A 72089-nucleotide genomic window follows, 5' to 3' on the forward strand; every position below is an offset into this window, starting at 1 on the left:
TTTCTCGCCTGAAAACACATTATGGGTTTTCATTTTGTGAATAACTTGAAAATCTTAGCTCAAACAACTGCAAAACCTATTTCCCCAACGTAAATACTGAATTCTATAAGGCAAAGCCTGAAATATGTGTGTCCAGTCTCCTATCCAAAAGTTACAGCTGTCTTTATGGACTTGGTGAAAATCGCCTTATTTAGGCGAGACAGTGGATTTCTCGCCTGAGAAACACGTTATGGGTTTTCATTTTGTGAAAAGTTTGAAAATCTTAAGCTCAAACAGCTGCAAAACCTATTTCCCCAACATGGAAATGCTGGGTTCTATAAGGCCAAGCCTGAAGTATGTAATAAAGGTCTCCTATCAAAAGTTACAGCTGTCTTTTATGGACTTGGTGAAAATCGCATGTATTTAAATGAGAGCAGTCACGTTTCTCGCCTGAAACACATTATGGGTTTTGCATTTTGTGAATAACTTGAAAATCTTAGCTCAAGCCAGCTACCAACCTATTTCCCAACATGCAAATGCTGAATTCTATAAGGGGAAGCCTGAAATATGTGTGTGTCCGAGTCTCTATCAAAAAGTTACAGCTGTGCTTATGGACTTGGTGGCAATGCGCCTTATTTCGACCCGAGACAGTGCGTTCTCTACATACAAGCTTACATTATGGGTTTTCATTTTTGTGAATAACTTAATCTTAGCTCAAACAACTGCAAAACTATTTCCCCAACGTAAAATGCTGAATTCTATAGGGGAAGCCTGGTATGTGTCCAGTCTCCTATCAAAGTTACAGCCTAATATTTATGGACTTGGTGTCATGCCTTCGCGGCGGTGAGACAGTCGTTCTGCTGAAACACATTATGGTTTCATTTGTGAATAACAGAAAATCTTAGCTCAAACAATGCAAACCTATTTCCCCAGCAAATGCAGATTCTATAAGGGAAGCCTGAAATATGTGTGTCCGAGTCTCCTATCCGAGATTACAGCTGTCTTTATGGACTTGGTGAAAATCGCCTTATTTAGTGAGACAGTGCGTTTCTAGCCTGAAAACGTATGGGTTTTCATTTTGTAGAAGAACTTGAAAATCTTAGCTCAAAACAGCTGCAAAACCTATTTCCCCAACGTGGGCATGCTGAATTCTATAAGGGCCAAGCCTGAAATATGTGTGTCGAGTCTCCTATCAAAAGTTACAGCTGTCTTTATGGACTTGGTGAAGAAAATCGCCTTGACTTCGGCGGCGAGACAGTGCGTTCTCGCCACAGAAACACATTATGGGTTTTCATTTTGTGAAGAACTTGAAAATCTGCGCTCAAGCAACTGCAAAACCCTATTTCCCCAACATGGAAATGCTGAATTCTATAAAAACCAAACCGCGAAATATGTGTGTCGAGTCTCTCCTATCAAAAGTTACAGCTGCCTTTATGGACTTGGTGTCCTTATTATTTAATGAGACGATCGTTTTCGCCTGAAACACAGTATGGGTTTCATTTGAGTGAACGAAAATCTTAGCTCAAACGGCCGCAAAAACTATTTCCCCAACGCCAAATGCTGAATTAAAAGGCCAAGCACAATGTATTAAGAATGCCTATCAAAGTTACAACTGTCTTTATGGACTTGGTAATCGCCTTATTTAATGCGTTCTAGCCTGAGGAAAACACATTATGGGTTTTCATTTTGTGAATAACGAAAATCTTAGCTCAAGCAGCTTGCGAAACCTATTTTAACGCGTGCTACAATTCTACAAGAGCAGAAGCCTGAAAATAATATTGTGTCAGAATCTCCTATCAAGAGAAGTTACAGCTGTCTTTATGGACTTGGTGGCAAATACGCCTTATTTAAAGTGAAACAGTCACGTTCTAATACAAACACATTATGGGTTTCATTTTGTGAAGAACTTGAAAATCTTAGCTCAAACAGCTGCAAAACCTATTTCCCCAACATGGAAATACTGGGTTCTATAAAACCAAGCCTACAGAAATATGTGATCCGAGTCTCTATCAAAAGTTACAACTGTCTTTATGGACTTGGTGTCAATACGCCTTATTTACGTGAGACAGTGCGTTCTAAGCGCAAGACTTCCATTATGGGTTTTTCATTTTGTGAAGAACTTGAAAATCTTAGCTCAAACATTTGCAAAACCTATTTCCCAAACGTGGAAATGCTGAATTCTATAAAAGAATAACCAACCCAGAAACTTATGTGTATAGAGTCTCCCTATCAAAGAGATTACAACGCTGTCTTTATGGACTTGGTGAAAATGATAGCCTTATTTACGGCGAGACAGTGCGTTTCTAAGCTGAAAACACATTATGGGTTTTCATTTTGTGAAGAACTTGAAAATCTGAGCTCAAACAGCTACCAAAACCTATTCCCCAGCATGGAAATGCTGAATTCTATAAGGCCAAGCCTAGTATATTATTGACCAGTCTCCCTATCAAAAGTTACAAAAACATATTTATGGACTTGGTGAAAATAAAGCCTTATTTTCGGCGAGACAGTGGTGCACCTGCCTGAAACACATTATGGGTTTTCATTTTGTGCCGAACGAAAATCTTAGCTCAAACAACTACCAAAACTATTTCCCAGCAGCTGGAAATGCTGAATTCTATGAGGCCAAACCTGAAATATGTGTGTGTCGAGTCTCCTATCCAAAGTTACAGCTGACTTTTATGGACTTGGTGAAAATGTCCTTGTTTAAACCGAAGAGAGTCAGTTCTCGCCTGAAACACATTATCGGGTTTCATTTTTGTGAATAACTTGAAATTCTTAGCTCAAACAACTGCAAAACCTGTTTCCCCAGCATGGAAGTCTTTTGAATTCTATAAGGCCAAGCCACCAAATGTGTGTGTCGAGGTCTCCTATCAAGATTTTTTGGCTAATGTTTATGGACTTGGCGAAAATCGCCCTTATTTAGGCGAGACCAGTGCGTTTCTACTGTATGAAACACATTATGGAGTTTCATTTTGTGAAGAACGAAGAATCTTTAGCTCAAACAGCTGCAAAACCTATTTCCCCAGCATGGAAATGCTTTGAATTCTATAAGGGCCAAACCTGAAATATGTGTCAGTCTCCTATCAAAAAGTTACAGCTGAATATTTTATGGAACTTGGTGAAAATCGCCTTATTTGGCCGAGAACGGTCGTTCTACGCCTGAAAACATTATGGGTTTTCATTTTGTGAAGAACTTGAAATTCTTAACTCAAACAGCTACCAAAACCTATTTCCCCAACGTGGAAATGCTGAATTCTATAAGGCCAAGCCACGAATAATATTGTGTCGAGTCTCCTATCCAAAAGTTACAGCTGTCTTTTATGGACATGGCGAAAATCGCCTTATTCGGCCGAAGACAGTGCGTTCTCGCCTGAAACACATTATGGAACTTTCATTTTGTGAATAACTTGAAAATCTTAGCTCAAACGGCTTGAAAACCTGTTTCCCCGGCAGCAAATGCTGAATTCTATAAGGAAGCCTGAAATATGTGTGTCCGGGTCTCTCTATCAAAAAGTTACAGCTGTCTTTCGCCGGACTTGGTGAAAATCGCCTTATTTAAATGAGACAGTGCGTTCGCCTACAATACAGTATGGAGTTTCATTTTGTGAAGAACTTGAAAATCTTAGCTCAAACAACTGCAAAACCTATTTCCCCAACATGGGCTAGCAATTCTATAAGGGAAACCTGAAATATGTGTGTCGGTCTCTATCCAAGTTACAGCTGTCTTTATGGACTTGCTATTATTGCTTATTCGGCGGAACAGTCGTTCTAGCCTGAAACACATTATGGGTTTCATTTATTGAATAACGAAAATCTTGAAGCAAACAACTGCAAAACCTATTTCCCAGCATGGAAATGCGAAAAATTCTGAGGAAGCCTGAAATATGTGTGTCCAGTCTCTATCAAAGTTACAACTGGGTCTTTATGGACTTGGTGGCTCATATTTGTTGATTCAGTAGTTCTACTGAAACACGTTATGGAGTTTCATTTGATGAAGAACTTGAAAATCTTAGCTCAAACAGCTGCAAAACCTATTTCCCCAACATGGAAATGCTGAATTTACTCAGCCAAGCCTGAAATATGTGTGTCGAGTCTCCTATCCAAAAGTTACAGCTATGTTTATGGACTTAGTGAAAATAAGCCTTATTTAAATTGAGACAGTGCGTTTCTCGCCTGAAGCTTACATTATGGGTTTTCATTTTGTGAAGAACTTGAAAATCTTCTGGCTCAAACAACTACCAAAACCTATTTCCCCAACTTGTAAAATGCTGAATTCTATAAAAGGCCAAACCTGAAATATGTGTGTCCGAGTCTCTAATCAAAAGTTACAACTGTCTTTGTCGGACTTGGTAGCTCGCCTTATTGTTGAGGAGACAGTGCGTTCTACTTCTAAAACACGGTATAAGGTTTTCATTTTGTGAAGAACTTGAAAATCTTAGCTCAAGCGGCTGCAAAACCTGTTTTAACAACATGGAAATGCTTTGAATTCTATGAGCCAAGCCACAAGTATGTGTGTGTCGAGTCTCCTATCCAAAAGTTACAGCTGTCTTTATGGACTTATTGAAAAATAAAACACTGTATTTGACGAGACAGTCTTGCATTCTAAGCTATGAAGCACGTTATAAGGTTTCATTTTGTGAAGAACTTGAAAATCTTAAGCTCAAACAACTGCAAAACCTATTTCCCAAGCATGCAAATGCTGAATTCTATAAAACAAAGCCTGAAAGCTAATAATGTCGAGTCTCTATCCAAAGTTACAGCTGTCTTTATGGACTTGGTGAAAATAGCCTTATTTGGCCCGAAGAGACAGTGCGTTTCTCGCCACAAACTTACATTATGGGTTTTCATTTTGTGAAGAACTTGAAAATCTTAGCTCAAACAACTACAAAAACCTATTTCCCCAGCATGGAAATGCTGAATTCTATAAAACCAAGCCTGAAATATGTATCAGTCTCTCCCTATCAAAGATTACAGCTGTCTTTATGGACTTTGAGTGAAAATGGCCTTATTTAAATGAGACAGTCGTTCGCCTGAAACACATTATGGGTTTCATTTTGTGAAGAACTTGAAAAATCTTAACTCAAACAACTGCAAAACCTGGCTACCCAACATGGAAATGCTGAATTCTATAAAGAGCCAAGCCTGAAATATGTGTGTCCGGGTCTCTATCCAAAGATTACAGCTGAATATTTGGACTTGGTGAAAATCAACCTTATTCGGCGAACAGCAGTGCGTTCTACGCCTGAAACACATTATGGGTTTTTCATTTTGTGAAGAACTTGAGATTCTTAGCTCAAACAACTGCAAAACCTATTTCCCAAACATGGAAATGCTGAATTCTATAAGGCCAAGCCACAAATATATTATTAATCCAGAGTCTCCTATCCAAAGTTACAGCTGTCGCTATGGACTTAGCGAAAATCGCCTTGGCCCGGCGAGACAGTGCGTTTCTCGCATGAGGAAACACATTATAAGGGTTTTTCATTTGCGTTGAATAACGAAAATCTAGCTCAAGCAACTGCAAAACCTATTTCCCCAGCGTAAAATGCTAAATTCTATAAGGGAAGCCACAAATATGTGTGTGTCCCGAGGTCTCCTATCAAAGGGGTACAGCTGTCTTTATGGACTTGTTGAAAAATCGCCATATTTAATGAGACAGTGCGTTCTCGCCTGAAACACATTATGGGTTTCATTTTGTGAAGAACTTGAAAATCTTAGCTCAAACAGCTGCAAAACCTATTTCCCCAGCATGGAAGTATGAATTCTATAAAGGGGAAGCCTGAAATATGTGTGTCCGAGGTCTCCTATCCAAAGATTACAGCTGTCTTTATGGACTTGTTGAAATCGCCTTATTCGATGAGACAATTACAATTCGCCTGAAACACATTATGGGTTTTCATTTTGTGAAGAACTTGAAAATCTTAGCTCAAACGGCTGCAAAACCTATTTCCCCAGCGTGGAAATGCTGAATTCTATGAGGGGAAGCCTGAAATATGTGTTGTCCGAGTCTCCTATCAAAAGTTACAGCTGTCTTTATGAGGACTTGGTGAAAAATAAACCCCACTTCTTCGTGAAGAGTGCGTTTCTGTACTGAAACACGTTAGCAGGTTTTCATTTTGTGAATAACTTGAAAATCTTAACTCAAACAACTGTAAACCTATTTCCCCAGCATGGAAATCTTCCAATTCCTCAAGAGCCAAGCCTGAAAGCCAATAATGTCGGAAGGAGTCTCCTATCAAGAGGTACAGCTGTCTTCCTTATGGACTTGGTGAAAATAAGCCTTATTTAAATTGCGTTTCTACGCCTGAAACACATATGGGTTTTCTTTGTGAATAACGCCTGCCAAACACATTATGGGTTTTCATTTATGTGAAGAACTTGAAAATCTTAGCTCAAACAAGCTGCAAAGACCTAGTTTCTCATGCAAACAACATTATAGGTTTCATTTTGTGAAATGCTGAATTCTATAAGGCTGGTTACTAAGCCTGAAAAGTATGTGTGTCCAGGTCTCCTATCAAAGGTTACAGCTGTCTTTATGGACTTGGTGAAAAATAAGCGCTTATTTAGCGGCGAGACAGTGCGTTCTCGCCTGAAACACATTATGGGTTTTCATTTGTGAATAACTTGAAATTCTTAGCTCAAACAGCTGCAAAACCTATTTCCCCAACGTGGAAATGCTGAATTCTATAAAACCAAAGCCTGAAATATATGTGTCGATGATCTCCTATCAAAAAGTTACAGCTGTCTTTATGGACTTGTGTCAATGTCGCCTTATTTCGGCCGAGACAGTGCGTTTCTCGCCTGAAACACATTATGGGTTTTCATTTGTGAATAACGAAAATCTTAGCTCAAACAGCTACCAAAACCTATTTCACAAGCATGGAAATGCTGAATTCTATAAGGGAAGCCTGAAATATGTGTGTCCGGTCTCTATCCAGAAGTTACAGCTGTCTTTATGGACTTGGTGAAAATCGCCTTATTTCGGCGGAGAACAGTGCGTTCTCGCCTGAAAACACATTATGGGTTTCATTTTTGTGAAGAACGAAAATCTTAGCTCAAACAGCTGCAAAACCTATTTCCCCAACATGCAAATGCTGAATTCTATAAGGAAGCTGAAATATGTGTGTCGAGTCTCTATCAAAGTTACAACTGTCTTTATGGACTTGGTGTCATATCGCCTTGACCCCGGCGAGACAGTGCGTTCTCGCCTGAAACACATTATGGAGTTTCATTTTGTGAATAACTTGAAAATCTTAGCTCAAACAACTACAAAACCTATTTCCCCAACATGGAAATGCTGAATTCTATAAGGGAAGCCTGAAATATGTGTGTCCGAGTCTCTATCAAAAGTTACAGCTGTCTTTATGGACTTGGTGAAAATGGCCTTATTTCGTGAGAACAGTGCGCGTTTCTCGCCTGAAACACATTATGGGTTTCATTTGTGAATAACTTGAAAATCTTAGCTCAAACAGCTACAAAACCTATTTCCCAAACATGAAATGCTGAATTCTATAAGGGGAAGCCTGAAATATGTGTCAAGTCTCTATCAAAAGTTACAGCTGTCTTTATGGACTTGGTGAAGATAAGCCTTATTTGGCCGGACAGTGCGTTCTCGCCTGAAACACACATTATGGGTTTTTCATTTTTGTGAATAACTTGAAAATCTTAGCTCAAACAGCTGCAAAACCTATTTCCCCAGCATGGAAATGCTGAATTCTATAAGGGAAGCCTGAAATATGTGTGTCCGAGTCTCCTATCAAAGTTACAGCTGTCTTTATGGACTTGGTGAAAATCGCCTTATTCGGCGGCGGCCGAGACGGATGCGTTCTACGCCTGAAACACATTATGGGTTTTTTTCATTTGTGAAGAACTTGAATCTTAGCTCAAACAGCTGCAAAACCTATTTCCACAACATGGAAATGCTGAATTCTATAAGGAAGCCCTGAAATATGTGTGTCAGTCTCTATCAAAAGTTACAGCTGTCTTTATGGACTTGGTGAAAATCGCCTTATTTAAAGCGAGACAGTCACGTTCTAAGCCTGAAACACATTATGGGTTTTCATTTGTGAATAACCTTGAAAATCTTAGCTCAAACAGCTGCAAAACCTATTTCCCCAACATGGAAATGCTTTGAATTCTATAAAGGAAGCCTGAAATATGTGTGTCAGTCTCTATCAAAGTTACAGCTGTCACAGAGAGACAGGTGAGAAAGAATAAAACTTAATTGAATTTTGATGGCATTTTACACAAAGTACTGGTACAGAATCTAGAAAATGTGGGAAAATACTAACATCATATACAGTACTTATTTCTGAAGAAATTATGATGGGATCCTGAAAAAAATTACTATGTACAATAATGGATTTCTATACATTTAGTCAGATGACCACTTTTGTTGTAAGATTCAGATAATTATGTATTCAAAGTTTTTAAATTACATAACAAAGAAAAATATTTCTTTGTGCCCCCCTTTCCCTGTTAATGCCCTACCTGGCCCCCTGGCAAAACTTTGCTAGATCCACCCCTGCACAGTTACCAGCTGTCAGCTACTTAAAAAAGGATCCTGGTGCTATTTGTCTCTCAGAAACAGTTCATAACTTCCCTTCAACTCATTCATGTCACCTAAAAGGTAAACCTGTTTCTCCATCACCTGTTCAGCTCTGATGATTCAGTAAGGACATCTATTGGTTTCATCTGCATGTTTCCCTCTCACCAGATATCCAAACCGATATCATGACCAGCAGCTTTTACAGCTGTGGCTCCAGCAAGCCTCAGCTGATACTATAAATTAATATTAAATAAATTCTAACAACAGATCAAGCTTAAAAGTGCTGCTGTTGTTTAGCGTGACATCCGCTGGTTTCCTCTTTCTGGCGCAAAGTGGGTGATAAACAAACAAGAGAGAAAAGCTGATCAGCTGATCATTGATCAGTTTCATGATTGAAATAACAACTGGGGGAGAGAATGAGAGAAGAAAAAGAAACAGCTGTGCAGCATAAAGACGCAGAATAACTCCAGCTTTGTGTCTTTTTCATTGTAGCTGAAGTCCGGGACAAATTGTGTTCCTTTTCAGCTCAATACGAAATGCGTAATATTTTCTCTGAATACGGGACGATTCCGGGACGGTTGGAAACTTTAATAATTAACCTTATGAATTAAACAAAGTTCACTATTGGTAACATCATAGCACCCACCCAGCTGTATAGAAACTGCATCATGCTAGCTAGTACGCCGTATGAGTTATTGTAACTGACTGTAAAAAGTCAGCACAACGAAAATAAAATACAACTAAACTTGGTTTATAGACTGCAGGTCATAACTTCTTACCTGAAGTTCAGTTCACCTGACACTCGGACCGGTGTTCCAGATCAACTGGCGTCGCAGATTAACTGGATTTGGTCGAACAGATGTGTAGCAGACTTGCGTTTCAGGAGCTGCTACCGACAAACCAGCAAAAAAAACGCCAAATGTGTCATCTGTGACACTTGTGAGGTTATCTCAAACACACTCCGTCAGTCTTGATGCTGTTGAACAACAAAATGTTTAAAAATGTCACGAGTTTACCTGGTGACATTCTCATGCGTGACGCGATCGCAAAAACAGCAAACAATTAACACCACGCCGATGTTGTTCACAGGACAACAAGAGTAAACGATCGGGAGACTCTTGTCGTTGTTATCGTTCCCCTCCTACGTTTTATTACTCCGATTTAATCGTTTTTGCTTCACAACTAATACCATCATGTTATGGCCTCGCTGGATCCGCTGTTACCCCGCCGCGTGATGACCCTCGTCTGGGATGCCCCCATCCAGGGGGGATCCCAGAGAAATACACCGCTCTCAAGGTGCTGCTCCGTCTCTGATGCAGAGCGGGCCGAGAAACTCCTCTCCTGGATGATGGTACCACTCTCGATGAAGCTCATGGAGTGTTTCATCTTGTTCTCTCTATAAACTCCACAAGATGCTCGGTTGAACTTTCCCTCCTCTGAGGTAAACTTTTATTAACACTAGATTTACTATCCTGCGCAAATTTGCGTAACTTCCCTAAACCCAACACCCCCTAGAATTACTGGCTTTTTTATTTTCTGGTGCAAGTCCCGAGGTGTTAAGCACCCCTGCTGAGATTTTCACAGGTCGTCAGCTTGTTTCTCCTACAGCTTTTGTTGTGCAAACCACCCATTGTCCTTGAGGCCTGGCACATTTGCATTTGCTCACTCAGAGTTGCTCAGATCCAAGGCAGGCCAAACCTCTGTGTTACAACTTTCAGAAATGCCTGGTAGAAATGCTTCAACTTACTCATGAGATTTTGACCACATTTTTTGCGGAAGTCACAACTATACTGAATGCACGACCGTTGTTGCCAGCTGCAAGAAATGCTTGGCAGGGAACAGCTGTTCCCTACCAAGGTTCGTTTCAAAGTTTGAAACACTTTGAAATAAAACAGACTTGTGTACCCATATATTGTGAATGTCTGTCTTTGTATGTAGGTTGTAAGACAGAGGTTTGGCCTGCCTTGGATCTAAGTAAACAAATGCCAATGTTGCACAAACACACACACACACACACACACACACACACACACACACACACACACACACACACACACACACACACACAGCAAATCTGCATTTATTTGTCCCACAAGTGGAAAATCTGCATTGTCATTGCAAAAAGTGGACAGAGCACAGTATAGAAAGTGCACTATACAAACAATCTGGAAACATAAATATGGACACGTGTATTCAAAAATATTGGTGTATGTATACACACACACACACACACATATCTATCTATCTACGTGTGTGTGTGTGTGTGTGTGTCACACATACATACACATATATATATATATATATATATATATATATATATATATATATATATATATATATATATATACATATATATATATATGATATAGATGTGTCTGTGTGTATAACTAGACTTTATGCATATTATATAACGTGTGGCTATATAAATATATGTACAACTCTATGTATATATGTTTATGGCCAGGCATCCAATGTAGTGACAAGGATTGACAAGATCTAATATTGCATATGAGAAATATTGCACATAGAAACTACCATGGTGTATAGTACGCTGCAGGTAAGGAAGGAAAGTAGCCTTGCAGGAAGGAAAGAATGGTCCAAGTCAGGCCAAACCTCTGTGTTACAACTTTCAGAAATGCCTGCCGTATCTATACAAAATATCCCACACATTGACTGACCTGCAAATATAAAGACACACATTCACACCTTCCTTGACTCTCAGCACAGATCTTCCATTGTTCCATCGTCACTGTGTATGTGAGGAAGTGGCATTGCTTGCCTACAGCACAGTGCTGTGCATAAAAGCAGACCGACCCAGGCCGGAGAATCATTTCTTGTTCGCATTTCTGAGAACGCACATCAGGATGGCCTCCGTATCACTGCAACGCAGGAAGAACCTCTCCACGCAACAGGCTTTGGCCTTACTTGGGAAATGGACGAAGCAGATTCTGATGGAGGAGAGGTTTCATTTGTCCAACAGGCCACTGATACCTCCTCAGAAGAATCTGAAAATGAGACGGAACAAGAACCCAACATGCCTCCACGGAAAAGGCCCCGTGGTACTGGGAAGCCCAGCCAGAACCACCGGGCAAAAGACGGCACTGTGTGGGTTGAGGAGGACATTGGAATGCCCAGTGCAGAAGCAAATCGTTCGTGCTTCACTGCGCAAGCTGGACCCACAGAGTCTGCTAAGGTTTGTCACTGCCATATTAGATATGATATTTATATAAACCCATTTAGAGTGAGGTTCATGTAAATTTACCATTTTCTATTTGTTTATCTTCCGACAGCGTAAAGTTACAAGTGTGCTCCAAAGCTTCCTTTGCCTGTTAGACGTGGAATGCTGCAGACCATCAGAGAGTGCACGGTACATCAAGCCCGCAGAACAGAGCCAGACTGGAATTTGGCAGTTCATGAACTTATGGCATCCATTTCAATCCTGTTTGTAAGAGCAATCATGTGTCCTGTTGGTGCCATTGTGGATTGCTGGTCAGAAAGTTTTCTGGTGCCACTAATCAAAGAGACAATGCCCGAGATAGATTCATTTCAATTATGCAACACCTTCGATTTGATGACAGGGACACGCGGGCAGAACGGGTGAAAACAGACAAATTTGCAGCGATCTCCGACATCTGGACACGCTTCAACGAGAACTGTGCTAAGAGTTTCACTCCAGGGGAACACATGACCATAGATGAACAGCTGTTCCCTACCAAGGTTTGTTGTCCATTCACCCAGTATATTGCAACCAAGCCAGACAAATTTGGGATCAAGTTCTGGATGGCCACAGATTTGGACACCAAATATGTCTGCAGTGCATCTCCTTACTTGGGAAAGGACCCCAGTCGTCAGAAGGAGAGAGGCTGGCAGAGAACGTGGTCATGAAACTGATGGAGCCGTTTTTGGATGATGGAAGAAATGTCACAACGGACAATTTCTTTACTTCACTGTCACTGTCGCACAGACTGCTGCAGCGCAAAACAACATTACTGGGCACGGTGAATAAAGTCCGGCGTGAACTTCCTCAACTTGCAAAAGATACTGCAAAGCGAGAGGTATTCTCCACTTCAGTGCTTAGAAGTGGCAGTGTGTCCTTGACAATTTATGCACCTAAAAAAACAAGACTGTGTGTGTTCTAAGTTCCATGCACCAAGACGTGACGATCGGTGACGGCAGAAAGAGGAAACCCAACACGATAACAGACTACAACCACATGGAGGTATGTGAATGTGTGTACAATTTTACACCAGTGCTACAATGTTTTCTGATGTGTGCTATACAGGCCTATAGAAAAAAACATATACTCATGACTCTCTCGCTCTGCTTTTACAGTGTGGTGTAGACGTGTTGGACCAAATGGCACGGATGTATTCTGTAAGATCAGCAACACGCAGGTGGCCAGTAGCGGTTTTCTACAATATGCTGGACCTGGCGGCAGTGAATGCCTACATTTTGTACAAGGCATGTACAGGGTGGACAGGCAAAAGAAGATTGTTTCTGCGTCTTCTAGCTCAGCAACTTCGTAGCCGATTCATGCAGCACAAGGAAATCTTAGCACAGAGGCAGGCTGCTGCAGCTGCTGTGCCAGGGACTGTAAAGACAACGCAGTGCCAGGTGCAAGAGAGCTGCAACAGGAATCGCAGCAGATTTACCTGTGCAACATGTAAGAAATTCACCTGTGCCAAATGCAGGGATGATGGACACTGGGTCTGCAAACGCTGTAAAGTTTGAAACACTTTGAAATAAAACAGACTTGTGTACCCATATATTGTGAATGTCTGTCTTTTGTATGTAGGTTGTAACACAGAGGTTTGGCCTGCCTTGGATCTGAGTAAACAAATGCCAATGTTACTTTTACACACACACACACACACACACACACACACACACACACACACACACACACACACACACAGCAAATCTGCATTTATTTGTCCCACAAGTGGAAAATCTGCATTGTCATTGCAAAAAAAAGTGGACAGAGCAAGGTATAGAAAGTGCACTATACAAACATTTTATATATATATATGTGTGTGTGTGTGTATATATGATATAGATGTGTCTGTGTGTATAACTAGACTTTATGCATATTATATAAGGTGTGGCTATATAAATATATGTACAACTCTGTGTATATATGTTTATGGACAGGCATGCAGGCAGGTAAGGAAGGAAAAGTAGCCTTGCAGGGAAGGAAAAACTTGAATCTCTCATGGTTAGGGGTTGGGGAGGTGTGTTTGCACAACAAAAGCAAGAGAACAATGGAGCTGACGACCTGTGAAAATCTCAGCGGGGTGCCAAGAGGTGTTAAGGTCGGGGGAATTTACGCAAATTTGCGCAGGCCAGTAAATCTAGTAGTAGGGACTTGCACCAGGGAAAAAAGGCTCAGTAATTCTAGTGTTAAACTCGTAATAAATAGTCATGAGTCTCTTCTCCTCACCTTCTGGTGTTACACTCTCTAGACTCCGGGCGGAACACATGGGTAAATGCAATTCCCATTGCTACAGAGAGCACGCGGTCCTTACTAGGAATGGATGAGGTGGATTCCTCTTCCTCCAACAGTTGTTGGCTCCTGTGTGAGCTGGCCTCACCACCTCACCAACTCCCCACTGCTGGCTGCGAAGGATTATTGCTCACTCACATAAAAACCAGATCGCCTTCTCCTGGCTACTAGGAGCTTCATCATCCAGGTAATAGTTCGACGACATCTGCCGTGCCCCCACCAATTCTCCCGGGGGCCTCCGACTCATTGATGGTGGGTGGGAACGCGGCACCGCGGAAAAGGGCTTTTGGCACTGCAGCACAGCGCTGTCTGCCACCTTGCAGTTTTAAGGCCCAGGGAAACAAGCACGACAGCTATCTGTAGCGGTCGCAGTGCTGGCAATAATGAAAGGGTGGTCTTCATAGAGGATTCATGCTCGGGCAGACGTTTTCTGGTTGACTCCAGCTGCCAGAAGAGCCGTTAAACCCTGAAGAAGAAGCAGTCTCCGGTATCGTAGCTGGGCCCAAATTCAGGGGCCGCATCCTTCGGAGGCCACATTTGTAGGCCAATTACGTTACAAGGATGCAACGAAGGCTGTCCAAATTCGAAGAGGCCTCCAAATGCGGCCCACAAATGTGTCCTTCATTTCCTCAGATTTGAAGAATGGGTCGGGTGTATCCTTCGTGGCCCAACCTATCCCAGGATTTATAGCGCATCCCAGCCAATTCCAGTTTCCAACAATGGCGGCAGCTAGTTAGTTTTAATATTAATCTTTCTGGGTCACAAAATAAACTTTTAAGATATTTTCCGGTGAGAATGTAGCTGTGTAAACTTCAAATATCTGCTCGGTTTATCAAGACACCACATATTTTCAAAAGCGCTCCGATGTTTTCGGAGACGTCTGTTACCCACCAGCTCGATAGCTAGCCCCAGGTTCAAAGCTCATTAGAGCCGGCGAGAACACCAGACTCCTGGCAAAGCGTTTTCGCTACACACATTAAACATTATATATAAGTCACTTAGATAACTTAAAAATGATAATGTTTGGCTTTTTTCAATGTTTTACTTGTTCCTGAGTAAATCTGAAATTAAAGTTATAGTTTTTACCAGTGGCGGAGCGGCGGGGGGGGGGGCTTACTGGGCTTAAGCCCGGGTTGTTTTTTCAGAAGCCCGGGATCTTCTGGAGTGTAATTTTTTCATAGTTAGATGCCTGGCTGACAACTGTATAAAACAAATACTACACATAATATTCAAAGGACATAGCGCACACTGTGGAAATTTACGACTGTGCGTAAATTCCCCCTAATTTTGGTATAATCCGATCTTAAGCACTAGGCGACTGAGCACCGCACTTAAGCATGTGAGCGAGCGAGGGGAGAGAACCTGCTACCTGTGAGTTTCCTGTAGAAGGAGTGGAGACAGAGGAAAGCTTAAGTTTGACCAGGTACTAAAGCAAATCATTCGTAATGTACAAATAATGTAAATATGACGGTGTATCACAAAAGATTGATATCAAACTGATCACTTGACCCATATTACAATACTTGCTCTTGGAGTGAATGAACAAATGGTGAAATGAAAAGCCAAACAACAATGCTGGGGTTTTTTTAGAGTCTTAGCTTACATGTGTGTTTCATATTTTCAGTTGTTACCTTCCACGGCTAAATAAAGCACTCTAAATAGGTTTCAGTTATGTACTGATGTACACAACAATGGACATAAGGAGCTTCTTTCAAAGAATAAACTCAGGTAAAATGCTATTTTATATATTATGCTTTGTATATTGTTCAGTATATTTCTATGCAAAACAAAAGGAATTTCAATACATAGCAGTATATTCACAGTTGAAACCAGATATTTACATACACTTCTTTTTTACTTACACTCTTAAACATCAATTTAGAATAAACATTTTTGTTTTAGATAAATATTGAAATATCTTTTGTATTAGTTAAATGTCAGAATAAAGAGAGAGAGGGGGAGCTGTCTATTTTAATCACTTTCATCAAATTTAGGAGTACATATACACTAAGTTTATTGTGTCTTTAATTAATAAGAAAACTCCAGACGATTCCATTCTGAGCTTAAGAAGCTTCTGATAGGTTAGTAGAGTCCATGTGAGTAAATCGGTGACACACCTGTGGATGCATATAAGGTAAAACACAGAGCCTGTTTCTTTGACATGGGAAAATCAAGAGATGTCAACCAAAACACCAGGAAAAGAATTGTGGAGCTCCATAAGTGTGGCTCAATTTTGAATACAATTTGGTGCCATTTGCAAATAAGAAATACATGTCACGGACCCGACTCTGGAAGACTTGGGGGTCCGTGAGCAGTGGGGACTGTTGTTGTTGTTGTTGTTGATATTATCGTTATTAGTATTATTATTTGGGGTCTGTGTCGTCTACTGTTCTCTGTCCACATTTGTATGTAGTGTGTGTGTGTTTGCTTCTCTCTCTCTCTGCCACGCAGACCGTGACAATACATCTCTCTTTACTCTTAAATGTAAAAAGTGTTTTTTATATCTATCAATCTAAAAAAACCATATAGTCTGATTTGATGTTTTACAACTTCCAGTGTTTTGTGTTTTTATCTGAAGAGTGTGTAAATATCTGGTTTCAACTGTATATTTGATGATGTTGGTGTTTGGCTTGATTGTCAGCACAAAGAGGGAGACAGGAACAGAGAGGAAACAAGAGCAGGTGAGACAGACAGTGGCGGATCTAGAAGGGTGGCATGGGGTGGCAAGTGCCACCCTACAATGATCCCTTGCCACCCCAAGTGCCACCCCAGTTTTGCATATGACAGTGTTGTTTATTAAAATAAGATAGCATTAACAGTTTGAGCGTAGTTACAGTCAGCAGTGAATATAAATGGTAAAACTGAATATATTGGGTAGTGTGTCCCCCCCCGGCACCATTAACAAATGGTTCAGCCCATAGCAGGACCGGCTTTTTTCTTGTTTTCAGTACACTGTAAAAACTGTGATTTGGGTTAATTAGTATCTAATAGGAAAGTAATAGTAACTATTACTCAGTAAAAACATGTATGTGTTGTTTTAATTAAATCTAAGCAAAATTAAATATTTTGAGATGTTCAGTTATTTAAATTTACACAATTTTGTTTGGGGTAAATTAAGCAATAGTTTGTTGAGCAGATTTAACAAAATGTATGAGTACCATGAAAATTAAGAAATCTAATAGATTTAACTAATGAAAGCATTTTCATTTCAATCATTCTACGCTTCCATCTGTAGTCAGTTGTGCCACATGCAGGACACACACACTTCAGCAGTGGATGATCTCCATTTTGTCCGAGGTAAGATTATCTTAATTTGTACGAATATACGACACGCTTTTAAACAATAACGTATAGCAGTTTTGAGTAAAAGTTCTAAACAGTATGATACGTCAAAATTAGATTAATAATGACCACTGTAATGACAGTATTGTATTTTCACGCAAAATGGCACGAAGTGGACCGTTAGCATAAGGTCACTTTCCAAGCCTTCACGGCTGTGTTACTTCAGAGCTTTGACTAACCACATGTTTTACCATATTAAAAAAATATATCAATGATGTATTTCGATGGGCTGTAACCTCCCTCATTTACTTTTAAAATTTTATGAAAAAGTTTTGCACTCAGTGGTGAGTGATATAGTTAAAATCATTTGTGCGGGATTTTGTCACTGTCTCCACGCAAACACTGTCTCCATGCAGTGTTTTTCAGTTGTGGTAATTAAGCTAAAGTGGCTCAGTCCAGCAACATAACTGGTTTTCATTTTCATGCTGTCGGAGCCCTGTGACTTTAGTGCAGGCACAGCTCACATAGAGGGATGATGCGAGTTTCCAGTTAAACTTGGTCGGTGTACCAGTGAGACCCATGCTAAGTCACGATGTTTATGTTTCTGTAGAACGATCTTCAAGATAAAAAGGTACATTCAGGAAATAATATAGTAATATGTGTTTAATCTGACATAAGTCTTTCATAATTTCTATGTTTAACACCCAATGGTGTTTGGATACAGAGATGATATTGTGTAGATTAAAAGGACGTCTTTTCAAATATAGGAAGATATATACAGTATATAAATACATAAATAGTGTTATTTCATGTCATGATCTATCACCAAATTGGTACAGAAAATAGGGTCTATCCCCATTTTAATCTAATAAAGAGTTTGATTGTTTTACATGTGAACCTCACCTTTAAAAATTTTAGTATTAATTCAAATTTGTCTTTAACAATTTGTGTGTGCAAAATTTTTACTTAGGAGAGTGTGATTGTTATTAATGTTGTGTTCTTTTCAGTTGTTGGAAGATCCCTCAACTTAAATTTAGCTGATCAGTATGTAGACTATGCATTTTAAATAGGTTGTGATGGATGATTGTATTGAATTAAACTACTAGTTTTGAAATTGAAGCAGAAGAAAATGACTAAGTTGACCCTACTTAATGTAAGTTAACTCTGCCCATTTACATTTTATTCTAGGTTGAACGAGATAGAGCTCCATGTAATCACTGATGACCAAATCGAGAAGTTGGTTCTTCCATCAGGGATCCCACCAACAGTAGAGGAGCTGCAAAGTGTTGTGAAGGATACCTCTGGGATTTCAAATGACTTCAGTCTTCAGTATTTTAAACCAAAATTTCAGGACTACTTCACTATTCGCAGAAGTGACCGGATAAAAGACAAAGACACTGTGAAGGTTGTTGGCATCACCCTGGTCATCCTGCCAGTTTTCGGCAGCCCCTCTGATCAACTGTCAGCTGACTATGACTCATCATCCAATCCAGTTGTATCCAATGCAGACTCTGCTGCAACCACTTCTCAGGACACCATTATTCTCAAAAGGCAGAACTTCACAGAACGTTGTGAGCCCTAGCCGAAGCTGTTCCCCATTCCACAGTCAGCATACGAAACTGAAATGTAACTGGAAAGAGCCACTGAGCAGTATAAAAAGAATGGAAATCTGCCCACCTCCAAAGTAAAGACTGACATTCTCGAGAAGTTGGCTGAAACTGTATTTTCAATTATGGCCTATTCTTCCTATTATATTATTATTATTATATTATATTATTATTCCAAGCGCTAGTGAAGAATTTCAGTGCATACAATCTAAATTAATCAGAAAAATGTTATATTATAAATTTTGTATACGTTTTATATTCCACAATAAAAACAATTACTGTTTGAATGTTCTCTTTGTGAAATTGATTCATTTTACTCAGAAAAGAAGTTAAAGTAATTTGATTTTCTCTTACTATTCAGTCATTATTTATAAAGTTTAATTGGAAAATTATTGAATCCAATTTGAGTTTTACTTAAATGGTAAATGGCCTGTATTTGTATAGCGCTTTACTAGTTCCTAAGGACCTAAAGACCCCGAAGCACTTTACACAACCAGTCATCCACCCATCCACACACAGGTGATGGCAAGCTACATTGTAGCCACAGCCACCCTGGGGCGCACTGACAGAGGCGAGGCTGCCGGACACTGGCGCCACCGGGCCCTCTGACCAAGGTTATTATCGTTAACGAAAACTAACGAAATAACGAAAACTAGAAGTGAAAAAACATTTTCGTTAACGGAAATAAAAATAAAAACAAGACCTTGCAAAAAAAGGAAAACTAACTAAAACTGTAATGAGTGTTCACAAAACTAACTAAAATTAACTGAATTTATAGCGAAAATGTGTTTAGTTTTCATTGATGTGTGTGTGTCATACAATAGTCTAGGGTGAAAATGAAGTGTAGTTTCCAGGTTTTTTTCTTGGTGTGTCTCATTATGCCAGCAGGTGGCAAGTACGTTAGTCGAGTCGTCTGTGTTGCTGCTCCGTCCCACACAGAATCACATCAGCAAAAGTCGGGAGAAATTGCCAGAGTCCAATTTCGGATTACTTTGAATATGATTGTGTTTTAGATAAAGCAAGTGTCTTGTTGTGGAAAGAGACAAATTATGCGGGGCATTTCTAAAGGGAAAAAAATCCCACAAACCTTAAAGTGCACTTGAAAAGCTCGCACAAGAAGGCTAACCTAGCTTACCTTGAGAAGGTAAGGGAACACGCCTGTTGGGTCTGTGTTTCCACTAGTTCTAGAGACTTATTCATCATGAAGAAAACAAGACAGTCAGCGATTGATCATTTCACTTGCAAGGGAGGCCTCGTCTGTGTCTAACACAAAAATGACCCCAAATCCGGCCTCCTCCCGCTGCCTTTTATTGAGAGACAGTTCACATAAAACATCACAGCAAAGCAATGCCCACATTGTTCTAAGACAAGGCACTGTATGTATGTGTGTGAACTTCTGTATGTAAGTAAGAATGTGTGTGTGTGTGTGTGTGTGTGTGTCATGGGGGTGCGTTTGTGTGACCTCCTGCTGACCAAAAGGTTCATAAAAGCAGGAAGCTTACAACACAAGAAACAGATCTTTCAGATAGGATGTATCTACAATAAAACCTCCCCCAGCACAGAGTGGTTGGAGGGGTGGTTAGGATCAAAGGAATGGCTTTGATCCTACTGCTTGAACTAAGACTGTACAAATTTAAGAAACACAATGGCAACATTCAACAATTAGACCTAACAACGCCCAACCCTCATCCCCAGAAACAGAAGCTAACCCCAGGCAAGCCAGCGTGATGCATCCCGAGACAACTCCACAAAAAATATTAATGCAGTGCTTCCAACAGCGACCCGATGGCTGCTGGTTGGTCAATTCGCAGGAACATCACAAGCGGGAGGAAGCGTTGGTGAATATGTTTATTGAGACTGGGATATCTACACAACTGTGTAAGTCAATTGCCTTCAAAAAGTTTAGCAATTCACTTGAACCAAAATTATGAACACCCGGTGCTACAAGAGTTAATAGTCTCATTGGGGCCAAAATATATCTTTTATAGTTGCCTGGTATCAATGGTTGTTCATCTGCCCTATTTTTTTTTTTTTTTTTAAGAACCCATAGGTGGGAATGTGAGTTGTCTGTCTCTGCGTGATAGCCCTGCGACAGACTAGCGACCTGTCCAGGGTGCAGGGTATGGTAGCTGGAACAGCAACATACCCAAGGATAAGCAGAAGAGAATGACTGATATGATGAAACTGGGATTTTGTTACACTTAATTATTGCAAACACGACTAAAAGTATAACTAAAACTAATCAAAACTAAACTGAAACTAAGGATTTTCAAAAAATAAAAACTAAACTAAAGTAGCAAACAAATGGTAAAAACTAATTAAAACTGATATAAAATTGAAAATCTCAAGTCAAAACTAAATAAAAATAAAAACAAATGAAAATTGCAAAACTATTAAAACCCTGCCTCTGACCACCACCAGTAGGCAACGGGTGAAGTGTCTTGCCCAAGGATACAACGACCGAGACTGTCCAAGCCAGGGCTCGAACCGGCAACCTTCCGATTACAAGGTGAACTCCCAACTCTTGAGCCACGATCGCCCCCACACCACTAAAATATCCATTACAAAGAAATGAAAACTTTTTGTTTTCATTTCTTTGTAATGGATATTTTAGTCATTTTTTACTAAACCTTTGCCAGATTGTTAGTAAATTCAAAGTAATTTTTCTCAGAGATTCATTTCAAATTAATTAATTTTTTGTTACAATTAGGGAATTTTAACCTTCAATTTGAGATTTTGTCCCTAAATCCCACACATATTTACAAGTGAATGTTATTATTATCTATTTTTGTTTTTTGTTGAAATTTAATTAATATTTTATATAAATTTTACATAAATCGCTTGAAATTAAAATCTACTTAAGTAAATTAAGTGTCACTTTGTTGCCATAGGTTTTTTAAGTAACCTCTAGTCACAGTTTTTACAGTGTAACAAGCGATGCTTATGATTGTGCCAGAGCACATTTTGAACAACACCATGGGAATTTCGGATTTTACACAGGTGGGTGGATGTTACACTCTGGAAATGGAAGGATGGTGAGTGTTATTAACCCTCTGTGGTCCACGGACATGCTGCACCTACAAATCACATGACTATTTTAAGCTGACATAGCAACAAGCTGCAGCCACGCTGAGTCTCTGTTTCAGACCACATTGAAAGTTGAAAGAAAGACTAAAGTTTTTAAATTTTAATTACAGGCCAGTAAATCCATAGTTATGATAATATATATAAGCCATGCTTTTTTCTAAATACTGTCGTCACGTTTATGTGTGTGTGTGTTTTAAGCGTTTTCTAACAAAAGCGCGAAAACAGTAAAGAAAGGAAAAAAGCCACCTCTTTCCTGTTGGTGGAAAAATGTACCATGTCGACCAATTAAAAAAAAAGTCAACTTGTGGGATTTGGTTGTTTAGGAAGAGGGAAAAGTTTTGGGAGTGACGGTAATGGCAGCAAGACAGAGCGAGCGAGTGTGTGTGTGTGTGTGTGTTTGTGTGAGAGAGAGAGAGAGAGAGAGAGAGAGAGTTTTTAGATGTGGGAGATTTGTGATGTTTAGTGTGGAGTGTACAGTTAGTGTATTGTGTTGTCTTGTGCAGTTGTTCTGTTGTATAGTCATTTTGTTTTGTGTGTCAGTGAGGCCACTAATGAATGTCACAAAGGCACATTTGCAATGTAAACACTGTCACTAAGTAGAAAACCAGCGGAGTGATACACCTCCTGCTGTCAGGCCTGCAGGTTTATCCCTGTGCTGTTCTCCTCTATCTTTTGGTGGAAAAACTTTTTTTTACTGGCACACATCATTTGTGGGGCATCTTATTGCAACACCTGATTCTCTCATTTTAGTTTTAGTAATATTTTTAAATGGTTGTTGAAAATGAAAAAAACAGCAGGTGTATTGGCTGCATTTTTAGATAAATAGCTGTATATGTTTACAAAATGTACAATTTATATTTGCATTTCAAGTTATAAAAATTTACTCAACATGTCTGTGGTTTTTTTTACAGTAAAAATACTACTAGGATTTTAAGTTCTTTGTGTGATTTCAGATCAGTAATATTAATGCAGTATGTCAGTGAAAAAAACAACTAAATTCAGTTGAGCTGAAAAGAATGATACCAAACAAGGCAACGGGGAAAAAAATAAATTTTAGACCTCAGTGGGTTAATCCAACAAATCATGAAAAATTGGGTTTAAATTTTTGTTCATGACAGTGCAGATTTCTGACATTTTGTGTAATTTAAGCTGTAACAATGTGATTGTTTTCTAACAAAAAAACAGTGTGAAACTTAAGTTAGACTTGTGTTTGTAAATGAACCGCCCCATGTTGTGTAGCTTTCTGGATTTTATACTTATTGGGCTACATATTTATTTATTATACAGGCTATACAGTACATAAAATCAAAACTCACGTTTTATGTAACGAAAGTGTGTAATTATGTGGGCTACAGACAATAATTAAGTTACAGACTATATTTATATGAAAAACGTGTATACTTACTGCATTTGAATCATTTTAACCATATGTAACCACCTGCATATGTGTTTGGGGAAAAAAAGGCTTTGATTTTGCCACCCCATTTGATTTCTTTGCCACCCTCATGCCACCCTAAGAAATTTTCTCTAGATCCGCCCCTGGAGACAGACATGTTAGTCAAATGATTGTTTGCCAAAACTCATCAGAACATGCATCTAGCACAAAGTGTTTCTTTTTAGGTTTGCTATTTTTCAAATTCTATATTTAAGTTATGCAGGTTTGTTTGCACAACAAGGCTAAATAGTTATATAAACTTTTCTGAATCTAAATAGTGTACTTTGGTAGAATTAAAAAATAGTTGTAGTCCAGGTCTATGATGATTTTTAGTGTTTTTGATTCTGGTTCTGTCTTGGTTAAGTCCTAAAGTAGTCCTGTTTTAATTCCCGATCAGTTCTGGGTCTGGTTGAATTGGGGTTTAGTCCCCATGGGTTGATACAGCCCTGATTTTGTTCTGCCTTGCTGCTTAATTAAAAAACAAATTTAAGATGTCCTGGTGATATGTATTTTTTTCCTATATGAAGCTATTCTTTTTTGAACAAAACTTATATAAGAGCAGACACTTGCTGGTGCAATAAGCTGTACGTTTTACATTCAATCGATGCATGATCTGATTAGTCAACTAATCGCAAAAATAATCTGTGACTAGTCGACTATCAAAATAATCGTTTGTGGCAGCACTAGTAATTATACACACAGTCACAGTATAAAAACAAAAACTTATTTTTTATTACCAATTTTCAACATCAATATTATGTGAAATATCATGGTTTTATTACCAAAACTGCACAAATTTATTGTTTAGATTGCAGCAAAACAGAACAAGCATCGCTACCTTGGATGTTTTATCAGTTTTCTGATAATTCAGTGGAGAAAACTTGTATATCTATTTATTGATCGATAGATACACATATAGATACACAGATATATAGATATACATACAGTATGGAATAAATTTCAAATAAATCATTTCTGAAAAAACAAGCAAAAGTGCATAATTGTTGGACTATGATACAATCTAACAGCATTCATCAATAAGAAAGCAAAGAATCTATATTAATAGCAGTAAATGCAGCCATTAGCAAATATGTGCATATTCTTAACCTGTGAGCATTAGACAGAGTCAGACATAACTTGGATAACTGTCTGTTGTATGTACTGCAACAAGAGCCCTCAGTCTCCACCAGTGAATGTAGGATTGGCCACAGTGGTGGTGGCGGTCTGGAACAGTGGATTGTCAGCCTGTAACAGAGAGAGCCGAGTAATGAGAAACAGATACTTCAGTCTTTATCTTATTTATCTTTTTTATTCATCATGACTTGAAGTTTCAAAGTAAGTTAAAGTAAGCTTAAATCATACGATGAAGCAAATTATAATACGATACACAGGTAGATCCCAATATGCTGGACATGTGCTCGTCTTCTAATGTCAGTCACTTTTAACTTTACAGATTTTCAAACCCTGTTAATCTCAGTGAGTCACAGCTACATTCATTGTACTGCTGCCAGAGCAAGCACAATACTTTTCAATGTTTAAACTAATAAAGCCTAGAGACTGGTTGGCAACCACTAGAGAAAAACGAGTACTCTGCAAATACTCGTGAACTACTGACCAAACAGTAGTGAAAATGAAAAAGTGCATTGCAACCAGAAAAAGACAATGTTTGCTTTCAGAGTAAAAGCTTTGCCTGACCACTAACCCTAACCCTCAGAAGGCAAACTTTTATTTTGATGACAAACATTGTCTGTTTACACTTCACGTCACACTAAATCAAGTTTCGCTACTGTGCTGAGCGTAAATGGCAAGTGTTGTCAGACAGCCTGCTTGTTTCATGCAGACTGTTTGCATAATTGTTTGTTTCTTGCTTGAATTTGCTTGCAGTGCTCCCATTACTCGTTATGGACAGGAGCTTACGGTCTGGGATTTTTAATCCATGTAATAGTCAATCTGGCAGGTATTAAGTGTTTTTTGTAAGGACAGTTTAGTTTTACTTGACTGAAATGTTTTATCTGAATTACATGAATCAAGAACACAAAAATAGTAACTGTGACAAGAGAGTTAGATTAACATGAAACCAACACAACAACACAGTCACTGTCCAAAGAGACCAATCTGAAATGTGTGACAGCTATTTCTGTTTGCACAAATAATTCAGAATGATGTCTCACCTCTGCCCATTTGGACTTCTTCTTTTCATTCTCAAACTTCCTGAACTCTTTCAGGTCTTTCATGTAGAGGAGTAATTTAATGAGCATCAGCAGCAGAATGCCGATGAGGGCCACAGCTGCGACGGAGCCTCCGATGATAGCTATGAAATTGGGCGGTGGTGGACACTCTGCAGAGTTACAAATTAGACAAGTCTGAACACTGAGCTGTAAATGAATGAAATGTAGAAAATGGTATCACAGACATTATATGATGAGGATCAGATTTGACTGGTGATCAAGTTTGATGATTCATAGAAATAACTGTTCCAATAAGTGCCTGGATGGGTTTCAAGATGGCCACTGAGTGGCAAGTTGTGCTTCTATCAGGGCTTTGAATCTATGTCTGCTGACTCTTCTTAGTCAGGCTAGCACAGGTAGCTCAATGAAGCAGGTTGGGCTCAGAGTTGATTTAAAGCTGCTGGATAAACAGACATTAAATTTTCTGGCCTGCAAGGTCCTAATGTCCCCCAGTCAGCACATCTCAGCCCTGTGCTGATCCTCAGTGTGTGCAGTGTGACAGCACAGTTATTACTGCAATGAATCAGTGAAACTGTTAATAAATTAAGACAACATCCTACCTCTTTGCTTCAGAATTTCAGCCTCGTAGTTATCCTCTCCGACCAACTGAACCAGCTTAAATGTCATCCAGCATCCCTCGCTGTCTTTCTGCTTACACTCCTTGGATTTAAAGGGGAACTTTTCCACTATTTTAGAAGAAATGGTCTTACAAGCCTCACTGCAGTTTTTTTTAAAGGGACCTGACTCAAAGCCGAGGCATTCAATGCAGTTCCTGAAAACACAATTACATGTATTAGTTTAAAATTCAAAGTCAAAGGATTTGTTTTTTCTTTTGCTTTACTACACAAAATCATGAACACCATGTTTAGAGGAAAAGCTCAGTGGAATTAAGAAATCCTTACACTTTGGTCTGGCACGGGTCAGTGCAGCCAGGGCATTCCAGGCAGTGAGGACGCTGGTATCCTCCTCTACATTCACACTGATTGCACTTGCAGGACCCTCTGCCGTTGCAAACACTATTGTTTATGGTACGGCAGGCCTCGTCAGAGGTCTTGCACTGACAGGCAGAGCCTTCAAAGCCAGGATTACATTCACATTTTCCACACTTGCATTTACCTTTTCCTGCAAATAGTAAGAACAAAATAAATTTTTTGCAGCAGAGGCTCTGTGCCACATGACAACCAAGAACATAAAGAACATCACCAGCAAGAGACAAAGCCTCTCCTGATGCCTGTGGGTTCACCACATAAAGCACAACCTGACAGCAAACCCACACACACGTTCCACAGTACCGTCTGATTACTTTTGAACCCAAAAACTTTGGGCAAAGTTGTAAACCTATTCAAATTACCACAGAGGCACAGCACTTTTAAGATAACAGCTATTATTTTGTTCCAAACCAAACGGGCTAAAAGTAGAACTCAGTTTATTTGTATGGATTTTAGAAGCACAGTGGAATAATCACAGTGGAATAAGAGATGGTGGGTAAAGTTAAGATGATGTTCAAAATAAAGAACTATAATGGAGTGAGTGTGAGCCTGTCCACACATTTAGAAAGGTGTGAGGCCATTGTCAAACACTTTTTCCATCATGGCAGCAGGATGGTGCTGTCCTGATTTGATTTCACCACTTGGCCTTTCTCTTTGTCTGTGTGAGTTCTCTTTGGGTACTCCAGCTTCCTCCCACAGTCCAAAGACATGCAGTGGAGTTAGGTTAATTGTGCATGTTAAATTGCCCTTAGGTGTGAATGTGAGTGTGAATGGTTGTCTGTCTCTATGTGTTAGCCCTGTGACAGATTGGCGACCTGTCCAGGGTGTAACCTGTGATAGGCTCCAGCCCCTCTGTGACCCTAACAGGAATAAGTGGAAGAGGATGGATGGCTGGATGTTTCCATCATAAAAATGTTTGCACAAGAAAACAAAGTAACTTATTTTACTTCATCTAGTTTTGACAGAATTAGACCTTCTTTTGAGAAGAATGACTGCAAACCTACCTCCACATTGTTGGTTCTGAAACTTCTCACAGTGGTCATCGTCACATTCGCAGTAGGGTCCATAGTATTGGCTTCCACTATCTGTGTTGTGGCACTCGCACCGGCCACACACACAGTCTCCTCGACCCTCACACTCAGTGCCATTATCCTTCTGACAGGATGCTCTCAGGGTGTGCTCGTCTTTGTCCCCAATTTTGCAGTTACAGAACTGACCAACGTGACCTTTGTTGCACCTAAATAAGGAAAAAATTAGAAAAATACATCAAAAATTTGCACATTAATAAATAACAGAAAATAAAATTTGCCACAAAATATTTGTTCACTTCCAAAACTTAATACTGATGAATCTGTTAACGGTCCCATAATATGAATCACACACATTATTAATCCATAGATAACTCTATTCAACACAGCACAGCACACGAAACATTTCTAAAACTACAAACACGCTCACAATTTTACATCTTTGGTCTTGCTAGTAATACTTGTGGGTTATTAACACCCTACAATACTCACCAAAAGACTCAAAAACAACACAAACTTCCACAAATCTACTACAAACTGAACCTGGGAACAATATGCTTATTTGCACACCTCAGTCATCTAGGTATTGAATACATCTAAATTATACTATATTTGCACATTTTGCATCTTGCACGTCTTCGTTCTGTCTTGTCTACAATATCCTGACTCATAACTTGAACCTGGTATTCAATACCTACTGCACTTTACTCTAATTGCACATGAGCACTTCGTATTGTCTCTGTCTTGTCTTTGTTTATTGTACATAGATATAGTTACTAATAGTACCTTTTTATCTCTTAACTTTACCCAGATTTAGTGAGTTATTATTTATTTGTAATTTCGAGTCTCATATCTCTTGGAGATATATTTTTTATATTCCTCTAAACGCACCATGGGGGGATTGGGGTGAAACAGCATTTCGGTACACTGTATACTAGTACATAGTATATAGTAATACTTGTACTGACAGTAAAGACCTTGAATCTTGAATCTTATTAGCTATGAGGGCAGTGAAGACAGGCAGATGATGAAGAGAAGAGAGTTCCTGTGTCTAACACTTCTTCCTCTTATTTCTGGTCGCACTCTTCTGTGCTGGACCAAATATGGCGGCACAAACAGCCACAAATAGCCAGGTGAGGCTAATGTCCAGTGTTGCTAAAGGCTGATGGGTGTTTGTGACCAGAGAACAATTTGTGTAAGACAGTTTGGAACATAAAGTCCAAATGGAGTAGAGCTCTGCTGTGTGTCAGTGTGTGAAAACTGTAGCAGGAGTAAGAAGCATTAACTTATAACCTTAAACAGCCTGTTGGGGACTGACTCTGTGTCAGTGTGTCAAATATTTACTTTTGGTCAACAGAGCTTAACAGCTGTAGTACTCTATTTAAGTTTTATGATGATAGATAGTGTGTTTACGGATGGCACTATAATTGCAGGTAGAGGCTGATAACTTTATCAAGCAATGACACAAACAGGGACAAAGTTTCACTATTTCCACTGGTGATCTGTCACAGATAATTCTCAAAATACTTTCTTAAAAACATAGTTTATTTCTGATACATCACTGCAAATAAATGCTCACTCCTCATCCAGCAAACCTCTGAGGTCTGAGGGAGTCTGACCTCTAAATGATGCTGGTGACTTTTTCGTCTTTCACTTGTGCAGATAAAGCTGTGTGAATTGTGACGGATGGATGTGTTGTGTAAACCTCGCAGACTTTTTATCAGAAGTTCATATTAGCGGTTCAAAGAATGGACACAGTTTGACATCTTCAATTTAAAAATTCATAGAGAGAAAAATGAAACTCTATTTAACAATTACTCATTTGAATATTGTGAACTGAAAGGAACATTGACCCCTACACCTCTTCTTGGCTATCTTTAGAAAATGTGGCTTGTGATGGGAGAAGGCAGCCAATCACACGTCTTTTCAGACCAGGACAGAGAAGTACAAAGAGCAACAAAGTCAATCTTGTGTGAAGACAAAGGACTGCCTTGACCTGTATTTATGATATCTGACATGAGTTGACTGATCACAGATGCTGGTGACAGAGAAGAAGCAAAGCTCTAATCCCAGGCTGTGTTTGAATAATCCACTTGAAGGCTGCCAATCTCTACTTCAGATAGATGCAGTGATTTACTGAACTAAAGAAAGGAGCATTACTTACAGTGTAAAGCAGCTCTGGTTGTCGGCATTAATAGAAAAATAAATGTGACCATTCTTATATGTTTAAACAAATGACTGATGCTGGTACTTTTCTGTCAAACAGAGCAGGCTGCAAGCAGCTTGGACGACATTTAAGTGGATTCAATAACATTTTCAGTCGATACCAAAACACTGAGAATCAGAGCTTACCTACAAATACCACAGCTGATGCTTCCACTGTTATTGCAGTGTGGATGGGGGTCAACAATGGGTCCAGCAGTGTCACACTGGCACTTACATGTGGTATTTATGGTCACTGTCAGCGTGTCTTTAATGCCCCGTGGACTGATGGTAAAGAACTCGTTCTCCATACACGAGTCTGCGGTCACCGTAATTTCAAAAATAACCTGGAATGGGAATTCAGGTTTTGTGAGTCACAAATGCATATAGTATAACAATAATACTCTAAACTGGTGAAAACAAGAGATTCACTTTATATAACAGTATACAGTGGTCCCTCGCTATAACGCGGTTCACCTTTTGTGGCCTCGCTTTTTTTTTTTGTTTAATTTTGCATGCAGTGTTTTTTGTGTTTTTTTTTTTTTTTTAAACAGCGCATTGTGTTCTGCATCCTGATTGGCTCTAGAATATTGACAATCGATCTTGTGCCATATCTCCTGTACAGTACAGAATGCGTTCAGCTTGTCAAATATACATAAATCTTCAATCGCTAGCCCTGTGACTCTAAAGTCCTGTACTGTATGTTTGTAAGTTTTCTCCCCAACAAACACAACAATATCAACGAAACGTCGTCACCTGCGGGAGCCTTTGGTTTCATTCTATAATACTGGACTTATTTCTCTACAAGGTTTGAACTGAGAATATTTAAACAAGAGAGACAAGTGTGGAAATGTTCATGCCTGTCTCAGAAAAGTATACAAAGTTTGTAGTGAGGGGTTTTACAGGCTTAAAACATCTATGATATTTGTAAAAAAAAAATATGCTACTTCGCCGATTTCACTTATCGTGGGTTATTTTTAGAATGCAACTTCACCAATAAACAAGGGACCGCTGTACTGGACATATTGCTCTGCTGTTCAAAACTCACAACAACAATTTTCTTAAATAAGAAACATGTCACCTGCATTTTCAATTACCTGGACCTGGAAGTCGGGTGTCTACTACAGCAGCTCACTAAAATTTATCTAATTTAATATTTTTTATATAATATATCAATGATACCCAAAGAGCTGTGTATACATTTTGAAACATTATTGGCTCTCAGCATTTGGCTGTTCTGCCCACGTGGTCTAAAGCTTGCAGGTACATGCACTAGTTTGGTTTTCAACTTGATTTAAACTGTCTTGTTAAGAGTCAGCCCACCCATATCATGGTACTCAGTATTAGAATGATACTGGTCTATCTGGACCACTTAAATAAAGAGTGACTACCTAAGTTACTCTTCATGAGTGTTATGGTGTAGATGGATACCACCTCAGCATAATGGTTTTTATTACACCAGGCAATTGAAATTAACAATTGGGTCTGAATTTAATTGTTTATCAAGAATAAATCACAAAAATGACTTTTGTGTAGTGACCAAAACAATACTGCACAAAGTGGCTGAGACAAAGTTCTTCCACAGCATGGCTGGGTTTGTCCTTAGAGTTTAGGCTGAGGAGTCAGCTTGGTTGGCAATCACTGCTCTTTTTATTTTAAAAAATAATTTTGAAAGTCAAAATGAGTGACATTTCATGGTTGTCATTTCAACCATGTGCAGTGGTACAGTACACAGTACTGTACTGTGTGCCTCCAAGACCATGTTGCTATATATAGCAGACAATCAACAGGATGACATAAAGTGCAAGTGTGCAAAAATTGCAAGAAAAAAAAACAACAACAACAAAAAACAGTGCAACACCAGACAGAACAGAATGATACTGATCCAACAGTGCAATAGAAAAGTGCAACAATGACAGTAGGTTGTGCAAAAAGTGAGCATTTTGCAATAAAGGGCATCTGACAAGGATGTCTTCAGCCCACCTCACATTTAAAGTACTCTCCTAACTAGGTGAAAACTCTGGGATCCTGGACTTGGTGAAAAGGTTAAAAATTCCATATCATATCCTTTCAGATCTCCTCAGCAATTTTGGAGGGTCAAAGTATCATTACTGCTAAAGGAGGCCGAGGAGTAACTAAACATCTGACACAATGAGCAGAAAAGTGCAGGACGGACAGGTGAAGAGGCCATGCTGCTAGCGAGTCTGCTACGAGCTAAGCTAGCAAAGCAGTAAAGACACAGTGAGTGAAAACTTTGGCTATAAATTAGCGAGCGAGTACACAGAGAGTGTGCTTTGGATGAAGCACGAGAAGATTTTACTATGAAATAAAAAGTTATAAAAAATTTTTTTACTAAATTGTTATGCAGAGCCACTCAAACACACCACTGTAGCTGTGTCCCAAAACGTCGGCTGCATCCTCCAGAGGCCGCATTTGAAGGCCGATTACCTCACAGCCAGGCGACGAAGGCTGTCCCAATTCGTCGACTCCTTCAAATGCGGCCGACAAATGCGTCCTTCATTTCCCGAATTTGAAGGATGGGTCGGGTGTGTCCTTCGTGGCCCACCATATCCCAGAATTCATAGCGGCCCAGCCAAATTTCAGCTGCCAACAATGGCGGCCGCTACTAAGTTTTAAAATTAGTCTTATTAATCTTTCTGGGTCACAAAATAAACTTTTAACATATTTTCAGGCGAGAAAGTAGCTGTGTAAACTTCAAATATCTGCTTGGTTTATCAAGACATCGCATATTTGCAAAAAGTGTGCCGGCGTTTTTCGAAGACGTCTGTTACCCACCGTTTGATAGCAAGCGGGGGTTCAATGGTCACTCCAGCCGGCGAGCAGCGGACTCCCGGCTTCATCGTTTTCAGACCCCGCTCTTTCACTACTCAGGTTAAACATGATATATAAGTCACTCGGATAACTTGAAAATGTAATTGTTTGCCTTTTTTCGGTGTTTTATTTGTTCCGAGTAAATCGGGTTGGCTGAGATCAAAGTTATTAGATTATTAGATTAAATAAAACTTTATTAATCCATCGGGAGGGTTCCTCCGGGATTTTCACACAGCTGAATAAACGTCAAACAGAAAACTGATTAAACAGAAGTGTGAGACGGTCGAGAATTTACGCCAGTGTCCTGTTATATTTTAGATAGCAAGGAGCAGACGGCCGAGTTTATTAAACTCCACCGACACAGCGGTGACGCAAATCTGAAGGCTAGACCGTCCCATTTCACGGCCTCGCACTTCCGGCCTTCTCGGTCTCCGAAGGACCCGGCCCACGTAGACCGCGAAGGCCGGGTTCTCCGAAGGATGCAGCCGACGTTTTGGGACACAGCTTATGTGTTAGAATAGGAACAGGAAGTGATACTCTACCGCAGAGTGGGCAGTGTTACCAAGTGACAGCGCCACCCAAAGGATCGAGAATCAAAGATTCTGAGCTACAAAATAGGTGCCACCAAGACTTGGACCATCCATCCAGATCAATCATCCAATGTTCACTGACATGTTGGTGACATGTGACTATGAAAAGTTCAAAGAACACTGACCTCGTCTCCCACGTGCACTTGGTCACAAACCCCCTGTTTCTCGCTTTTTTCTCCATGGCTGCATATCGGCCTGTAGACGACTCTCACGTTTTCAGGGAGACTGTCATGAGTTATGGTCACTTTAGAGGATAATGCCTGTCATGAATTTGAAAAGATGGTAAATGGTCTGGTACGGTAAAGATAATGAGAGAGAGAAAAAAACACCTCCAAATCATTAGAAATATTCCACTAATCACAAAATGTGCCACTTACATAGTAGGCTTTTTCAATCAACTCAACAACATTCTTGGAATCTGATGACAGAACTCCTACTTCTGATTTTGGAATCATCTTAGAGAGTTCCTTGGAAAGACATGAAATGTAAAATCAGTCACAGTCAGACTATTTTTGCCCCACAAGAAGATAGAAAGTGAAAGGTACATCTTATTTACCTTGTACACAGACTCAACATTTTGTGTCACTGCAAATATCGTCTGAATCCTGTTTTTTTCCAGCTGCGTAGCTAGCTGTCCAACAGAGGGGTAGTCCTGGAGATGTTTGGAGAGTGGAGAAGAGATGGAAAAGAAAAGAAAGTGCTATGTATGTGTGTGTGTGAGGCTTTAGCGTATATATAGATTTAAGTATGGATTTTATATCATTGATCTCTGTGCAGTCGGATTTTTTTTTGTCCTTATTCAAAAAAAATTAAAAAGAAAGAAAAACATTGAATGCTTATAAATCTGATCCATGTTCTTCTTAGAAGCTGAACAAAACTCAGATGATTCCATACATACCATCTCAGTGCTCTTGACATAAAGATTGTTTTCCATGTGACACTGTTCATCATTGGGTTCCAGTATACCGGCCAGCTTTCCGTCCCCAGCCATATGGAATCCAGCATCAGTGGTAAGCACAATCAGCCGAGTGCTGTTGCTGTTCCAACCAATTTTGTCCTGAACAACATATCAGGGAACATTAAGACCCAGTCAAATCCTGTCAAAATCAACTTTGGCTAAAAAAAGCTGTATTTACTTTTTCTACCCTGAGAAAAATACATCTAGATCTGATTTGTCTAAAAGATTTAGTTATGAACATAACTGCTGTGTGAGCCATGTTTGGCTGGATGGAGCTTCACTGTTTCATCCTGTTTCCAGTCTGTTAGCTTTGTCTTTTCAGAACATGTGACAAGTCATAGATGAGTAGAGCCCTACAAGTTTGGCCATATGAGCTGTGAGCATTGACTGTGATGAAGTTTGTGTGTCTGCTGCACTGTGGTGCTTGTCTCTGTGGTGAGCAGGTTAGACTCAGATCATGCAGAGAATTATATGTAATGTATACATATGTACTAGGGGTGCAACGATACACAAAATTCACGGTTTGGTTCGATACTTTGGTGTCACGGTTCCAGGCACGTGCAGAGGGGGGGGCGGAAGGGGCTTGAGCACCCGCCCCTTTCTGATGGGTGCCCAAAGTGCCCTTTGTTGAGGCAATTTTTTAAATTTTTAATTTTTTTTTTTAAATGTGTGTGTGTGTGTGTGAGTCCTGTCTGTGCCCCTCAACAATAATATTTAACTATTAATCACATTTTTGCTAAATAAAAGGATCTGGCTTGCATCAGTCACATGATCACCATTAACCAATGATCGCCCTTGACGGCAGAACGCGCTGGTTACGAGCCGAACGAGCTCACAAAGTGCACGCGTATTTTTGCGGTCCGGAGCTGTAGGGAGAAACACAAATTAACTCAGAGACACAGACTGATGCGACAAAACCAGTAAGTAGGTGTACAGCGCACACTGTAGTCTAAAGCACACAGGAGTATTAGCTTATTACGTTACGTTGGTAAGCTGTCTTGTGGCAACTGACGAACTGAAACAAATGAGCGTGCTGTGTGTGCAACAGCGCGACAAACTTTACCTGTCCTTTTATTAACTTCACAAGTAGTGCTGGTCATAGCTGCTGGCTCACTGGGTAAGGCTGTCATGGGTCTGTAGCTCTGTCCACCGTTTTAGGGAACATATTTAGTTTTAAAGTAAGTTACAGGGCTTTTCCTGCCTTTCTGGAGGGCTTATATTTCACTTAAAACGATCTAATATGCATGTCCACATAATAATGGATTATTATAATTATAATATTTTAAAAAACACGCTGTATTTTAAAGAACATACATTAAGAAACAGATTATATTAGATTTATATTTTAAATAAGACAAAATGCTGATTTTACAGCAGCAAAATTATTGTATCTCTACAGTTTAAAAATGTAATAAGCGTTCTCCCTGCACAGAGTGGATAGTGAAACAAATGGAATCATCATAAATACATTATTATAAATTTGTTACTTTTTTTCCCTCATTGCTTTATTATTGTAGCTCTAGTAATAAATAATAAGGGAAGGATTCTGGATCAGCACCATGATGGAAACTTGTGCCCACAGTATATACAGTATTCTGAAGAAGGTCTAAAATGTCACTGTGTGTGCATGCATGTGTGTGTTTTATGTATATGGATTTTGAATTATTACTCATAATATAACATTGTCCAGACATGGCTGGTAAGGACATGAGGAGGAAACAGTAGGAGCTGTGTGAGGCTACTAAAGGCAGTGGATCCCTCAGCAGCTGGATTACAAAGAGCACAGGTAACATTAACACATGTACCAGTTGTTGGAGAGGTATTCCAGTATAAAAATAAGCACAACTGAAATGTTTTGCTTCTATAACATTTTTCTGTCATCATTTTATTATAGATTAAGTGTAAGAGTTGTTAAGTGTGGATAATTAAATAATAGTAACAATAATAATAATAATAGTAATAATGGATTGGATTTCATATAGCGCTTTTTAAGGCACCCAAAGCGCTTTACAATGCCACTATTCATTCACTCTCACATTCACACACTGGTGTGTATTGCAATAGTGTATTGCAATAGCAAGTTATGCCTTGTTCTCAGATGGACAGCAAGTGGAGAGTGATAGATGAAATGAGGGATGGAAGGAGGAAGCGAGGCAAAGAGTGATTCACAGGCAGGGTCTAGTTTATTTCTCAGTTTTTGTTGCCTTATGGTTCCAAGTGCTGTCACCAATCTTTGCATTTTGTTATTATCTCATGACACTTGTTTAATCAGCTACCATCTCTCCTATGGACTTTAATGTCTACAGTCTCAGATCAACACAGCCCTGCCCTCCAGCACTATCAGCAGCAGGAGCAGCAGCAACCCCTCAACAGCAACATTGTACCCATCAGGTAAAACATAGGCTACGTTTGCTTTGCCTCACAACAGTGATATAGTATGATGCGATCCCATATTAGATTCTTGATGAATGTGTGTTGTTGTTATTCAGCCTGGTTCAATGTACCCTTTTTTAGCTTTGAGCACCCGCCCCTATAAACGTCTCTGCACGGCCCTGCACGGTTCGATATTTTTTCGATACAAAAAATGTTCATGCCTTTTTAATTTGTCATTTATTAAAATTAAAAATATATATTTTAACTCAAAAGTACAGTTTTTAAATTTAATGTGGCTGAAACAACAAAATAATAATAATAAAAAAAAATCTATCAGATCGAGAAATCACTCATCTTTGGAAAAGAGAGTTTATTACAGATAAATGGCTCTTTCCAAAATAAAAGCTATACTATACGCTTCTTCTGGGCTATATTCTCAGCAGCATATTAAACATATCAGCTCCCAATAATGAGAATCATGTGCTAACGGCTGTCTAAATGACTCGGGTAAAGTTTGTAGCATGCGTGCTTGTTGTTGTTTTTGTCTGCTTCCACTTGTCTTTGCACTAGGATGATGTCGGTGTAAATGTGGAGTCATATTCGTTGTGTTCCCACTAATGCTGTCAGCGTTAATCTCGTTAAAATGACATTAACGCCATAACGTGGCAAATCCCCGTTAACGAGTTACCGCGGATCGCCCCGTGCGTGGGGCTGGACGGCGTCAACACGTTAACAAGCTAACTGCACTAACGTACTAGTTCCCACCAATTGAGCATTGGTGGCACATCCGACATACTGTTTTACTTTTGTCCATGACGCGCTTACCATCAGGGTCATGCTTCACATGAAAACCAAGATAGCTCCAAACGCCAGATCTGAATGAGGGTGGGGGAGGTTCAGTTTCGGGTAGCGTTGAGGCAACGAGCTTAGCTTCTGTCTCGCTAGCTTGCGCTGCGCTCAGTGGATCTGCACTCGACAGTGCAGCCTAGGCGGAGTAGTTGAACGCAGATCCACTGAGCGCTCAACACAGACAGCATCGTCAGAAGAAAAGTTGATAAAATAAATTAAAATTTTGTATTGTTCGATACATATGCGCATCGAACCGAAAGCACTGTATCAAACGGTTCAATACCGATACGAGTATTGTTGCACCCCTAATATGTACAACTGACCAAGAAAGCTTGTAATTACCACTTTATGGAAAAGCGACCATCATTTACATTTAGAACAGAGGCCGACCTGTTCAGATGCCACTGGATCAATGGTAAGGGATGTGTGACCTAAAGGACAGCACTGTATGGTCTTCAGCAGAGGTCTTACCTCACATACAGCAGCCTGCATCATGGCATCCAGACTCCCCTCTGGAGAGTCCAGATTCCCAGAGATAAACTGCTTTTTCACTTCAGCTTCGAAGTCATTCTTATTTGGTGTCAAGCTAAGAACGTGTCTGTAGCCAAAGGCAGCTTGACACTGCTGGTCGTTCTCATCACACGGCTTCAGCAGTTTTTCCTTGTTGGTGTTCGTGTAAGGAAGGACTGTTTTATCAACAAAGGCACCAAACCCTGGAATTACAGAAATAGTAAAGTTTATAAAACATACTAAAAAGCAACATTATAGGACAGAAATATATTTTGTGTTAACTCTTTGCTGACAATGGACTTCAAATTCATTTCTGATTTAGTTTCCATTCATATGAAAAGTGACTGGGAGAGCACAAACCTCTGTAGGACAACCTCCTCCCTAATGAATGAACACCACTGTGTCGTTAATTAAAACCTCTCTGTAGCCATATTTAGCTACTGAAAAGCAGGAGGTACATGTTCAAATCACCCAACATCCACTTCGTCTTTAAACACCAGCAGAAGAGCCCTACACTCCACAGCTGATGCACTAATACACTATTACAGCAGTTTTAAAGACACTGACTAATTTGGATTTAAATGTTCATTCGTTGCTCTTTGGCTGGAGTTCCTCTCCACAGCTAGTGAAATCTGTGTATACCAAGTTAGGAGATTATGATGTAATCTTTTTACCTATTCTAGCATGGTTTGTGATTTTTCTCAGTGCAGCAAAAAGATCTGTTCCTAGTACTTTGACATTTGCCAGGTCATCCTTCATAGAGTAGGACAGATCCATCAGGTAGTAGAGATCCACTGGATGGCCCTCAGCTGCCTTAAAAGAAACATTGAATGAAACTGGAAGTCCTGCAAACACAGTTTAAAAAAAAGGAAATGAATAAAGGCAAAACCAAAGCTCCTCCCACACACATACAGTAGAACAATATATAACTACAGTACATAGCATACATAGGCACCAGTAATATATACATACACATAATTCAGATTGTTGTGATAGAGTGAGTTCATGCAATTTTTATAAGCACTTTCTGCTTGGAGTGAATCTGTGAGAAACCAAGCCTGACATTCCCTTAATATTGTACGCAACATTAACCGATTCCACTGACCAGGTCGCAGGTCAAGGTCAATCTTCTGAGGCCTCATTTGGACAACTTGCCCATTTTCAGATGCAGACAGAGGATCATTCTTGGCAATGTTTAGTTTGTTTGGAGGGGAGATGATTTCATTCTCTTTGCAGCCTTTACTGATCAAGTTAGCTCTGGTGTTACAGCGCACTGCATCCTGTTCTCCTGCTTTGGTGAAATTCTGCATGAAGGGAAGGAGAAAAAAAAGAAAATTCTTCTTCATAATAAATCTTGATACATATCACTTATCTGTGTCTGTGTGCCAACGTTTAAAAAGAAGTTTGTCAATAATCCTCAAGTCAAAAGGAAAAATATTTTCCAGCGGCTTACACTCACTATAGTAGTGGGTGTAATGTACAGTATGAGCTCCATCAGAACAATATCACAGTCACATTACAATCACCACTTATTATAAGTTAGAAAAGCACAGAAGTTTGCCTGATCTGTATTATCACATAATAACCATTTAATGATAAAAAGACATAATGTTCATAGTTGACCTCTGAGTTTAGTTCCACACAGCTTATAGCATGTAACTGAAAAAGCATTGTTACCATTTCTAAGATCTGTCATATATATTTATCACTGGTTTCAATGGTCTGTATCACAATGAATCATGGAACTGTGCTCATCTCCCCTTTCATAAAGCCAGATCCAGTGTATCATAAAGGAAGCCCTGAAGCACCATTCCTTTGTAATATTAGAACTGGACAAAGTCTTGTTATGGGTACAGCCAGTTAGTAAAATGTGATCTTTGATGCAGCCTTTGTGAAGTACAATAACTGCAAGATTTTTTTTTAAATGGGATATGCCATTTTTCCAAAAGTTTTCATGAGGTTTACATTACCACTGCTGGGAAGGGTTAAGGAAAACCTCTAGCACATGGAAAACCTGGGCGCTATCAGCCATGTGGGTGGGGGGCATGGTGGTTGTGTCTAACAAAGACAACAAAAAGCTAGGTTTGTGTGAGGATCTATCTGATTTGAAAGAGTATGTGCGCTGTAAACCGTGCATACCAGCAGAACAAAAGTGTTGTGTGAACTTGATGCCAACATGGGGTTCTGGTAGATTCCACCACTTAAGTACCCAAATTCCATTACACACTTTACACTGTCTTACTATATCTTTAACTATCATCTTGGATTGCCTCAAAACCAGAACCTGTCAGGCATATGAAGCCTGAAGAGGGGCTGGAAAACTGTGGTCTGTTACATTGCTGATCTGCTGGTGTAGCGGCAGGACCAGGAAGAGCATGACACTGGACTTAAAATTAGTGGAATTAGTGATTACACAGTGTAGTCTGAATTTGATGCACTCCATCTCTGGTGCAGAAATATCCAATAACTAACAGTCACCCAAGTAACAAAACGTGCCATCACAGCAAGAGTAACAGGAAGCTGACCTAATCGACTGGCAGTGGCTCAGCCTTACACCAAGTTCTGGATTTGAACCTACGATCACCTGAGAAGCAAAATCAAACTTGGCTGTAGGAAGTGTGAAGCAGCATGTGGTGTTGGACAGAATGGAAACCACATCAACTAATTAGATAACTCGAGGGTCTGTTGTGTGGATTGAAACTGAACTCAGCTGCAACTGAGGTGAAACACATCTGTGTGTATTTCTACACATGTATTTAATGGTATAACAGGTAATTACTGACATGCTACCACAGGCTCAGCAGTGGATTAGACGACAGCTTTTCATTGTAGATAAAACGCTGACGTTAGCACTGAAACAGAGACAGTATTTAGATTTTACATAAACGTTCTTTCTCACCAGTGCTTGGCACCATGCACAGTATGGCCCAGATTTTATACAGTCATCACAGGAGTTGATCAGTGACTTTGAGCAAACTTCCTCTTGTTGGCACAGCCCTGGAAAGAAACCCCCAAAAGTTTATCATGTATATCACGTTTACAGAGTCATTGACAACCTCACAATCATAAAACACTCAAACGTACATTTTACACATGCAGTCATTTTATTAAACATTACATTAAGGGTAAAAGTAAAGGTTTATAAATTTGGGACTAAATAATGTAATGTAGTATTTATGCTTTACCATGTCTGCCCATCAGCAGGAGAATAAGTAATGGCATACACCGATCCATGTTCTGCTGGAAAAAGACAGTCAGCTGATTTAAAATTGCAGAATTTTCATAAAGGACAAAGACACAGGACAACTACAAAACTAAAAAGATCCTATAAAATACTTTCTCATTAATTTGCTCACGTACCAAATATCTCTTATTATTTCCAAAAAGGTGCTCTTATACTTTGTAAACTCTGTAATATATTGTATTATTTAATTGGTTCTTGGACCAACTGTAACCCACATAATTTCTTTAGGGATTATTAAAGTATTCTGATTCTGATAAATAAACCTTAATTGCTGATGAACTTTTCCTTTGTCCTACAAGCATCTGAACAGAAGAGCTCTGACTGCTACAAGCAGCACAGACAACAGCACCACCTTCAGGTCTGTAGCTGCAGTACATCTTGGCAAGCTGCTGCAAGGATTTGCTCATGTGTACAGTTTGACAACATTGATTTAAAATGGCTTATCGAGACAGAGAAACAATACAAAACACATACACAAATATTTGGCCAACCATTGATGTAACTGCTGTAACAAGAAGAAACATTTGATAAGTGTCCTTACAGCAGCATTAACTCACAGACTACATTAAAGACCATGCTGACATGTGTAACACACCCAACTTTCAGAGCTAACAAATATAATACCCAGTGCAAAGGTTTCCTGTACTCAACCACAAACCACCCAGTTTTGCAAAATGTGTCAGTATTCCACGCCATAAAAGGTAAAGGGAAGAGTGAAGTGTTAGTTCATCAGTGCATTTCCGCTTTCTGAAAAAGTGCTCATGAGAAAGAAGGAAGCATTTCTCTCGTATGTGTCAGTGTGTCTATAAATGACTGACTCCACCAGCCTAAAAATACCTTATCAAATGAGACAAATGAGACCGAGGTGGCGTGTAAGATGTTATTTTTTCTAAACCCTTATAGAGCATCATTTTATTCTGACACAACAGTTTAAGATTCAGTTAATTCCAGTGATAGATGCGGCATCATCCGGCCCTAGCTCTACTGTGTGGTAATTAAACACTTGACTGAAAGTGTATGCACCATGCGCATGCACAGATAGCAGGAAAAACTCATATTACATTAGATTATACAATAAGCAGAAGAAACTTGATCATGAGCATACATTAAAATGCACTTCCGTGAACAGAACTTTATTGCTCACCCTGTGTTAACCGCTATTTATCTTTATTCGAGAAGATTCTTCTCTAACTCTGCAGGTGACTGATGAGACAGAATTTAAGGCACTGATACTGATATTAACTACTATTAATCTGTAATTTAACATGGATTAAGAATGTGTTTTAACTTTCTTTCTTCCTGTGTTGTCACTGTTGTTGTGTTTAACGAGCTGGAGAAAAGTTCCAACCTGTTAACAACAAACGTATACATGATTCTCTTTAGTAATAATGTTAAATGTAATCAATTCAATATAGTCACTTCTTGGTTCAGGAGATATGGTGATCACAACATTCCTATGTTACAGTCAAAGATGCCACAGTGGAATTAGTTGTTACTTGTTGCAGCAAATGTAGCTTAATGTAATGTGTCTTCATTTAAATGACACTCAGATATGTGGAGGCTACGACTTAACTGCTGCTCTTCCTGTGTGCATGTATCTATCATCAGGCACAAGAAATAATCAGACAGCTCCTTTGTGAAGCTGACATATGATGCAGAAAACAGGAGGGGGTGATGATACACCTTTGTATTAACTCCACTTAATACAACACTGACACAGAAACCTGGTAAAAAAATTTTGCAACCCTTTCTCAGAAAAATGTCAGGCAGTCAACTTCCCCCCCGAAAAAACAGAAGCTTCTCTTCCGCACGCTGCTTATTATAACTTTAAGTGTCACAAAGCAGCGGTGTGGCTGCATTACATTAGTCTGGTTCTCTAAGGTGTTGTCTCAGTTTTTCACAGATGATATAAACTGTAAAGTTCATTTTGTTCTTCTACAATAAACTTGCTTTTTTAATGTAAGAAGAGACGATAGAAAAAATGTGACATGACTCATTAGAGGTAAAAATCTATTTTCGAACAGAAACAATTTCTTGAAAAAGGGCAACTTACCAGAAGCAGGAAGATTCAGCTCTGATAGGTGGCTGACAGTTACACTGAACACTATGTGGATGGCGAAACTCCGCCCTCTTGACAGGAAATGTGAAGCAACCAGTGTTAAAGAGAACACGATGGGCAGGGCGAAATATCACAATTTGATGTTAAATATAGATGCTGCTACAGCAGATGTGACACACATATGAGTACACAAAGAGTACTAATATTGTGTGGGTGTATACATATAAAACAGAAAAACAGAAAATACATCTAGAATGTATGAAAAAATGATTCAAATGAAAGGAGTATATTAACTGTACACAAAAGTACTCCAGGCACTGTTTTCCCTGGAAATCTGAAAAAGTATAACAGCAGCTGATAGTTGTTGGGTTGTGTTACTTGTTAAAGCAAGTCTTGTTGTTGTTTTACCTTTAGTTAGACATTTCATGGTAGAATGCCTGCTAACTCAGCATTTCAGGGCTGTTCGGTTGTTGATTTTAACCACATCTAAATAGAAAGAACATCACCATCCATTATGTCACCTGTCCCAACAGGAAAACACAGTACTGGACCTGCTGTTAATGCATTCACTGCCACTACACCTGATGTCTAAAATAAAAACAGCGTCTCATTACATACGTTCATAGAGGTAACTCCTCTGAGGAAGAGCCTGCTCTTTTCAACTTAATATATAATTGCACCAAATCAAACAACAATCACTTGAAGGTAAATTATATTTTAAGGTAGAGACTCTACAAGAATACACAGAAAACCCCAACAATTAAACATTTCCTATGAGCCAGCACTTGGTGACAGTGAGAAGGAAAAAACTCCCTTTTAACAGGAAGAAACCTCCGTCAGAGCCTCGCTCAGGGAGGGGCGGGGCCATCTGCCATGACCAGTAGTGATGTGTCATGAGCAGAAGCATCGGCTCTGTAGTGAATCAGAAGAGCCAACTCCCATCCAGTGAGAGCCGGGTCCCCACTTTTAATGAGATTTGTTGTGTTGCCACAGTATTTAACTGTCTCCCACATACATCACACACAGCAATTTCTATGCTGAAATTGTGGTCTAATATTTTGTGCCTTGGGTTTCTCATTGGCTCACACTCTTGTGGAGCCGCAGCACGGACATAAATGAGAGACGGAAGGCAATTTTAGTTCCTATTAACAGGGAATTGCCGACTATCCCGCTAATTGCAGAGTTTACTTTTGTCTGTATGTCATATTTACGATTAAAAATCAAAAAATTAGAAATTAAAAAAGTGTAATCAAATTAGATATTGATTTTTTTCATATGGGAATTGATCCTGCAACGCTGGTAGTGAAAGTATCGATATTTCAGGATCACTCGTCACATCACTACCCCTCAGTCAGTGAGTGAGACGGTAGACAGCGGAGAGGGGGAGGGCGCGAGTGTGTCGCAGAAACACATAAATATGACTGACACCTGTAAACGAAGCAGCATCTGACTGCAGTTTAAAAAAAGAAGCAGATACTAACTAAGAGGAGAAACTGCAGCAGCCCATCCAAGCTGAGGCATTTTCTGAATGTCAGCCTGCACTGAGGACAGACTGTCTGGATACTGAGTTTGGTTTGGTTTCTGTTCTGTGGATTTTGTTTGCAGTATTTTGTTTTTTGTGTTAAATTAAAATTAAAAGTTTGACTAAAATATTAAACAAAAGTAAGTAGTCCTGCTTTTGTAACAGAACAAATAGACAAAATTAGGCAATTATAAGGCTTCTCATAAAAACACTCATGGAAAGGGGTTTATCAGCACACAAAGCATTCACATTTGCCAAGTAAGGCTAAAATATGAGGCTACAGGTGATAATAAATTAAGAGCCATTTGGGAACCAAAAGAGCCAGCTCTCTGAAAAGAGCCAAACTTCCCATCATTAATCACCAGATGGGAGTGAAGGTAGTAAGATATCTGTAATAGCTGACTAATCCAGCCTGTCATCAAGATGGACCACTAGAAAGCTCCAATCAGATTCCTATATTACCCTTCCTGCCCCAACATTGTTCACTACTATCCCAGAGATGGAGTTGCCTAATTTGGTAAATGGTAAATGGACTGATTCTTATATATCGCTTTTCTACTCTCCTGTACTCAAAGCACTCTAAACAACATGCCACATTCACCCAATCACACCCATTCACACAAGCACTTGTTTCTATACTTAGGGCTTCCTAACTACATTCAGACACATTCATACTCCAATGGAAGCATCGGAGAGCAACTTGGGTTTAGTATCTTGCCCAAGGATACTTGACATGTAGACTAGAGGAGCCAGGGATTGAACCGCTAACCTTTCCGATCAGCCACCTGAGCTACAGCCACCCCAATTTGCAGTCAAGGCTGTGGGGAGTAGGGGTACAGCGGCTTTTCTGTTTCGTTTTTTTAATTCTGTTTTTTTTTTTTTTTGGTAATAACCAGAGAACAACTGAAGAGGATCAGCTCAAGGCCAACACAGGGACACAACTGTTGGCTTCATCCTAGTGTCATTCTCCAACTGGTGATTAAAAGCATTAGAGGCGCAACAGAGACACTCACACACACACACGTGATGAATGTCCTCACAGACACTGAACACTCTGAACATCAGTGCTGGAGTTTTATAACCTGCACCCAGATGATGGGAACACTGTGGCTTATTGTGAGCTGACACCAAGCAGTTTAACATTATAACTAAGCAATAATTTCACAGTTCTGCCTGTGTTGGAAAAGGGTTCTTGATGCTCTGTGTAAAATTTGGCTTTGTGGCTGAGTGAACTATTCCTGTTTGGATGGGCTCTGGTCAGTTGTGTGCAGATTACTGTGGTCTACGTTTTGACTGCTGTGTCTTAGTGTCGTACTTGGAAGAATGGTATACTGTTCAAATGGTTTCAAAATGAATCTGTTACCTGTGTGTTTTCTTGTCTTCTGTGTGCAGCGAGGTCTGGTAGTTGCAAGACTGACATACTTTGCAGAGTGATATTACACATAACAATTGGAATACAACTAAATACATTTTATACCTTACAATGTAATGTTTTAGGTGAGGAGTTGATCTTATTGGTAAGGAAGGGTTTACTAATATTGAGAAAGCAGTTTAGTTCTTGCTGGTACAAAAATATCCCTGCAGAAATTAATGGACAGTATTTTGCAGTTTCGACTCAGCCCTCATTTCTTTATATGTTTCTTCCAAGAAGCCAAGTTTGTTATATGTATATTTTAAAGTGGTCTCTGGTTCTCCAGGCTCTCTGAAGGTCTTTGGACAGCAGCTGCTTTTTCACTCCTCTTCAGGTCAGTTCTTGTACCTGACCATTTTATATTGATTGTTTGTTCAGCTACTTAAGACTGACCTATGGTTCACTGACCTGACTCATTTAAGAATAAAACAAGACATTTAGCTCAGGGACAACTAACCAAATAACCTATTTTATCGTATCTTTAATTGTATCTTTAAGCACTTTGTTACTAAAAGACTGTCACAAAAACATGTTACCAAACTGCTGATCTTATGAAAAATGCCAATGAATATTCAGTTAATAAAAAGGTTTTTTTAATAATAATAAGTTGATTCCCCACAGTTTTCATATCTTGGCATGGAGTGCAGTGTTTCCTTACAAACATTTTAGGAATCAGTATGACAGTAACACCAAACACACTGCCAGTGCAGTAAAAACAGTGGAACCCTCTGAGTGTTCCACTGTTTGTGTTCCAAAGCCTGAACCTAATGACTAAAGCAGTGTAGGATCATCTTGACATAGACCAGTGCAAAAAGCAGACATCATCCAAAGAAGAGCAGGGCAGGGCTTGAAGAACTATTCCTGAAGACTACCCATAACACAAGAAAGCTTTGCTAAGAGAGTTCTGGCTGTGCTGAAGAATAAAGGTGATCATACCAAATATCGACTTTTAGGCTTGTTAGAACTTGTTTGTGTGCTAACAAAGCAAAAGAGATTTGTTTTTAATAATACAAACCTTTACTTACAACCATTTTTTTCTCCCAGTATAGCCCTGCTTGTTGGTGATGTCATGAGCATAAATATTTAAGTTGTGTATTTTCTGTTTAGTAAAAGTGAATAACAATTCACAAGTTAACCTATCTTTAATATATGCTATGTTGATGAACACACTGGCAATGAGCAATACCAACCTAAAACAACAACTCGGAACGAGAAGCTAACTGTAGCGAAGGTGAGAAACGAAAACCAACAAAGAATCCATGAGTTACTGCGCATGATCTACACATAGAAGCCAACTACAAAGGGTGCATGTCAAGTCAGAAATGTACGTGGTTCCAAAAAATCCAGCTTGACTGGCTCACATTTAAAGCTCTCAACAGTTCATCAGGCCCAAGAGGTCCAACAGCAGTGCTAATTAAAGACTGTCATTGCTTTAAAAATGCTAATGCACAGGTGTTTGAGAAAGGTATTGGTAAACTTTGGTAAACAGAAAGGCAAAAATTGAACTAGATAGTGATGCAACACTGAGATTTCAAAAAGCGCGCCTGGTGCCATATGGACTGTGTGTAAAAAACGATGCCAAAAACAGATGTGTTCCCTCAAAGGTAGACTGGAGTGACTAGGCTAAACCTACTGTTCTAGTGATCAAGGAAGGAAAAACTGTAGGTGTGCATATATGTAGAGATTTCTAAGTGAGCATTAATCTGGTGCTGCACAATGTGCAGTACCCCCTGCACGAACTGAGGACATCTTCTCGTCTATAGCTGGTGGAAAGACGTTTTCAAAGATTGACTCGTCACAGGCCTACCTCCAAATGGAGGTGGATGCAAGCAGGAAGTTCCTAACTATCAACACACCTAAGGGACAGTACCGATACAATCATCTTTGGTTTGGCGTTGGCTCAGCTCCAGACGTTTGGGAAAGAGTGACAGCGCTTTAGAATATACCACAAATGCAAAGCTACCTTGATATAATACAACTGTGACAGATAAAGATGATGAAGATCACCTGCAAAACCTAAGCAAGCTCCTCACCAGGCTTGATAAGTAAGGCCTACGGGTGAAGAAAGAGAAATGTTTTTCAAAAATAAAATCTCATATTGTGGATTTGTCACTGACAAACAGGGCCTACACAAATCCCAAGAGAAGACTGAAGCAGTGCTGAAAGCTCCTAAATCAGAAAATGTGTCTGGTAAATTGTTACCACAAGTCCCACAAGAAGAACTTTCTCCTGAAACTCTGTTCATGTAACATGTTAAGCATCAGCAATGCTGTTTATGATCAGACACCTGAGCACTCATATTGACCTCCTTCAATCAAATCTACAAAGGGAAGTGCCGATGCAGAATAAATAATTTAGCACACCTTCAAGCAAGACACCAAGGAGTTTTGATGTAGGACAGCAAGTGTTAGTATGTGATTATCGAGAAACGAGCGGACATCTAGACAGATAGTCACTAGAAGTGGACACTGGAGAGCATACATGGAGACGTCATGCTGATCAAATATTGAATGTTCAACCTGATCAGCCGACATCCAACAATCGAGACACAGTTTGTTCACAAGGCATTTCTTGTTGGTGATCTGCGCATGGAAACTTCAGTTATACTTTTGTTTATTATCTGTTTAGTCACAGTGATTAATGATTCACGAGTTAACCTACATCTGCATCTTTGATATATGCTACACTGATGCAAAGACACAACAACAGTGAGATTCCACCACCAAACTCCCAGCATGCACCAGAGTGAGAGAGAGAGTGACAGAGAGAGAAGATGATGACAAAGAAACAAACAGTGTAATAAAGTATCATCTTAAAAGTAGAAATTAGTCCAAACACAAGTGGGGTGCCAGTACAAAAAAGAGAGAGAGAGAGAGAGAGAGAGAGAGAGAGAGCCTTTTTATTGAGGTTTTACAGACACATGACCACTAACATCACGTTAACTTGTATGTCATTATTGTCATATATGATAGCCACAGTGATGAACCTGAGTGTGCAGCTGGCAGAGGAAATAAACGGCTTCTTTGCCCACTTAGAAACACCACAACAGCAGCACTCATCTGCTCCAGCCCTGCTCCCATCCTCATCCTCACCTGGGTGCTGCACCGCTCCACTCACTGTAACAGAGCACGATGTCAGGCACGTGTTCCTGGCAGTGAACCCCAGGGAGGCTGCTGGTCCAGACAGAGTACCTGGCAAGGTGAGGAGAGTATGTGCCACAGTATGGCACGGCAGCTGCACTAAGGCAGACAGAGCGAGACTGTAGTGTAGTCAAGGCAGCATAAAAGATCATCGGCTGCCCTCTCCCCTCCCTGATGGACATCTATTCCTTCCGCTGCCTCAATAGAGCAACAAACAATATTAAGGACAGCTCCCACCCTGATTTTAACCTGTTCAACCTGCTTCCCGCGGGGAAGTGCTAGAGGTGCATCAGCACAAAGACCCACAGAGTCAAGAACAGTTTCTTCCCAAAAGCCATAACCACCCTGACTCACACATGCACTGAAGACACAGTTTCACCCCCATTCTAAGGATTTCCCTCTATAAACCACCACTGTGCAATAACCTAAACTGTATATACATTTATTTACATATTTATGTCCTTTTCTTTTTTTTTACCAGATTGTATATTTGCAAATTTTTTATACTTTTTCTGTAAATACTGTTCATATGTATATAATGAAATAAGCTTATGCTTCTTCCTGCTCCTTTTAGAACATGAAAGCTTTTTGTAGTTGTTGTTTTTTGTTTTCCTTTTGTTTTGCTTTGCTTGTTTGTCTCTATTTATTTCTCCGTTGTTGTACTTTTTTTTTAACATGTTCAAAATAAAGATTCAATTCCAATCAGTCCCCGAAAGAATTTGATTCCCCTGCATCGGGAACACTCGCTGCGCAGGGAGCGCGGTTTGATTACAACTAATTAAACGTGGAAGTCGTGATGTTTCACTTTAGTGAAAAATGAGTGTCGTTACATTACCGTTCAGTTTGTGGGTTAAAACAGAAAGTGATATATTTATTCTCACGTGTTATCGGACAGCAAACCAACGACATTTTTCCTGATAATTATCCTGTAAGTTTACTGAATAAAGAGATAAAACCTCCAACATTTCAGGGGTAGTCATTCATTATAAGTCATTCTCGCCTCTGTCAGTGCGCCCCAGGGTGGCTGTGGCTACAATGTAGCTTGCCATCACCAGTGTGTGAATGGGTGGATGACTGGTTGTGTAAAGCGCTTTGGGGTCCTTAGGGACTAATAAAGCGCTATACAAATACAGGCCATTTACCATTTTTACAGGCCATAAGAACTGTTTGTGAACTAAAAATCAAGGATGACGGATACTATTTGTCCGTGATTTGGAAAGCCCAGTGCATGCTCCCCACGAGGGGAAACAAATTCTCTCGGGGATAACTACCGTGAGGTTGACACGACACCTGGACGGTAGCGTTCCAGAGTAACGAGCGACGGTCAAACACATGTGTGGTACACTTGCTTTTCATGAGCTGCTACCGACAAACCAGGAAATAACAGCTGAATATTTCATCTGTGACACTTATGACGTTAATGCAAACTCACTCCGTCAGTCCTATGTGCTGAGCAGTGCAGCATCAACAGCAATGAATTCGAAGGAAAAATGAGGACGGAGTCAAAATTATCCTTAAGTTTCTTTGGAGACCTTCAAACACCGATACACAGTCCATTCTCTCTTTCAAGGCTCACTTGGTCAGTGGCGTGATGACGTAGCTCACGTACCTTCACGGCGAAACTGTGCCCCCTTGTGGTGACAACTAAAATACTGCGTTTCAGTTAAACAACAATAACAACACAATTCACAACTTGAGTACACAAATTGAATATCTCAGCATTTTTGTTCTTGACCAATAAAATAGTAAAAACTGTCTCGACCTTACCTGGCGATATTCTCATGCACGAGGCGACCGCCAAAACGCCAAACGAATAAACGTCACCACACCGATTCAGTTCACCAGACGGCAAGAGTCAACGATCTGCAAAATCTTGTATTTGTTTTTACTCCCCCGCATTTTGTTGCTCCGATTTCAGCGTTCACAACTAAAGCGTGCAGTTTACTTTGTGTGCACTCAAACGGAGTCGAGTCAACTACTGCCACCTGTAGCCAAGTGTCATAGACTACAACCACACACACATCTGTCACCACGTTTTTATTCCCGTTTCATGGACAATACATCTGTAACTTTGTGCGTTTTTCGTTGTTGCGTCATGCAAATAAGCCTTTAAACTAAGTGAAATTGTATTGTGTATTTATTTTTGGTAATAAATACCAAATTATAGCTATACACAAAGTTCTAGAGATCACCACTCCTATTCACAGATGAAACAGTCAGTGTTTATTTCCTGGTTTGTCGGTAGCAACTCCTGAAAATCAAGTCCACCGCATTTCTGTTTAACCGTCACCAGTTAATCGGCGACACCAGTTAATCTCGAACACCGGACACGCTGAAGCTCTCACAAAAAAAGAAAAAGAATAACTATTAAACGATGAGAAAACTTTGTGTTGTAGTACTGCTACAAAGAATAAGTAGTTAGTTTGAATCTGAAACGAAACGAAAACCGGAAGTGTACGCCTTGAATTGGGTTTCCTGAGTTGTTGTTGTTGTTGTTTTTCTTTTACTGGGACTCCGGGGTTTGAGATGGTTAAAATAGTGCCTGAATATTTTGGAGGTGGCGTCAATCAGTGTTCAGTATTTCCGTTTGCTTACATCCTGTTTGTTGGTTTGAAGTGTTGAGGACAAATAGCAAACTGGGTCTGGATTCACTTACTCTAATGTGGTGATCAGGATAAATGGTCACATGAAGTTGGTCATCAACTCTGTATGTTAACTCAGGGTTTTCCCTGCACTTTAATATGAAAGGGGTGGTGTTGGCAGAATCTGACCAGTCTAAAACAGGCATTTCATGGGTCAGCTACACCAGAGATATTATCTAATGGTCTTAGATCTAAATCTTTATAATAATCTACAGCCAGGTCATCTACTGATCGGAAGGTTGGCGGTTCGATTCCTGGCTTCCTCTAGTCTGCATGCCAAATATCCTCGGGCAAGATACTAACCTTAAATTCCTCTCCGATGCATCCATCGGAGTATGAATGTTGGTGTGAATGTTAGTTAGAAAGCACTAAGAAAAATGTGCTGGTGCGAATGGGAGTGAATTGTATAGTTATGCCATTTACAGAGCGGGAACATAACCTGCTCTGGAGCAGCAAGGAGTGAACCACCCACATAGTACAGAAAACCCAGGGTTAACCCTGAAGTATTAGTGTATCTCCCACTATTATTATTATTATTATTATTATTATTATTATTATTATTATTATTATTATTATGATAAACTTGTTTCTGTCTTACTTCACTATATTGTGCAGTTGTTAATATTTAGATGGTTATTCCTTGATTTTGATATTAAATGATTTTACAATAATGTTAGTGTCCTATAGCATTAATAGATCATGGTAAAACAGACGCCTGCACTGTTCTTGCTGTCCTCATATCAGATTTGTAGGTAGACTAAAGGACTTTTCTATAAGAAACAGCAGGCTAGGTGGAGCAAATATAGTTTTTTAAACTATTCTTTTTATTGAAACTTTATTGAAGTAGACAAGTTATTCAGAACTACAGCCCCTTTCCAATAGCCGGTTGGTAAAAGTCAAAGCCTCTGGATGAGACTCTGACAGCACAAAAACAAGAATGTTGCGTTAGCACTCACCCTGCCTCAGCTCCACTTTTCCTCTTTCTGCTCTCAACACTAAATGGAGGCTGAAAGGACTTTCACTTTGACTGCCGTTTTCTCCTCCCCTCTGCATTTACAGGAAATATTTTTTCCCCAAAACTTTATTAGCAATTGCCAAGTATATACAGAACATCTTTATGCCAGGAATAAATGGGAATAAAAGTGGAGGAATACTAAAAAAAATAATAACAGAATAATAATCTAAAATAAATGTAATAGAGACTCGCAAGTTTACAGGACATTTCTACAAGATGTCATTCATTTTAATTGCCTTTTTGTTTGCAAGTACTTTAACTGTGGTGCTGTATTGGAGAAGTTCTTGACAGACATGATTAATATCTGATTTGATGAATATGATATTTTCCCAGGAGCAGCAGAAGTTGAATGAAGCAGGTGAAGTCTTTTTCCTCAAACATGATACAATGCCCTCGTTAAGTTGAATTATTTGTTCAGTTTTCTGCCTAATATAATGTTGTAAATCATTCTAACAGATTCTGGCATATATACACTAATAAAACAAAGGATATATTTTACAGATGATATTTTTAGTGTATAACTCATATTAAGAACATATTATAACTGAGAGAGACTTTGTGAGACTTAGGATCATCTAGCCAACATTGTCACATAAGACACTGACACTGAATTGTTAATGCAGGGCTTCAATTTCTGCAATGTCTTTAACTGGGTATATATTATCTAGGAATTTAAAAGAAACTTTCTTAACTCTATTGCTTAAGCAAAATTTCCCTATATGTAGCCAAATTTAGCTGAGTTTAATTCTTCCTTCCTGTGCCTTGCAGCACAGCTCTTGGTAGCGTATCAAACACCACTGAATATTCTTTGGGGGTAATGGGTAAATTAAGCTTTGATAAAAAGCACAAAAAGGGCCTGTTTTGCGGATGGCTGCTGGTTGTTTGTGAATTGCATAGGCCTCGCCCAGAGAACCACCACCGCCACTTCCAGGACAACTGGATGGGGACACCAGGGAGCTTTATGATGTGGTGACTCAATGGCTACAACCTGGTCCCAGGAAAAGGGAGGGTTAGTTGGCTGAGCTCGTGGTGATGGAGCAATTCGTGGAGGGACTGCACGCAATTCTGGTCCATCAAACCCTTGTTCGGTCAGAGGCATTGTTGGAGGCAGAGTGGGTGGAGGTTAGGTGTGTGCATGGGGACGTTCATAAATATCTCATAGTACTGCCAGAAATGAAGTACAAGGGCAAAACACAAAAAATGTAGGCCATGGTCAGAATCCCACCTGATGCATCCCTTAATTCTGGGAACAGATTGGTCGGGGTTTAATAATCTTTTGGGGCAGTGTGTATTCATGACTGATAGAGATCTGTAGTGTTTTTGCTACGCTCATTCAACCTCGTCCGACTCTGGGAGGAGAAGATGGTTGGGACGTCTCAGCAGACCCTTCTGCAGTAATTCACTCCACAGGAGATTTCCCAGTAAAGCATTCTCATGATGACATTCTACGCTCAGCCTTTGGCCAAGAGATGAAAAGTTCAATGGACCACCCTGATGTAGTGCAGAACTGCCGGAAGTGAGTCATGAAACTCGCATGGAAGAGGAAAGAAGGAAGGAATGATGCCAAAAACGAAATGTGAAGGCTCATTGTAACCCCATGGCAAAAAGATCTTGGGAGATGTGCTCCAGTGGTGTGTGTCCCTCCTGGAGTGTCAGCTGGTGAACCATCCGGCCAAAAGTGCACTTGTGCCCACCACCTTTGTATTGGTTCTTCTTTTTCTCTCTCTCAGAAAGGGGGGGGGGGGGCTCAGAAAAACCAACCAACGCCAACCCAGAAAGATGGGAAAAAAGGACAACGGAGCAGGCTCGCAGGGAGGACCCTGGGGCTGGAACACACAGGCAAGTACAACACATGGGGGGCAGATCAAGGGGAAGAAAGGGGGAGGCGAGGGAGCCAGAGAGCCAAGTTGGAAAGAGCCTGCAGATTCAGGCAGCCTCCGGCCCCACTGCCCCACGTATCCAGTGCCACTCTTGACCCACCTGGAGCCAAGAGACAATACAGGAGATAGAGAGGAAAATAAAATAAACCCCCATATGACCAACCCACAAGTCTCGTAACCCCTATTCTCCCAGTTGGTCCTGCAATGTGACTCCCCACCACCATTCCAACCTGCCCTTAACACCTACAGAGAGTCTTACTGTGCATTACATAAATATAGTTATGAGTTAAATGTGTCAATAGAATAGAATAGAATTCAACTTTATTGTCATTGCACATGTCACAGGTACAGGGCAACAAAATGCAGTTTGCATCCATCCAGAAGTGCTTTAGCCATGATATAGGTATATTACAATATATATTAGCAATAATATAGATATGTAAGTATATTACAGAAATGGGTCTATTATGGTATGTTATAATGTACACGGTATGAAGTATGTTATGAATATTCTATAACTATAAGTATGTACAGGCTATAGTGAGTACAAGCTATGTACAGGCTATGAACAGGATATAAATATGAAAAACTATACAGAATATGAGATATACAGCTGTACAGAAATGTGAACTATGCAAGTTATAAACAGTTGTAGGATTAAAAATTATTGTATGTACAGAATGATTATTTACACAGAACTATACAGTAGTGCAGTTAAGATAAGTGAGATATGTGGATAATTCCTACAGAGGCTATATAAAGTGCTAGTGGTTGTGAGTGGTGGTTCAGTCCATGTTATTATTGTGTGTTTGAGGGTACGGTTGTCCATTGTGTGTGTGTGTAGGTGGTTGTGGGTGTGTGTATGTTCAGTCCATGAGTTTAACGTGGGTCAGATGTCAGGAGGCAGAGTTCAGGAGTCTGACAGCTGTGGGTGCAGTGCAATGTGTGCTAAAATAGTGCTGTGCATTAAAAGAATCAAGACAGGTGAGGTCCAAAACCAACCCCATGCCAGACACGGAAGTGAAGTCAGAGCCATCAATCCTGACGGAGATCTTGAAACTGCAAAACACAATTGAAGACTTAACAATAGAGAAATATAGAGACCCAATTAGTATTAATGATATGTTTAGAAAGGAAAATTAAGAATATCCATTGTGGAATTCGATCACAGGCAAAATCAGGTTTCTACAGTCATATCTAATGAGTTAATGAATGGAGACCATGTTTCAATAAAGTGTGTCATACTTTTCTTTAAAGAGGCAGATACTCTTTCCATCGATATGTGCTCAATTAGGATATTCAACCAATGATTAATGCTCAACGATTGTTTCTTTTTCCAGTTGATAAGTATTATTGGCTTATTGGCTTATTATTGGCTTAGTGGGTTTACCTTGTTTGGTTGGAAGACTAATTGAAGTTATGTGAAGACACAAGATGTGAAGCACAAATGAGGAGACCTTTGGATTCTGCAGCCCAAGACAGAGGAAAGATTTTGAGTGCTGAACAGGTGAACACAGCCATAACGCATGAAAATACGTGCCTGCAGTGTTTTGAGTACATTGAATACAAAGTCAAGTATGGAGATGGGTATGTGTATTGATTTTGTGGTGCACAGGTAGGTGAAGCATAGGAAATCTTTTCTTAATTGCATTTTTAAGTTGTAGGTAGTAGAGAATATTTCTTTTGTTCAAAAGTGAAGAGTTGCTCTGTTAATCTGAAAATCTGGATTGTGCCAAATTGGAGATTATACCAAAGAATTTGAAATCCCAAGGGTTTTCCATCAAGCTGTTGAGGAGGAGATCAACTGGTTTTTGAAACTGTTATTGCATTTAAAAGAGTCAGAGATGAAGGTCTTGAAATTTGATGTTGTTACAATCTATTTGTTCTAATTCTATCCAGGAGTTGTGGACTGCATTTGAGTTAATCAATTTTATATAATATGGTATCTGGCTACCTAGATGGTAATGTAAAAAAAATGACTCCTCATGACTGTAGCCAGGCTGGAGAGACCCCCCCCCCCCCACCCACACACACACACACACACACACACACACACACACACACACACACACACACACACACACACACACACTTTCTGTCAAACAAATGATTTATGCCACAGGACACAATAACGGCACTAAGAAAAACTTATGACAGTAATAATTTACATGACATATGGTAAAAATATAATATTTTATAATGGAGTAACAATCATGTGATTCCTTCATATGGCTCAATCATATATTATAACTAAATAGATATAAGCGGCAATGTACCACAGGCCTTCAAGCTGGCAGTAGTTAAACCCTTAAAGCCATCTCCTGAGGGTGCTGCCTTAGCTACTTATAGGCCAGTCTCCAAGCTTCCTTTCATCTAAAAATTCTTGAAAGAGTAGTTGTTGTTCTCCTATATTGGCTTCTCTCCACTGGATCCCTGTTAAATCCAGAACTGAATATAAAATACTATTTTTACTTTGAGCGTCTACTTTTTTACATCACACTCTGCACTTCAGGACTTTCAAATATGAAATGTTTTTAGAGAGTCAAACAGGAGCTTCTACTTACAGTCATGTTGCTGCTGAGTGATCTTGTGAAGTGATGATTTTCATCCATGTAACCTGACAAACATTTTTGTTATTTTAGTTGATTTTCACAGACAGCTAAAGCTTTGAGCACTTTCCCAGTTTCTCCTCACTTTGCTATGTGCTTTCATGTTTCATTTGAACTTCTTTAGTCCATCCACATAAATCCATCCATACACACATACTGAATCGATTTTGAATTGTCCTGTACTTGAAAGAGATTTGATGGAGGAGGAACGGAGGGGAAAAGTTCTTCTTTTATACAAGGCTTTTCTATGTTTTTGCACTTTTTTCTTTCACTTGTAGCTCAGCGTGAGTTTCTCCAGCAGGTTTACTTCTTTCCTCCTCGTCTCCCATGCAGTACAACCTGGTGGGCTTAAACCTCACTGTGACTTGTGAGCAGCCTCATTCTAGAAAACTCATACACAATAACATTCACGGCTGTTTATTACTGTATAAAGACTATACAGAAGCAGAAGGTACTGGCTCATCAAACTCCATCCATCCATCCTCTTCAACAGCAATAATGTAGACATATGAAGTTGGTGGGGTTGTTGCAAAGCAAATAATCAGGCTGTAGGGTGTGCCTGAGAAGTGTTTTACTTTATGGATATCAGAGGGTTGTTCAGTGAATCGACCAGTGAATTCTGACACCTTGTGGACAGATGATACTATTACAGCTAATAGCCTGGTTTGTTGGCTTTGGGGGTTATTTTTTGCCTCCAGTGTAACAGTGTGAGCTGTGTTGAAGTACTGTGGGTTTAGTAGAGTCTCAGAGGAAGTCGATCGGGTCATGCAATCTCACCTCCTCTCTTGTGTGGCAGACGCCTTGCACACAAAAAAGAGAGCTGTCCCTGGTTCTGAAACAGCATGCTCACTGATTTAGTCAATCGTTTAAAAAGTTTTATAAATACACAAAGATTAAACAGAAGAGAAAGTTCAAAGTTAGATGATGAGACTCTGCAGTACACCTGCTGCACTTTCAGTTGTAATAAATCTATGGAAAATGAAGTACCCGAGCAACAAGTTCACCTGTGAGTCTTTTTATTCACTTAAAAAGCTGAAACAGTCCACACAACATAGCATTTCAGTCAACCAGTAAAATACATTGTAAAGATCACTAGGCCAGAGTTAATAATTGATCCTTTTATTTCACTTCATTTTAAATGTACATGCAAACCTCGGGGAAATGTCAGTATATCTTTCATCCGACACAGGATCAACTTTGTATCACAGCAGTTTTCATGTAGCAGCAGTAGAACAAACGCTTATTGCTGCTGCTGTTGTTGTCCTCAGCTGTCTGAGGCTGACAACAACAACTCTACATATACCTAAAAGTTAAATGTTCATAAACTGCTGCAAAAATAGCTTTTCATTCATCTGACGCATTTTAACTGAACAACATATTTCAGACATCAGTTTTAGAGAATTGAGCTCAAAATCATTATTTGCAATTCAGATGAACAAAAATAAGTAAAACATTCAAGTTGTATAGAATTCATGTTTTGGAGTTTTATAACAGAGAACTAGTGTTTCCCACACACAGCTTTTAAGATTTAGGTAAATGAACAGCTCGGACCTTCCCATCTCCTTTTTTCTGCACCAGCAGACTTATCAGCCTTGTTGCTGTAGTGACAGTCCTAAATTACTCACCTGCAGTTGGACCGACTCTAACATCACCCTTTGAACCTTTAAACTGTCTTATTAAGTTATTTAAGAAAGCTCATTTTCCTCTTATCACAATGGATCCACATAAATCTGCAAAAGGTGTGTGGGTTGGGGGGGGGGCACTTTCAAAAGGCTGCCCCATATGACAACACCACAGACCTGCAGGAATACACAGAAATTGCCATTGCCTTTATCTCAAAGTGCATTAATAATGTCATAGAGACCAAGACTATCACTGTGCAGGCCAACCAGAAACCATGGCTCACACGTGAGGTCTACAGGTTTAGACCTTACAGTACCATATCACCCCATTACAGCACTTTGCCCTGGCACTGCAGGCCTACTTGTTGTTCCTAGAGTATTTGAAAGTAGAATGGAAGGCAGAGCCTCACTATGTGCTAATAGACCTCTCTGCATTTAATCGTACTTGTTCTTAATCCCTGTCTCTCTTCTACAGCATGTCTTTATCCTGTCTTCCTTCTTTCACCCCAACCGTCGCAGCAGATGGCCCCGCCTCCCTGAGCCTGGTTCTGCCGGAGGTTTCTTCCTGTTAAAGGGAGTTTTCCTTCCCACTGTCGCCAAACTGCTTGCTCATAGGGGTCATATGATTGTTGGGTTTTCTCTGTATTTATTATTGTGCTATCTACTGTACAATATAAAGTGCCTTGAGGCGACTTTTGTTGTGATTTGGCGCTATATAAATAAAAATGAATTGAAATTGAATTGAATATGTCTGTGTTTTTCAGACATGTAAGATTCATGGTAAAACTGGATGATAGAATTTTGATGGATATCTGGCTGATTTTTTTTGGTTTTACTTTTTTTCCAAAAAAAAAAAAAAAGAAAATGAAAAATAGTTTTATCCAGATTTTTCAATTGGGGGGGTTAATTTATTAAAAATACATTTCTGTATGTCTGATGCCCAGAAAGAGCAGCCCTAACTACAACTATATATTCACCAGGATTATATCTACAGGGTCAGAGGGGGCATTCAATAACAGGAGAAAAAAAGTGGATATTTCATGAACTCAAGTTCCGGTAAATATGATGACTTAGTGAATTTAAGTTAAATAAACAAATGTGTGTGCAGATCATAACTCGGTCAAATCAGTCTTAAAGGATAAAAACATGTATCAGCTACTTTAATCTGGTGGCTCAAACTCAGTGCAGCATCACCGCTGGTGCCAGGGCTAACGGGTGTTTTTACTTGGATCACAGAAGAAGGAGACAAACTCCAAATTTGGTTTTCAGTTGCTCATTGTTGTACTTCTTTTCTATTTGTAGTTGTTTTGTGCATCATTGTAGTTTTTTTCATCTGCATTTTCTTTCATTTCTCTGTAATAATTCTGATCTTTAAGTGTTTAAATGAGCGTCTTTTAGTATCTTTGTAGAAATTTGTTGCTCTGCTCTGAAATGTGTTGCTCTGCAGAGCATCTAGCAGAGTCCAGAGGAGAGCTGCCTCCATCCTCAAAGACCCCACACACCCCCAACACGGACTGTTCACACTTCTGCCCTCCAGACGAAGGTTCAGAAGTGTCAAATCCAGAACATCCAGACTCAACAACTCCTTCTTCCCCACTGCGATCAGACTCCTGAACAGCTGACATACTTCAACTGCGATTTTGCACATTAAGTTCATTTTGCAAATTAATTTTATTTTGCACGCTAAGCTCCTTTGTACATCCATCTACATCGACATCTGCATATCACACTTGTTTTCACTTTACTATTTGTACTTACTTATTTATCTTTTTTATTATTTTTTATCCTTTTTTAAATCTTTTTTATTTATTTTATCTTGTTCTTTTAACCCTGACCGAACTTGGCATTTGTGAATGGACAGCAAATGAAAAATTTCATTGCACAGAGAAATGCTATTTCTTCTGCACACATGAAACGCTTTGAATGTGAATATGAATCAGCGATCATCTGCGATGGATGGCTGGTGTCGGAGTATTGTCGCTTCCCCGAGTGGTAACGTGTTTTTGTAAAGACTCTCGAGATTGACTGTACAATCTGCTAAATATTGAGGATTCGTCTCCTTGCATGTTTTCCCTTCCACCAGCCTGTCCCGCTGCCCGCTCGCCTGCCTGTGGCTCTGGAGATTGTGTTCCTCGGTCTGACCGGAGATCTATCTCGCCTCTACCTGTGGTTACTAGAGAACCTCCGCCCACGTCTGTATTTTCAGTTGTGCCAAGTAATCTCTCCAACTCTCCCTGTCCGCATTCTGCCACATGACTCCACCCTTTAGAGTCACCGAACATTCACAAGGAGACATCAAATGTATAAGTGGTCATCACTGTAGCCTGTGCAGAGTCTTTTATCATTTTTTAATTTTGTGCTGAGATTAATTTGGTGAAGAATAGTGTGTTACGTTTTTTTTCCTATAACACACGAGCAGTTTGATACATGTGCTACATTTAGATGTGTTAGCATTATCAGCAAGTGTTATCTGGTTTGCTATATTTGTCTTCTGATGTGTTGGTAACTGAATTGGCTCAAAGGCTTCACAGCACAGCCTTTGTAAGCTTCTTATTAACAGAAAAGAGGCAAAGCATCAAAACCAGATTCAGAATAATTAACTTTATAAAGTACAACCCTGTTTCCAGTGTGAAGAAAAAGAAGTTTTGTAAATCCTCCTGTGACCAAAGAAAATAGTACAAAGACAATCAATGAAATATTGAAATGTAGTGTTTTTTTCCTCACTCGTTGAAATATATATTCTAATTTAAAATGTCACACCAAAACACTTGAGAGTGGAATATTACCACTCTGTGATATGGGGAACTCAGCAGATTCCTTTGAACGGCAGGCATGAAAAACACAGAGACCAGTTTACCACATGGTCTGTTACCACTGTGCTGCTGGAGTACATGCAGAATGTCATTTGGAGTGATTTTACTGTATTGAGCAAGACCTTCCCTGTGAAAAAAAAACTACAAAAAATAACCAAAAAACAAAACAAACTGGAAGGCAATACGTGTCATAATGAACTCCAAACTAATAGACCCAGAAACAGACAGTAACTTAATTTCAAAAGATGTATTAACAAATCCAGGGAATTAACCAGTGAATTATTGTTGTTATTGCTGCACCCTGCCCATAAGGAGAGAGCGAAGGCAGAGAAACAAACTAGTGACTTGGCAGACAGGTTAACTGTCAAAGTCCAGTTCCAAGACAGTTGGAGAGTCCACAAAAGTCTTTCGGAGAAGTCATAAGGCACTGTAGCCATGTGCTACTACTGCAGCTGAACCATCTGCCAAAGGTGGCTAGGAGAGACCGGTCTTTAAAAGCACAGGAGTGTGATCATAATGCGTGTCAGGTGTGTCCAGTTCTTCACCATCCTGATTAACTGCCACGCCCCAGGGCTGCCACAAACTTACACTCAGTGGAGAGAGAGACAAAGACAGAGAGACATTGAGAGATGCTCAGTCTCTCTCTATCCAGAGAGCAGCAGTTCTGTGGGGGAAAACACTTTGATGATGGCAGAGGTCAGAGGAGACTGATTTGAGTTGATAGGAAGGCAACAGTAACTCAGTAACCACTTGTTACAACCAAGCTATGAGGAAGCGCACCACTCAACACAAAACACTGAACCTTGGAGCAGTTGGGTTACAGCTGCAGAAGACCACACTCATGTCAGCTAAGAACAACCAACTGAGGCTACAGTTTACACAGGTTCAAGATCAAGATCCGCATAATGTTGTCTGGACTTCTGAGTCTTGATTTCTGCTGCAACAGAAGACTGTAGGGTTAGAATTAGGTATAAACCAACTGAGCATTGTGTAAACACCGCAGCCTAGCCTAGTATTGTTGCTGACCGCGTCTGTCCCATTAAGACTACAGTGCACCTGTAGTCTTGAACAGGACAGTCAGCTTACAGTACTCAAATGGCCTCCATAGTCACTGGTCCCAATCCAATAGAGCAGCTTTGGGTTAAAGTTGGAGCAGGAGATCCACATCATGGATGTGGAGCCAAAATATTTACAGAAAATGCACTAAGATGGACCAAAATCTCTCAGGAATGTTTCCAGGACCTTGCTGAATGTATGCTACAAAACATTACGACAGTTCTGAAGGCAAAATAGGGTCCAACCTGGTACTAGCAAAATGTACCTAATGAAGTAGCCAGCGAGAGCGTGTTTCAGTGTTAATGGTGTCTTCACAGACCAGCAGAATTTTATGCTTTGTCACAGTCCATCTTAAACTAGCTAATTAATTATTGGCTCTACATCCTTGAGGGCCATAGGAGGCAGTTTTAACTTGCATGGGTGGATGCCGAGACAAACTCTGTAACATTTCTTTGGCATTATTTTCATTCACAGTAATTTAGCTCAGTCATATCCTCTTACATCATGCTTCTGTTTTGAGCCTAATTTTGCATTTTCCTTTGCATCTCCCTGCATTTTATAGAATATTAAACGTTATCAATTAAATCCATGGTCTACTGAGCAAGGAAAAAATGATCTGATTACTGACCTCCACCTACTGCACCCTCTGCACTGTGTATTTACCCTGCCGCCTTCAAGCACCCATTATAATAACAAGCAGGGCAGCTTCATTGCTCCTGTTACAGGACCAATCAGGACAGCGATATCTGGCGAGATGTTTTCTACATGTCACAATGTAATTTTACTCCAATTAAAGTTAAACTTTGAAAGACTGGCAGGCAAACAAAGCTGTGGACTATCTGTAGGTAAGACCAAGGTGTATGAACAAAGCATGCAGTTTGTGCTTGGCTTTTGTAGCAGAGGGCTGATTGCTAGATGACTGGCATGTAGGTTGATTACTGATTACTGTGTTCAGAGAGGGCGGGCTGAGATAAAAGAGTGAGAGCAGAGAAACAGAGAAACCAAACCAAACATGTGCCAGGCACACCTCGGTCGAGGAAGTGTGGGAAACAAGAACAACAAAAACATTTGGTTCCATCTTCACGGGAAACATTAGTGGGTGAATAATACTGCGCGAGTCTCTCTGATCATTTTTTGAATCTGGAGGTGAGTGGGAGAGAGATAGCACACTCTCAGCATTGTCATGTTCCAAAAGGAAATTATTACTTATATTAATTTTACCATGAACAGCAAGAGGTAAAATGTTACACATCATATTTATTAGTTTTATTTTGTGTTTTACTTATATTTTATATTGTAAGTAATAAACGTGAAATGCTAAAACTTCAAATACTGTACTCTACAAGACCCATCCATCCTTTTCCTGCCACTTATCAAGGCCGTGGAGACACCTCGGCATTCCCAAGTCAGCCTGTCCTGGTCCACCTGGACTCAGCTGAAAGACCTCAGCTTGACGAACCAGATGCTCGAACCACCTCATGCGGCTCTTTTCAATGTGCAGGAAACATGTTTAAATGTAAGAACTGATCTGATTCTATCTTATCGTGATGTGCTAGTGAGGTACATGGAACATGATTAGGGCCACTGGGGGGAAAGTGAGGGTGCGTTTTGTTTTTTCTGAGATGAATTCTGAAAGAAATAAAAGTCAGAATTCTGACTTTTTCCTCAGAGTTCTCGACAAAAAAGGAAACCCTCCCTTTTCCCCCTCAGCAGCCCTGATCCTCTTCTGTAGGTTTCAGATGTTTTGCGAAACTTGAGATTTGGGAGTGAAATGTTTCAAGAAATGTTTCTCAGGAATTCTGAAAAACTACAAATGAAATCGGGTTAACAAGGTTAAGGCTGATTATGCTTTTCCAAGAAAAGTGACTGGTTCAACAACAAGACTTAGGATACAGAATTTGGTTCAGATAATACAATTTATACTCCAGTAATTCAGACAAGATACTATCCGGTTAACTTGCGCTGTTCCACCAGGAGATGGCGGAAGCAGACTTTAATACGAGATCCGAGCTTCCTTCCACTGTATTCAACAGCACGCATCCATGCGGTCCCGAGGAAACCCAAGAGCGAGCGGAACAGTCCAGTCATCTTGCTTCTGATTGATAGCACCCTTATGAAACGTTAAAGCCAGAAATGCAATGTGCAGGTCTTTCCGTGTTCATTTATAACTTTATGAACCGGATTCATAAAGACACTGTAAGATGCGCAAAGGTGCCTTTTGTGTAATCCAGCCTCCAGCATTTACACAGCCTCCGCAGGGCTCGCTTCCAGCAAACAGCAAACGGATCCTTTCTCCCCCACCCAACAGGTAGCTGCGTTTAATTGGATTTTACAGATCATATCGAGGAAAAGGCCACTGGCTTTCAAACCAGTCTCTTTGTTGTCTCCCACCTCCACTTTGAAACAGGACCACGGCTTGGCAAGGACCTGAAAGGCGTCATGTGACTCGGCATCTGCTCTCAGTTGTGGCAAGATAACAACGCAGAGAGAGAGAGAGAGAGAGAGAGCTGAGGAGGAGCTTGCAGCTATAAGATTAACTCCACTCACCATCAGCACCAAAACTTGCATCCATCCTCGTCTCGTCCCAGCGCGCGCACACACTGGCGTTTTTATTTGTTTGTTTGTTTGTTTCACCCCCGTTGGGAGGTGCACAGGTGCATCCCACGGTTAAGACTCGCTCTGTGCTGAGTTGATTATGGTCACAACCCCCGCGGTGCCAAGGTGGAGCCACCGCGCGTATCTCGAATCGGTGCGCTTCTCCAGGGGCTGGGATGCGCACCGGGCACCTCTCGCTTCCTGCCGAGTTTCGGGTCTGAGCAGGAGTCAAGCGCTGCCCCAGGGCGCAGAGGCAGGAGGACCCAGTCTACCCGGAGCAGGATGCCAGTAATGAGAGGGCTACTGGCCCCGCAAAACACCTTCCTGGACACCATAGCCACCCGCTTCGATGGCACCCGTGAGTAACAAGCAGGAGCTCTCTGATGAGCTCATTATCTCGTGGCTACTACACGCAGTTAAACCGTGTTCGTGATGGTGTAATATTAATCTTATATGTGACTGATATACATTTAGGAGTATTTTCAAATATGCAACTTTAAAAGTTTAAAAAAATATGTGCGCTTCTCTCCGCCACATGCATCCGTCTAAATAGTGACGCGCTCTAGGAAAACGTTTTCTCAGAGCCACTGATGGAAAATTTGCGTGATGGCTTGAAGTTCCATAGTAACAGTTTTAGTCTTGTAGTCTTTGCTTCTAAGAAATGACGTGGGATTAATTTAATTCAGTTTTATTTCGTGCTGTAGTTTTTTTCTATTGTGGACACTGTGTCCAAGTGTAACTCTGTGTCATCTGCATGTTTTAGTGATGCAGTTTCAGCAGATAGGTTCCCCAGAGCGTTTGCACTTCACACCCAGGATGAGCACACGGGAGTCCTGCCTTAGTCTGATCTCTGTCACAACACTATTCTGTTCAAGCAGAATAGAGATGCCGGGGAGAGAGAGGAGGCAGGATGCACAGACCAGTTATTTTTTTCTGTCTTTGGCAAGAGTGTCTTGTGAACAGATGCAATGAGCAGCCCGCGTGTGTTTGGGCCCATGCTGGGTAGGTAGGCGGGTGAGAGATTATATCGTGTTTGGGGTGTTCAGTTCTCCCTTTTTTTGTTTTGTTTTTGTTTTTTGCATCGATTATTCAGGGTGATTGGAGTTTATGTGAGACTGTGAGGGGTGGTGAGCCAGTGACTTCAATAAACCAGTTATGTGTGACAGCGGGATAGAAAAGATTATGGGACCAGGCAGGGAGCAAGATGCTCAAAGGCAGATCCTGATCTCACTCAAGGTTTTTCCAACTCCTCTCCCTTCCTCTCCTGTTTGGACATTTAAAAGCTCTCACTTCATAAAGACGCACATGCCTCTTTATGAAGTGAAAGAAGAAAGGCTACAAAGTCTCCTAACGCTGTATCCGTGTAGCTCCACATTATTCATAGGAAACAGAGCACACGCAGGCCACACATTGGCTGACACCGAAATTTTAAGGACTCTGCTCACGCCCTCGTTGTCTACAGAAGAAATGGTCTAAGTGTAACTGTTTCCCTGTGAGCGGCTAAAACACAGGCCTTCCACTTGCCGAGGTGCTGATAATTACACATTTCCAGCCGTACTGGTGCAGCCATTGTAATTAACACGAATGGATGTCAAGAATTCATTGTGGCCTTTCTGCCTGTCAGAGGAGGTTGTGGGAGGCAGGGAGGGCAGGATGGGAGAGGGTGTGTAGCTACTCCTGTGGAAGAGGGAGACATTTCAGACGTCTAAATATAAATCCATTTGGGTTCTGGCTGTGACACAGGTGCAGATATGTGTTTTTTAAACGGTGTGGCATTAGCTCCTCATTAAAACCGACACTTTGGTGCGAATGGGAGAAGGCCAACTAAGCGTCTCTCTGTAGAGGTGATGGAAGCTTTGTGTCTGAGCGAATACTGGTGTGTTGATGTGTTTCTGTGAAAAGCCATTTTGTTGAATCAAATGGCAATAACAATTACCTGTAAATGCCATTCATCCCTGCTAGAGTGATATCTGAAAGCACTTTATTTTCTGTTGTTGAAGACTGTTTGCTTTGTGTGGCTGCACCACTGTTTTAGCAGACTCTGTGCCGAATGTGGCAACACCACTAATGCACTTCCAGTAGTCCCTTCAGTTCAGAGCAGGAAAGGCTGTTGAAGAAAAGCCCTGGAGATAACGGAAAGTGTACATAGCCAATCCTTACTGACAAAACAAAAACCTCTTTGCCACAATTTTTAAGTTTGCACAAGTGGAATCATTTTAATGTATTGTGACAATCCTTGTTTTTTGGACACCTTGGGTCTGGCCAATTACCTGCTTTGACGTGGGTGAAAGAAATGTATTGCTTGCAAATTTTCGTATCATGGCTGATCGCTTAATAAGATCAGTGCTGCACTAGGCCCATAATAATCAGTCATTTCATCGACAGGGCTCTTCTACATTGCTGATACAAAATTTGCATATGTTACAATAGGATAAAGCCCAAACCAATAAAAAGGATGACTGCAGTTTTAAAATCTGAATCGCCTGCTCATTTTAATGTAACATGACACAAGCAGGACCGGATTTACTTCATTTTTGGGACCCACTTTTTTAGACAGATATATCCCAGATACTCTTATCAGCTTGGCTAGTTGAAGCAAAGTATTTGAATATGCCAATCTGCTTCTGACAGGTTCCCAGAAGCAGATATGTGATCGTTTAAACAATCAAGAAACATGCATCGATTTAAATAGGAAGCTTTGAGGTCTGAGTCATTGTCTTAAATGTACTCCAAGCTTTGCTATGTCAGCCAGAAATCTACACTATGTGCTACGTTAGAGTCATGATGACTTTGAACAAGATCTGCATTTAATGCATGCGTCACATTACAGCTGACTGCTTAATAAAACCAGTATCTGCAACAGGCCTGTAACAGTTTACTGACTGGTCTCTTGGCAGAGGATTAATTGCCCACTTCTTCAATAATCAGTTAAACTGATGTAGTTATTCATCAAACTCATTGGGATCAACCCAAAGACACTATTTCAGCATTTCAGCATCTGTGGGGATATCTTTGCTTTTCTCTTTATATTATATGCTTTAAAAAAAGATTTTAACTTGCTTTGAAAAAATCACTTATCAAAATTTTTCTTACAGTTAATTGAAAAAAGCTAATAAAAAAAGTTGCAGGCCCAATCTTCACTCAAGACAGTTGCATCTGAAATATTTTACTAGTTAGCATCACATGACAAAATGGGGCTACTTCCTCCAGAGTGTAAAACAACAAGAATTTGTATAGTTTAGGTAATTTTTGTGCATTTGACACTGAAGACGTGTTGCTGATGTTCTCGTCTGCTGGGAGTAGATGAGGGACTCCAAACAATTAAAGAGACAGATTCCATGTAGATCATATAGAACAGACATGATGTCACACACATATGGGCTTGAAATGCTGCATACACTGCAGACATCAAAGCTTCTGAATCAGACACTTGGAGGAAGGTTATTATTTATAGACCACTGTGGTGGTGAATGCTGCAGCCAACACCTCTCAAACAGCGTGACAGAAAGAACGTACAGAGTCACATGTTTTAAACACATTTGTTAAATGATCTGTGATTTAATGTTGTTTTTTTTCATTTTGTCATTCATGGATTCTTGCAATCTTTATCACTGAGACTTTTGGGAATTTTTAATATGGAGAAATTGTTCTGAGAGAAAGTGGTGAGCAAGAATATGGAAGGAATTAGTCCTCAGCATAAACCTCGTGCTCGGTTCAATCAATGTTCATTTGCTGCAGTGCTCCCTAGAAAAGACGGCAGCTGTGTGGGACTGAGTCAATTGGTCCTATTAATTGAGTGGGTCTTGGCTTGGTCTTAATCAGGTTAGGCCAAGAGCTCTGCTCATCACATGCACTGCCTAGTCCGGCACTCTGCATAAACTGCCAGGAGCCACGTTAACGTCCTTTCCTTCCCTCATACTTCATTCAAAAATCCAAAAGGAGATTACGTGCATGAAGAAGGACAAACAAACTATCATACTGTCAAGATTAGAATTTCTATTTTTTTTTTTTAAAACAAGGCGCACTTGCTGTGTTTCCCAGATAGAACCAAATCAAATAAGTTGCAAACCAAGACTTTACTAATTTTGCACTAATGTCAGCATGGATTTGAACGTTTTAAATCAATAAAAGTGTCACTTAGGCTGCTGAAAAAAGTATCTTTTTGAATCATATTTTAGTTTAGAGGATAGAACATATAGAATTATTATGTTGAACATGTTATGCACACAATACTGTCTTTGCAGCAAAGCCTATTTGCTCCAGTCACACAGAAATGAGGTACAATTTCTCACTTTCTCACTCTAACAGCTGAGATAAGTGTCAAATTATCTGACAGTCCTCTGTTCTCCACCCATCACCCCTCGCTTCTGTTTCTCCTGCTTCATTAGTTGCCTCCCACCTTCCCCTTTTGTTTTTCACATCATATTTTTTTTACAGGTAGGTCTATGTGCATACGTGTAAGTGAGAAGCCAAGTGCACATATCCTCAAAAGCTACAGGCAGGAAAACTTCATAAATAACCACTTCACCGTGCCTGTGTTTGTGTATCTGTGTGCCCATTTATGTTTGACAGCACAGATTAATGGTGAAGCGTGGTCGTGTCTCGTGTGTGTTTCCCCTGTGGCTCTTTGTGCTTAAACCCCCCCCCCCCTCCCTGGTCTTTTGTCAGGCAGGAACAGATGTAATGATAGTCCTAATAATGACTAGTCCAGGCTCTGTCACTTTATGGTATTAGCAAGCTGCACTCATTATATTCTACACCAAATAAAAAGACTGAAAATCTACATTAATGCTGCAAGCTCCATGAGGCTGTGTTTAGGCACAGTGGTAATTTGAGCTAAAGCGGATGTAAATAACTGGAATGTGCTAATGTGTTTCAGATGGGTGTTTCTCAAATTTCATACTTCTGCACTTGTGCTTGCTGTGTTATTTTAATAAGTATGGCTAAATGCTGTGTAATACATGTACTTGGATGCTCTAGCTTAGCTTAGGGGTTAGAAGTAGAATCAGTGGTCAGCATCTTTGCTATGTAGCTAAAAAGAAACCTGCACCAATTTTCAACCAGTATGAACTAGCTAATAGTTGCTTGCTAATATTGAAAGATATTTATCAGACATTCATGTAATTAATTAACTAATTAATGTGTTGTGCTGTTTCTTTTATTTTCGTAAAGCTGTTATCTTCACTGTAGAAGAGTTTTGTGTCATAATTTTGGTCCAAGGTTTGGCATGCAGTTGACTTTAATATTCAGATATTACAGTCATCACTTCTGAAAGTGCTCGAGACAATAATAGCCTGTCAAACTTCAGACTACAGAGTTACTGCAGAGTGTGTAAGACCAGTTGGTGACACCCTGGTGACCTCTAGGGGAAAATATGTATTTTTCCATTGGTTGGCATTGGTGACTATCGCTGAGTGAAATCTGCCGTATCAGAGTGCTACACCAAATACCTTCTTGCGATTGCTTTGGTTGCGAGCAGAGTGTCACAGTCATTCTTAGTTTGCATGGAAGATGACAACTTGTTTGTGAGCACTTGCTAACTTATCACAGAGGAACACTGAGTGTTAAAAATTGAATATGAACTAACAAGTTTCATAAGATGCAACTTTTACACTGAAGTCAAATGGTCTCCGTTTCTGGTGTGCATTGCCCTCTTCACAGTTTTACTACCACTTAGCAAGTAGTTGGTGAGTGTTTGCAGTCTTCCATAGAGACTATGGCCGTCTGTGACAATCTGCAATTACAAGGACGTTTTCGGTGCAGCAACATCTGCCTGTGTGCATCCAGTTTCACATGGGGACACCAAGCAACCTTGTGCAACCATTCAACAATCGGTGAGGTAATACAAAATATACACTTGTTCCTAGTGACTGGTGGTTACCAGGGGTTACTGATTGGTCTCCAGGCCTGTGGGAGGCTTTAGCAATCAATTTTATTGCAACTGCCAGCAACCTTCAGCAGCTGGTTGCAGAATTCAATTTTTTTCCCTACTGGTCACAGGCCTGTGTGACTGGGCCCATAGCAAACTAACATTTACACTGAAATCTCGCTGTGTGTTTATTTCAATAAGTAGATCTTGATGGCAAATCTCTGACCCTAGTTTTTCCAGAGGTCTCTTCTTCTTTAGAGGGAGTTTGCAAAGTGTTTCTTTATAGAGGTGTTTTGTGATTCACATTATTTACATTAAAATTATTGCATTCACAGCAAACAAGTCAAGAAGTGCTTTTCTAGGGAAATCTAAAAATAGTTCAAATGTACCAAAGTAAAGCAGACTCTCTCCTTTCATGTCAAACTGTTCTCTCATAAAGCTTCTCACAGTCCTACTTATTTACATCTTTTAAATTGCTACCATCTTGATGCAGTTGGCTATGGTCTCTGAACACAGAAATAACGCAGCTGCATGGCTATGCACTGACAGGGGAATGTCCCGTTAATAAAGGCTGGAGCTTGTCAAGCTGAGAGGCCAGCAGCTTGCAGC

General features: G+C 40.0%; 1 protein-coding gene across 10 annotated transcripts; it reads right to left on the minus strand.

Annotated features, from left to right (window-relative positions):
• Nucleotides 1-24154: 24154 nt before the first annotated feature.
• itgb2 (integrin, beta 2) lies at nt 24155-53044 on the minus strand. 10 transcript variants are annotated; one of them, XM_039607745.1, is made up of 18 exons: nt 50812-50942; nt 43301-43377; nt 41722-41752; nt 41189-41240; nt 40903-41000; nt 39109-39307; nt 38678-38848; nt 37965-38206; nt 34212-34370; nt 33870-33965; nt 33691-33780; nt 33439-33573; nt 30042-30238; nt 27666-27898; nt 26575-26794; nt 26233-26444; nt 25616-25782; nt 24155-24689 (listed from the first exon to the last, which is right to left on the minus strand). In XM_039607745.1, exons 1-18 carry the CDS (start codon nt 50842-50844, stop codon nt 24621-24623), a joined length of 2481 nt encoding a protein of 826 aa, XP_039463679.1. In that variant the 5' UTR covers nt 50845-50942; the 3' UTR covers nt 24155-24620. The 10 variants fall into 10 exon arrangements, with proteins under 10 accessions (XP_039463679.1, XP_039463677.1, XP_039463682.1 ...); XM_039607743.1 differs by having other exon boundaries at nt 41189-41243; XM_039607748.1 differs by lacking the exons at nt 41722-41752; nt 50812-50942 and adding an exon at nt 43715-43730 and having other exon boundaries at nt 41189-41243.
• Nucleotides 53045-72089: the final 19045 nt, after the last annotated feature.

Source organism: Oreochromis aureus, unplaced genomic scaffold, assembly GCF_013358895.1.
Source record: "Oreochromis aureus strain Israel breed Guangdong unplaced genomic scaffold, ZZ_aureus HiC_scaffold_352, whole genome shotgun sequence".
NCBI lineage: Eukaryota > Metazoa > Chordata > Actinopteri > Cichliformes > Cichlidae > Oreochromis > Oreochromis aureus.

Coding starts and splice junctions, on each gene's coding strand:
- itgb2 (XM_039607743.1), bottom strand. CDS start 50,844: ATGCTGCACTGCTCAGCACATAGGACTGACGGA. Junction 41,001..41,188: donor CCTGCTGATGGGCAGACATG/GTAAAGCATAAA, acceptor GTTTCTTTCCAG/GGCTGTGCCAACAAGAGGAA. Junction 33,966..34,211: donor ATGTCAAGAGCACTGAGATG/GTATGTATGGAA, acceptor AAACATCTCCAG/GACTACCCCTCTGTTGGACA.